This window comes from Anolis sagrei, chromosome 4, assembly GCF_037176765.1.
Source record: "Anolis sagrei isolate rAnoSag1 chromosome 4, rAnoSag1.mat, whole genome shotgun sequence".
Classification (NCBI taxonomy): domain Eukaryota; kingdom Metazoa; phylum Chordata; class Lepidosauria; order Squamata; family Dactyloidae; genus Anolis; species Anolis sagrei.
In genome coordinates, this window is record NC_090024.1 from 119,558,969 (window position 1) to 119,631,057 (window position 72,089).

Sequence of the window (72,089 nt, forward strand, 5' to 3'; positions counted from 1 at the left end):
CCGCCGCCCGTTGAACCAGTTGGAATTTCCGAGCCGTTTTCAAGGGCAGCCCCACGTAGAGCGCATTACAGTAATCCAATCTAGACGTGACTAAGGCATGGACCACCCCGGCCAAATCAGCCTTCGCGAGGTACAGTCGCAGCTGGCGCACCAGTCTTAACTGTGCGAAAGCCCTCCCAGACACCGCCGACGCCTGAGCCTCAAGCGTAAGTGATGAATCCAGAAGAACTCTCAAGCTGCGGACCTGTGATTTCAGGGGGAGTGTAACCCCATCCAGCACAGGTTGCCACCCTATACCCCGATCCGGTTTACGATTGACCAGGAGGACCTCTGTCTTGTCGGGATTGATCTTCAGCTTGTTCTTCCTCATCCAGATAGCCACAGCGGCCAGGCACTCGTTCAGCACTCGAGGGGCCTCCTTGGAATTAGGTGGAAAGGAGTAGTAGAGTTGTGTGTCATCTGCATAGACATGTAAGGAAACACCCCAAATTGATGTATAACATAAATAATAGTCTTAGTATTAAAGTTGTGACTTACATGCTCTTGCAGGATCTTTACATGTAGAGTTCTTTACTTGGTTGCAAGCACTCTATTGAGGTACAGCAGGTTCTTAAGTATTGTAGGATCAATACAGATAATTAAGTGCTAAGTGATCATTAAAGATAACAGCTGAATTCTAGTTTGTCATTCAAACCTTGAGGTGTTAATGTCTTTAATTTGTGGATCCAGAAGGTCTCCCTGTGAAGGAGTAATTTCTTGCTGTCCATATGAGTAGGGACTTGTAGTTTCTCTAGGACATAATACTTAAGGTCATTATTGGAGTGAGCATTATCTTTAAAGTGCAAATACAATGTGGATTCACAACTCATTCTTTTGATCCTAGATCTGTGTTCTTGTATCCTAGATCTTATAGGTCTAGTTGTCATACCTATATACTACATTTGCAGGGTCATAGAAAAATATAGATCACGTTTTCTGATGAACAGGTGGTGTGGTTTTTTAATTTTACATTAATATTTAGCGTGGGATGAGTAAACTCCTTAATGTTTGCTGTGAATTTACAGCATTCACAGTGTCCCTGGGTGGGTGACTGCGAACAGCAATGGGTAGCAGGGGAGTGCCCCCAGTGGCTGTCAAGAAGAGCTGGGTGTAGCCACGTCCACCTCATTTCCCTGCCACTCATCGCCGTTCACAGTCACCTACCCAGGGAAGGGAAACTGCGAGATTTTAAAACTAATCTTGCAGTTTCCCTTCCCTGAGTGACTGCGAATGACGATGGGTGGCAGGGGAATGAGGTGGGCGTGGCTATGCCCAGCTCTTCCTGAAGGCCACGCCCCCAGTGGCTGTCAAGAAGAGCTGGCCATAGCCACGCCTACCTCATTCCCCTGCCACCCATCGCCGTTCGCAGTCACCCACCCAGGGAAGGGAAACTGCGAGATTTTAAAACTAATCTCGCAGTTTCCCTTCCCTGAGGACTGCGAACGACAATGGGTGGCAGGGGAATGAGGTGGGCGTGGCTACGCCCAGCTCTTCCTGATGGCCACTGGGGGAAACCGCATCGCTGCTTGTCGCCAGGGAGGCCAGGAAAACTGCGAGATTTTAAACTAACAGGGGGGAGGGCACCTTCCATTAATGAAGTAAACGAAGCTATTCAAATTTTTGCTATTTCCGATCTTTTTTCAAGAAAATTTGAGAAATAATTTTAAAATCGAAACGCCAGCGCCCCCTTATATATGAAGCAAGTTTAGAACCATTTTTTTTTCTTGATCAACCAAGCGTAGTATCTACTACAGACCTCCAAGCCAGGATGAAAAGCTCAATGAAGCTTTCAGTTGATCAAACAGGCACAAAGAAGAGATATAGTAGTCTTGGGCAATTTCAACTATACCAATATTTGCTGGAAAACAGACTCAGCCAAGAGTACAAAGTCCAACAAATTCCTTGCTTGCCTTGCAGAGAATTCTATGGTCCAGAAGGTAGAAGAGGCAACAAGGGAATCGGCTACTCTCGATCTCATCCTTACAAACGTGACCTGATCGATGCAGTCGAAACGGTCTGATCTTTAAGGGCAAGTGACCATGTGCTTCTGCAGTTTGCAATATAAAGGAAGGCCAAACAAAGACAAGTCAAACTCACATTCTGGACTTTAAGAGAGCTGACTCCCAAAAAATGAAGGAAATACTGAGCGACATTCCATGGACTCCAAAAGCACACTTATTTCTCTTGCCTTGAGAAAGAAGCCCCAAAGTGTACAAAATCATGCTTTCCCGTAGCATATCTGCTATTTGAGTCTTTTATAGGAATATTCTGCTGATGTATAAACATTGAGTCTTTTATAGGAATATTCTGCTGATGTAGTCCCAAACATGTAAATTAATGATAGACATCTTCCATCCTGGAATATATTTATTTCAATCAGTTTCTTGGCCAGATTCAATCAGTTTCTTGGCCAGATTTTTCTTGATTGGTGTTTATTTATTTATTTATTTATTTATTTATTTATTGCATTTTTATCCTGCCCTTTTCAGCCCAAAGGTGACTCTGGGCAACAATTAGATGCCACAACATAGATACACCACTTAAAAACAATTAAATCGCATAATAACATCCATATAAAACCCATTAAAACTATAACAATCAATGTCTTCCAGTTCAATTCCTTATCCATTTACATCGTTTAAGCTGTTCTGTGTTCATTATTTAATCATACTGTATTTATCTGATTATGCTACGGTTATGAAAGCTTGCTTGAAGAGCCAGGTTTTTACTCTTTTCCAAAAGGTCAGGAGGGAGGAGGCCAATCTAATATCCCTAGGAAGGGAATTCTACAGCCGAGGGGCCGCTACTGTGTTAGCCTTGTGTTGACTTCCTTCTTAACATAAGGAATATTGTAAACATTTCTCTTAACTTGAAAGAACAATTGTTACAGTTCTTATCACAGTTTACTTTTTAGTCCTCATCAGCAATTTTGCATTACAGTCCAGCAAGCAGGTAGTTAGTCATTGCAGACATCAATATTATACTGGTGTCTCCAAAATTAATAACTCCATCCATACATCCTTCTATTCTTCCATTCATTCCCACACATCATATTAAATCCACATTGATCAAATCTGCAATGATACTTTCGTGACATTTTGATCATTAGAAATACTGAAATTTCAAGATATCACCACTTTTTTTCTTCATTTCTCTTTTATAGAATCATAGAATCATAGAATCAAAGAGTTGGAAGAGACCTCATGGGCCATCCAGTCCAACCCCCTGCCAAGAAGCAGGAATATTGCATTCAAATCACCCCTGACAAATGGCCATCCAGCCTCTGCTTAAAAGCTTCCAAAGAAGGAGCCTCCACCACAATCCGGGGCAGAGAGTTCCACTGCTGAACGGCTCTCACAGTCAGGAAGTTCTTCTTAATGTTCAGATGGAATCTCCTCTCTTGTAGTTTGAAGCCATTGTTCCGCGTCCTAGTCTCCAAGGAAGCAGAAAACAAGCTTGCTCCCTCCTCCCTGTGGCTTCCTCTCACATATTTATACATGGCTATCATATCTCCTCTCAGCCTTCTCTTCTTCAGGCTAAACATGCCCAGTTCCCTAAGCCACTCCTCATAGGGCTTGTTCTCCAGACCCTTGATCATTTTAGTCGCCCTCCTCTGGACACATTCCAGCTTGTCAATATCTCTCTTGAATTGTGGTGCCCAGAATTGGACACAATATTCCAGGTGTAGTCTAACCAAAGCAGAATAGAGGGGTAGCATTACTTCCTTAGATCTAGACACTATGCTCCTATTGATGCAGGCCAAAATCCCATTGGCTTTTTTTGCCGCCACGTCACATTGTTGGCTCATGTTTAACTTGTTGTTCACGAGGACTCCAAGATCTTTTTCACACGTACTGCTCTCGAGCCAGGCGTCACCCATTCTGTATCTTTGCATTTCATTTTTTCTGCCAAAGTGGAGTATCTTGCATTTGTCACTGTTGAACTTCATTTTGTTAGTTTTGGCCCATCTCTCTAATCTGTCAAGATCGTTTTGAATTCTGCTCCTGTCCTCTGGACTATTGGCTATCCCTCCCAATTTGGTGTCGTCTGCAAACTTGATGATCATGCCTTCTAGCCCTTCATCTAAGTCATTAATAAAGATGTTGAACAGGACCGGGCCCAGGACGGAACCCTGTGACACTCCACTTGTCACTTCTTTCCAAGATGAAGAGGAAGCGTTAGTGAGCACTCTCTGTGTTCGTCCACTTAACCAATTCCAGATCCACCTCACCGTAGTTTTGCCTAGCCCACATTGGACTAGTTTCCTTGCCAGAAGGTCATGGGGGACCTTGTCGAAGGCCTTACTGAAATCCAGGTACGCTGAAATCCAGGTACAGCATTCCCTGTATCTACCCAGCTTGTAGCTCTATCGAAGAAAGAGATCAGATTAGTCTGGCATGACTTGTTTTTGATAAATCCATGTTCACTATTAGCGATGACTGCATTTGTTTCTAAGTGTTTGCAGACCACTTCCTTAACAATCTTTTCCAGAATCTTGCCCGGTATCGACGTGAGGCTGACCGGACGGTAGTTGTTTGGGTCATCCTTTTTTCCCTCCTTGAAGATTGGGACCACATTGGCCCTCCTCCAATCTGCTGGAACTTCTCCCGTTCTCCAAGAACTCCCAAAGATGGTTGCCAATGGTTCCGAAATGACTTCCGCTAATTCCTTCAATACTCTGGGGTGTAGTTGATCTGGCCCTGGGGACTTGAACTCATTAAGAGCGGCCAGGTATTCCTGGACGACTTCTTTCCCAATTTGGGGTTGGATGTCCTCCAAACCCTCATCCACTCCATCTTGCTGAGGTTGAAGACTCTCTTTTTGTGAGAAGACCGAGGCAAAGAAGGCATTAAGTAGTTCTGCCTTTTCCCTACCCCCTGTCAGCATTGCCCCATCTTCTCCTCGAAGAGGTCCTATCGCCTCCTTGTTTTTCCTTTTTCTACTGACATAAGAATAGAAGCCCTTTTTATTGTTTTTAATGTCCCTGGCAAGTCTGAGCTCGTTTTTTGGTTTAGCCTTGCGGACCTTTTCCCTACAGGTGTTGGCTATTTGTTTGAATTCTTCTTTGGTGATTTCTTCCTTTTTCCACTTCTTGTGCATGTCTCTTTTGTGTCTTAGCACAGTTAGAAGTTCTTTGGACATCCATTCTGGCTTCTTTGCACTTGTCCTATTTTTTCTCTTTGTTGGCACGGTTTGCAATTGCGCCTTGAGTATTTCACTCTTGAGAAATTCCCATCCATCCGTAACTCCCTTGTCTTTTAGAATCTGTGTCCACGGAATGCTGCTCAGCGTTTCCTTCATTTTTTGGAAATCAGCTCTCCTAAAGTCCAAAATGTGGGTTTGACTTGTCTTAGTTTCGGCCTTCCTTTGTACCTCAAATTGCAGGAGCACATGGTCACTTGCCCCTAAGGATCCTACCACTTCGACCGCATCGATCAGGTCCTCCGCATTTGTTAGGATGAGATCAAGAGTAGCCAATCCCCTTGTTGCCTCTTCTACCTTCTGGACCATGAAATTGTCTGCAAGGCAAGCGAGGCATTTGTTGGACCTTGTACTCTTGGCCGAGTTTGTTTTCCAGCAAATATCGGGATAGTTGAAATCGCCCATGACTACTACATCTCTTCTCTGTGCCTGTTTGGTCAACTGTTGGCAGAAGACTTCATCAAGTTCTTCCTCCTGGCTTGGGGGTCTGTAGTAGACGCCTACAACGACATCTTTTTGAGTCCCAGTTCCCTTGATTCTTATCCAGATGATTTCAAGCTGGTTTCCCAGATTGCTGTCTTGAATCTCTTCTGCAGCATAAGAGTTTTTGACATATAAGGCTACTCCGCCACCTCTCCCCTTTGTTCGGTTTCTGTGAAAGAGGTTATACCCCTCGATATCTACATTCCAGCGATAGGAGTCATCCCACCAGGTTTCAGTGATCCCTATGATATCATATTTGTGGTGTTGTGCTAAAAGTTGGAGTTCGTCTTGTTTATTTCCCATGCTCTGTGCATTAGTGTAAATACATGTGAGCCCCTGAGATCTTCCCCTGAGCTGTTTAATTGGGATTATTGTGCTTTGGGTACTTGGTCCTTGTTGTGTTTGTGCAGCCCTCCGTTTAGCCTTATAATAATCTTGGCTTTCAAACTTGTTGGACTTAAGAGATTGAGAGTAATGAGATTAGGAGGAGAAGAGAGGAGCCTAGGGAAGGACGGTTTGTGTGTTTGTATTAAGAATAATCCCATCTCCTTCAGAGTAAAGGACAGATCGTGGCATAAGGGATTGAAATAGCACTGGGCTAATCTAGGGCACCAAGGCATGGGAAGAACACATCATGGCAAAAAAGGGTTAAAACGGTGCTGAATTTTGAAGTTACCCTTGATTACAAAAAATAATGCTGAGTGGGTGGGGACTGCATTTGCTTGTGTGATGCTTCAAAATGCAGGACAGAGTAGGAGAAAGCCAGATAACATAAAGTATTTTATTTTGTTGTTCTTGTTTATTCATTCAGTTGCTCCCTACTCTTTGTGACCTCATGGACCAGCCCAAGCCTGAGCTCTCTGTTGGCTGTCACCACCCCTAGCTGCTTCAACGTCAAGTATACCTTGTCCTTGGTTGGCCCCTCTTCCTTTTTTCTTCTATTTTCCCCAGCATCATTATCTTATCCAAGCTTTCCTGTTTTCTCATTATGTGGCCAAAGTACTTCATATTTGCCTCTAATATCTTTCCCTCCAGTGAGCAGTTGGGCATTATTTCCTGGTTTGATCTTCTTGCAGTCCAAGGCACTCTCATAATTTTCCTCCAACACCACAGTTCAAAAGCATCTATCTTCCTTAATTGTTCTTCTTTCATATTTGTCATTCTGTAAGAGAATCAGCACTAAGGAAGTTCTTTTTTTATATGTTAACAGGAGACAGTGTGGTTTACCATGCTCTTGAACGTTCTTATTTTGTGTTTGAGGAAGCAGTAACAATCCAGTTAATCTTGGGACTTCATCACATTAAGGCAATTAAATGGATGAAAAAGTTTGGCTGGGTGAAGCTCCACTTTCCTATGAAATGGAAGAATTGCTTACCCTCACCACACTTCCATGCAACTCAGTATGTATCTGCATTCTTTGAGTTAATTTCTCATCACATTATAGTTCTGAGGCCCCGCCCACCATCCCTCCCCCACATTATTTGTTGAAAGAATTCCTCTCTTTGGAATCTCAGCTTCCTTCTGTATTAACGTGATATCTGAGAAGTTTCTGAGCATGCTCAGTTTTCCCTTTGGGATGCTGCTGAGAAGAGAGGGGGAAGGAAGCTAGAAATAGGGATTAGGTAGTGCAGTGTTATTTCTGGTATGGGGGAATGAGGACAAATTCTGCAACTTAGCTGTATGTGTTCTGGGAACAAAGGTGTGTATACACTGTGAATACTTTCACACAGTAGTTTCATATACAAACAAATTACTAGGAGATAATTGCAGCCAGGCTTTGAAGCTGCTAGGCTATTCAATGCTAATCAAAGTTGCCAATTGCATTATTCCCACTTGTCCCTGATAAGTGTGGGCCCCATCTACACTGCCATATACTCCAGCTTCTGAATCCCAAAAAGCTGGATACTTGCATCACTGTAACCAAGCTTTGAAGCAGCAAGGCTATTCTATGCTAATCAATGTGACCATTTGCTTTATTCCCACTTGCCTATCATAATAATGAGATTATGCTTCTGGGACATGGCCAGACATCCTTGAAAAGCACTAGAGTTTAACTGAACTCAGTGGGGCTTATTTCCAAGGAAATTTATCTTGAAGTGACATTATCTAGGGACCCATCTACATGTCATATAATCCAGCTTCTGAATCCCAAAGATGAGGATACTTGCATAATTACAGCCTGGCTTTGAAGCTGCAAGGCTATTCTATGCTAACCAAGGTGGCCAGTTGCATTATTCTCACTTGCCTCTGACATTAATGAGATAATACTTCTGAAACATGGCCAGACAGCCCTGAAATGTGCTAGAGTTTAACTGAACTCAATGGGGTTTATTTCCAAGGCTTTAAAAAAAAGAAAGAAAGAAAAGAAATTGTTTTGGGAAAGACCTACTTGCTTGATAAGGTAAAGTTAATGGCGGCGATGGAACTCTTCCTAACTGGGGTGGGTGCCATAGCTCCTCCCACACATTCCCCTCCCACATTTTAAACTAGGAGCAACAAATGCTACTACATTACAGGAAAGGCCAAACTTACCGATGGTTTTTAAAAAATCAATTTCCCCAGCACCTTCTAATATGTTGTAAAAGACTGCTGGCCTCCAAGCTTAAAACTATGCAAAGATAGCTCTCTCCTACACTTGAGGCCAAATAAATGTGGTGAGATCAGGGGCTTCCCAAATTTTAAGTGTAACACTCATTGGAATTTAGTCTATGTGATGAAGTGGTTAATTAATAATGACTAAACTATTTCAATTTATTTTAAAATTAAATTACACTTAAAATAGTTTCTAGAATGACTTCTGCAGAGTGCTGCCACCCAGAGCTTTATTAAACTTCTAGTTTGTCCTGAAAAATGTTCTCTCATCATAAAAAGAATGGCTAAGGAGTGATGAATAAGCCACTACTTTTGTGAACTGCCCATGTTGGCCAAGTGAGGAGCTGCTAGACATCATGAAAAAGATTCACACAGGGACACTATATTCACCGCAATTAGTTACTCAAATATAGTAAAATGTGTGAAGCATCATTCTAGTATAAATTATGTATGTATTACTCCAAAGAACATTGGTAATTTATGATTTTTTATTAAGCCTGTTTCACTCCATTTTTCTTAAACTTGAGAGCTGTGTCCTATCTAGAGATTCCAGTTAAATTAAGCTAATTGAAATTAGAAACAGTGAGGGTGGGGAAATGGGACGAATGATTAATACATGTTTAAATTAAGGAATGGAAAAAGATGAGCAACTTTCTTTTTCAATATTTAAATAGAGTACTTTTTTCTTGATGGAAATTTCACCTCCATACCCTAATCCCATATCACTGGAGATTTGGAACTCCTTCCTCATGTTTGCTTCTACCACCACGCTTTACTTTTTGAAATTCATCAGATGCTCCAATCAAGTGGGGCCCAAACAAAGGCAGAATACCTTTAATGAAATGGAATTATATACACAAGCTCTGTTGAAAAAAAAAGTCATTTGTTGGATGGAAGAGATTACACAGTCCAACATCCTGCATTTTCTTCAAGCATTAAAATGTTTCTCCCTGCATTTTAATTTCAAAGCAACACTGTTAGGCAAGTAAAGCTAGCAGACCCAATGTCACCATAAATGTCACCCATTTTACACCTAAGTTGAACCCAGGTCCTGCATGCTCCAATCTACACCTGATTGTCTTCCCTGTAAAACACAAATGTGTGTTCATCATGAGTGAGAGATCCTACCCATCATCTGGGAGAGATCCTACCCGTTTTAAAGAAACAAAGATCTACTTAAATCACTTCATCACACTAGAAAAATTAAAATCCGGTTTCTGCCTCCTGCAGAATTCTGGGGTTTGTAGTTTAGCGAGGCTGTTCAGGGCTCCTCTCTAAACTACAAACCCCAGAAACGGTAGGAAGAATCCAGATTTTAAGTGGATTTTTTTCTCTCTAGTGTGATGAGGCCCAAATACTATTGATCATGGTGGTTTATAAAATAGCTTTACATCAAGCCAGGTAATTTTTATACATTAAAATATCAATCTGCAGTGTCATTTCAAGTATCACTGTATGGATCTTTTCTGAGAACATTTTACTTTCAAAATAAAAATTTAAAAATATTGATTTGTCAGTTTTCCACTTGCATTCTGTTCTCTGCAAACAGTATTTCTAATGAAATTGAAATCAATAAAATTGTTTACTTCTCTTTTGATACTCAAGCTTTCAGCATTGTCACAGACTACAAACTTGAGGGCAGTCACCAAAGCCTTAATGAGAAAATACTGAAAAACCTTAGAATAACATGGTCTGTCATGCTTCTCTTCCCACCTAGGCAATCATATCAAATTGATGAATGAAAGTAAGAATATCATTCAGAGGCCAGCTGAAAAGGTCTCACAAACACAGAATAAAAATTAAAATTGTTCATTAAGAGAAGTGATAAATTTCCCCTCAGATATCCATGACATAATCCTGTAAACTCATACACATTAACTTATTCTTACCTTTGCTTCCACCACTTAATATAAGCATGCCATTATTTTGTATACATTCTAGATTTAAGTTCATAGATTAGGGTCTGAAAAAAAACCCTCTTATTCATCAAGATGTTGACTCATTTATGATCTTGCAAGATTATTTACAAATCACATGCATATCTTTTAGCCATTGGGGGAAACTCAAAAGTAACTTTTTTCCACATTACATTATTGCACATGACTAAAAATGTAGGTAAACATGTTTGGAAAATGTAGATACATTTTTAGTAAATGGAGAAATGTGTTAAAGGATTATATAGTAAGCAAAGATACAAAGTGTCCTCGTAGAAGCTGTCACAAGCAAATGGTATTGCTTCACACCTATGAGATAAAACTAGAAGGAAAGGGATTCAGTACAGCCTTCCATACTTGCTGCACCAGTGCCCATGGTTCCACTTACTCAAGTCTGAAAAATATGCTTTGCTTAGGAATTTCTTAGGTCCTCCAGTGTGATAAGGTTTTTGTTTGTTTGGTTTTTTTTAAAAAAAACTAATTTCCAAAAGACCCAACTCAACGTATTGGAAAAAACACTGCTGAATACATTTTAAGCCAAGTCCTGTGTAGAAATGCATGGCTCCTCAACTTTCCAGAGGTATTTGTGTAGCTTCTTCCATACCCCAACATTACTTCCTGGTTTGGGGAAAAATGTACAAATATATCCAGTAAAGATCTGCTTGAGCAAGTAAAAGTTAAGTGCTTTGTATAATTTCACTCCCCTCTAGGTTTTTGGAAATTTGATTTTTAATGCTGTTTATTGATGTAGCTGTTTAAGCTCCTTTGGAAATGTATGCAATGCCTCAATTTATGCAAGACCTCATCAAAATTCACAGCCAAATATGCTGTCAGAGCGACATCCTTTCTCCAACAATACAAGCCCGTGTATCTTGAATTGCTATAAATAATTTGCAATGCTATACACACTGACCGCTTTTGAGGGAAATGAGGTTATGTCACTGATTCTGATGAAAAGAAAATTTCATTTTATGTGCTTGGCTGCTGATGTAAGCTTTGCTTTGCCTTAAAATTATATACATACATTTGTTTATTTTAAAAACAAATTGTGGGTTGTTTCTGAGAAGTATTTATGACACACACTTAATCAAGCATGAGTCTTTGGACATCATCGGACATGTTGCAGAAAGTGGGGTAGAGGCTCATCTTTTTAGCAAAATGTATAATCCCCTTCTATTTTAAAATAAATTGTTTCATTTTAAATCATGAAAAAGATTCACACGGGGACACTATATTCACCACAATTCATTACTCAAATATAGTAAAATGTGTGAAGCATCATTCTAGTATAAATTATGTATGTATTACTCCAAAGAACATTGGTAAATTATGGATTTCTATTTCACTCTGTTTCACTCAATTTTTATTAAACTCGAGGGCTGTGTCCTATCTAGAGATTCCAGTTAAATTAAGCTAATTAAAAATATTTTGAACCAGTTGGGATTTCTAAACTTGGTACAAAGATAGCTTAATATTTTGTTGTTTTTATTGTTGTTGTTGTTGTTGTTATTATTTGAAACACAACAAGATGAGTCCTCAGCAAACAAGATCACTCTGCTGGTGGTTGTATGGAATCACATGTCGGACAGTTCCCAAGTATCTAGGACTGTGTGATGTATCAGCAAATAATGCATGCAGATCCCAGTAAGGTGGTCTTCTGCAGCTGGCAGATGGTAATTTTGTCAGCGCCAATTGTGTTTAAGTGTAGGCCAAGGTCTTTAGGCACTGCATCCAGTGTGCCAATCACCACTGAGATAACCTTGACTAGATTGTGCCAGAGTCTTTGCAGTTTGATCTTTAAATCCTCATATCGTGTCAGCTTTTCCAGTTGTTTCTCTTCAGTCTTGCTGTCACCTGGGATTGCATCATCGATGATCCATTTTTTATATAAATATTTTTATTGATTTTATTTTACATACACTTTAATAAAAACAAGGAATGGGTGTTGGGGGGGGGGTTACAAAGGATTGCTGTGAGGGAGAGGGGAAGTTAGGAAGGAAAGTGGATCGGGTCACATATAGGGAGGGGAAGACGGTGGGTAGGAGGGGCGACAGGGGTAGGAATTGGGTACTTCCAGGTTTGTCCAGGGTGGTTCAAACATTCTTAATTTTACATATTGTATTCAAAATAAATACTAAGTTTTGTATTTCACCTTGTACTTGCTTCCCTTAAGAATTGTCGATACAATTGTTTGCTCGGGATGTACGGTCCCTTTTTTTTCTTTACATTTACCTTTCTCTTGGATTACATTTATAAATCTATTGGGTACATCTCCTTATTTCCCTCCTTTATAAAATCTAATACTGATTTCCAGTTGGTTCTTTGAGGTTTTCTATGGTTTTGAGAGATTCTCTGTGTCAAGATGTACATGTTTATTATGTCCATTATCTTGCTAGTCCAATGTTCCAATGTTGGAATCTCTTTAGTTTTCCACATTTTTGCTAGCACCATCCTAGCAGCTGCTATTAGATAGAAAAATAGTTTGTCCTCATTCTTTTCCAATTTGAGATTATGGAGTCCCAATAGTACTGTTTCTGGACTTAGTTCAAATTTTATCTCTAATATTTTTTCCATCGTCCTGTGGATTTGTGACCAATATTTTTTTTACCTTTTTACAGTTCCACCACATGTGTAGAAATACGCCTTTTTCCTTCTCGCATTTCCAACATCGGTCCTTTGTTTTGTCCTTTGTTTTGTCCTTATTACTTGTCCTTATTAATTTTAGCTTAATTTTAGCTTAAGGGTGTTAGGTACCATCTATAAAAGATCTTATACCAGCTCTCCTTTAGGTCCGTGGCGTATGTGTATTTGATTTTATTTTTCCAGATTTTTTCCCAGTCTGCTAGTGGTATCGATTGACCTATGTCTCTTGACCAACTTATCATATTGGTCTTGACTTGCTCTGGCTCTGCAGCCCAAATTAATAATTGGTTGTATATTTTTCTTATAAGTTTTGTATCAGTTGTTAGTATATTATCCCAGAAGGATTTCTTTGTTTCGGAACCTACTATTTTATCTATCTTGTAGTTTTCTCTGATCTGGTGGTAATGGAACCATGAGATAGTAGAATCTACCTGATTCAGTTCCTCTCTTGATTTTAGTGTTATTTCCTGTCCTTTAATATTTACTGAAACCCTTGTCCCTTTCTTTATTCCCTATCAGATCAACTCACTCAAAAGCTTCCTTCTCCTTGCCTATAATACTTCTTCTCTGTTGAAATCCTACTCCCTGCTCTGTTGGAATCTTTCCCTGTCTCTCTTAGAAACCCTCTCTCTGTTCTGTCAGAACCCTTCTCTCTCTCCTGTCAGAAGTGACAGCCTTTTTCACTCTCACCCAACTCCTCCCCTTGGTGCTTAGACCAATCAGGAGTTGGCTGACTCCTCCCCTTGCCTCCTTGCGTATACTAAGATGTCAGCTATTTCTAAGCTGCCCTACCAAGATGGAGACCCAGCCCACTGACTCTCAGGCTTCGGCCTAGCCAGCAAAGGTTAGAATCTATTACAGGCAGCCTTTTGCAGCATGCAGGTGGTAATTTTGTCAGTGCCTATTATGTTTAAGTGCAGGTCAAGGTCTTTAGGCACTGCGCCCAGTGTGCCGATTACCACTGGTACCACCTTTTCTGGCTTGTGCCAGAGTCTTTGCAGTTCGATCTTTAAATCCTCATATCATGTCAACTTTTCCAGTTGTTTCTCTTCAATCCTGCTGTGACCTGGGATTGCAACATCGACAATCCATACTTGGTTTTTTAACACAATCGTGAGGTCAGGAGTATTGTGCTCCAAAATTCTGTCAGTCAGAAATCTGAAGTCCCAGAGTAGTTTGACGTGTTCTGTAACTTTTTCAGGCTTGTGATTCCACCAATTGTTTGTCACAGGCAGATGGCATTTGTGGCACAAGTTTGAATGGATCATCTGAGCAATGGTATTATGCCACTGCTTGTAGTCTGTCTGCGCAATCTTCTTGCAGCAGCTGAGGATGTGATCTATCATTTCATCTGCTTCCTTACAGAGTCTACACTTGGGATCTGTCATCGACCTTTCAACCTTTGATCAACCTTTGATCGACCTTTGATCGACCATCGATTTGTTCTAATTGCCTGATCTTGGGTTGCAAATATCAGACCCTTGGTCTCCTTTTTCAAAGTTCCATTTGTGAGCCGCATCCATGTTTTTTCTTTATCAGTTTTGCTCTCAATTTTTCTATTATTATTATTAAATTATTATTATATTTTTCTATTATTATTATCATTACTATATTGTCACTTCTATGGGGATATTCAATCCTATTGTACAGAAGATGCCTGGCAGCAATGATTAATAGAGGATTGGGAATCATGGATCACTTTTAGAGTAGCTAAATTTTGTGCTATGGCTAAAAAATTAAGGAGTCAGATTGTGGGTGATTTTAGTGGATAATATTTTATATCTACAGATTTTAATTAAGTGTCATATATGAAACCTATATGGATGGTTGGAAACTTGGAAACTTTGGGGCTCTCATTAATCAAGACTCGCCCCACTCAACAGGCCGGTCATACTTTAGACCTGATTTTCTATATTGGAGTACAGACATCTTTATCAGCAGTAATCGATGTTCCCTGGTCCGACCACACTGCCCTGAAGGCCCAGATTGAGACTCCATCCCCTCCTTCCCAAGCTGACAAACCAATCCTTGCCCACTTTAGAAGACTCATGGAACCTGCCAGGTTCTTGAATGCCCTTAAGGGCCTTGGAACCGTGGGCGTCACTCTCAATGAGCAAGTCAATAACTGGAACACCAGTCTGTTGGCTGCATTGGATGAAATTGCTCCCAGACGCCACTTCCACCCTCGCTGGCATCACTCCCCTTGGTACACTAACGAGCTACGGATGATAAAGCAGGCACGAAAGCGACTGGAACATTGGTGGCGACAGAAACCTGACGAAGTGTCAATGTCTACTTTTAAGGCTTTTCGTAAGTCCTATGAGTCAGCCATCAAGGACGCTAAAAAATCATATAATTCTTCCTTAATAGCCTCTGCTTGTTAAAGAAACCTAGCTTGGATCCTATGACCCTTGCCAATTATCATCGTGTTTCTTGGGATGGAGGCAGTCCTGGTTGCCATTACAGATGAACTCTGTCGCCAGTCTGACAACGGTGAATCTGCACTATTGGTACTTCTCGACCTTACCGCAGCGTTTGACACCATCGACTATGATCTAATGATTCACCGTCTTGCCATGTTCGGAGTTCATGGTCAGGCCCTTAATTGGTTCAACTCATTTCTCCGGAACCAGAGTCAACGCGTAGGGTACATGGATCAAATCTCCGATAGATCCCCCCTCCTATGTGGGGTCCCCCAAGGTGCAATTCTCTCTCCTCTTCTCTTCAACATCTACGTTAGACCCCTTGCTAGTTTGGCTCGGAGTTTCGGCCTGGACTGCTACCAATATGCGGACGATACCCAACTCCTTCTGCGCCTGGAGCAACATCAATTCTAGACAATTTCACCCGATGTCTGGAGGCTCTGTCAAACTGGCTACATGCTAGCAGACTGAAGGTGAACCTGGCGAAGACTGAGATTCTCTGGCATGGCCACCCAGCAGGTCTGACTCATCAGTTACCCACCTTCACTGGTGCCATCCTATCTCCATCGACCACTGATAAGAGGTTAGGTGTCATCCTGGATTCGCAGCTGACAATGGAAGCTCAGGTCGCTGCTGCCAGCAAACAGGCCTTTTTGCATCTACGACGAGCAAGGCAACTGGCACCCTACCTATCTGACAAGTCTCTGGCAACTGTCATTCATGCCACGGTCACGTCTAGGCTGGACTATTGCAACGCCCTGTATGTTGGTCTTCCTATGTCTACGACCCGAAAGCTCCGTATTGTTCAGAATGCGGCAGCCAGGTTACTCACAAGAATGCCCATGAAATGCCATATAACACCAGTGCTGCAACATTTACATTGGCTTCCAACTGAGTACCGTGGCCTCTATAAGATGTTAGTTCTGACCTTTAAAATTCTTTACGGCCAGGATCCATCATACCTTAGGGACCGCCTCTTCTTCTCCCATCATCGGAGGTCGCAACGACCAGCCCAACGTGACTTACTCTATATACCAGGTCCTAGAGAAGTGCACTTGGGAAGTACCAGACGCAGGGCTTTTTCTATTTCTGCCCCTGCCTTATGGAATTCCTTGCCATCCAAGCCATGCGTGACTTAGGACCTTTTACTCAAGCACTTAAGACCTAGCTTTTTATTAGAGCATTCGATCTCTGTTAATTTTTAATTTCTGTATGTATGTATTTTATCTTTTACAATTTAGCTGTAAATCACCTAGAGCTTTCTCGGATGGAGGGCGATTAATAAGTAATTAAATATGATGATGATGATGATGATGATGATGATGATGATGATGGTTGCATATTCTGGACTTTCTGGTTTTAATGTGTGTGTGTGTTTTGTTTTTGTTTTTTAAAACCTTCTGATTTCAATGTTTTAATGTTTTGAACTCCTGGTCTATAACCATAATAATAATATTCATTCCTTCACTCATCCACAGCATGTATATGGTCAAAAATCACTCATACAACTCCATAGTCACATAACTGCGACAATTCCCTGTGGGACCCCAGATTGCAAACTGTGGGACCCCAGATTGCAGATCATAACTCTGTCCTGCAGCTCTGCAGTATTTTAAAAGATTTTTCCAGTAAAAGTAAATTTGAAATCTCAGTAAAAGTTAGATAAATGAATAAATGAAATCACTGAATTACTGCAAAGGGGATGAGGGAGAGTGGCATAGAACAATCCCACTCCAACATATTTTAGTGCTGCTATGCCAGCACAGAATCATATCAGAGTTATTGTAAAAAATAAGTGATAGGATCATGGTGCTATCTCAGGCTATTATTGGGTTTTCCCATCAATAGCAGGAAATTGGTTTGTTTGTTTATTTATTTACTTTATTTATATACTGCTTTTCTCAGCCCTCAGGCTGAGAAGGTGTCAGGCTGAGAACAATTTGCACAAGGTGAAAGTCCTGCTTAAATATCAGTTTGCCACTTTTGTGTGAGAAAGTCCCCAGTAAAAAGTTGCATCCTTAGAAGATGTGGAGAAATAATACTAAAATAATGGGCCCTAGATCACCTTTATAATGAACTAATAGGTAGTGGGCACAAATGGGAGGACAGTCAGTCATTGTCTGATGGATTTTGATCAATTACAGCCTATGTATTATGGATACAATTATTTGTATCTGTGATAAACTGACTAAATCTGGGTTGTGTAGAATTACACATCTAGACTTGAAGGTATCTAAAACACCTCGTCTTTGGGAACTGGCGTATTGATCTGTTGCCTTAACTGTCATGTCAAAACTAATTCAAGCGTTTTACTCAAATATGCCCAATCATGGGAGAATTTTCAGAAAACATTCCTTCCAGCATTATGAGTTTATTACAAAACAACCAAAAGTCAAAATCTATATTTTAAAATGGACATAAAATGAGGAAAAATACAAAGATAATGAGTTATTGATGCTCCTATTGGCAGTAGTAGGTCCACAGTATAAAAAAGGGAAAAGGATTGCAGACTGTTTGAGAGAGGAAAAATCCATAGCCATAACAGTTTGCAAGCAAATCAGTTTTCATAGGGGTAGTCTAGGTTTCAGCATATTTGTGTATTAGTATTTTCTGTCTGTGTAATCAGAGATATGTATTTGAAACAGGGAAACCAAAACAATTATATCAGAAGGATTCTTGTATGAGTCATAACCCACAGTACTGTTATTTGGCTATAATGCCTCATGTTTCACTGAAGCTATTTCTTCTGCTACCTCCTCATATTCTATTGAAGGCATTGATTCACCATGCATTTGCCATTTATTCAGTGCTTGTTTCCTGGCACTTCTTTAACAACTTGAAAATCCCAATAAGAAGAGCAATGAAATGGTGGTGTTTATTTTCTGTTGAAAAAGCGGAGAGTCTGCATTATGCTTGAGGAGTGCAAACCTGCACACATGTAATTTTATTGCAACACTTTTTAATGTATTTCACAATGTATCTCCTTATCACACCATTTATAGATTGAGCATTCATTATCCAAAATTTCAGAATTCAAAATAGTTCAAAATCTGAAAAGTGGGTGCCTGAGAAAGTGACAATTTTGCTTTGTAGTGGTTCATTGTACAGATGCTTTGTTTAATGCAGGCTATTGTTAAAATGTATTGTATATAAAATTACCTTTGGGTTATCTGTATGAGATGTATATGAAACATCAGTGAATTTCATATTTATTTATTTATTTTATTATTTATTTCAGGCACTTCTACCCCACCCTTCTCAACCCCCTAGGGGGGACTCAGGGCGGTTTACAACCGGCACAATTTGATGCCAACAATTCAACAGATAAAATACATAACAACAATAATCACAATAGTTAAAACATTCAATTAATACATTAACAATTAGAAAACCAATCTAGTGGGCAACGTTCACCGAGTTCTAAAATCCGTAAGTCCATTCAGCATTACCATAGTCCTTTCCAAATTCTGGTCATCATTACCTTGTCAGTCTGTCAGATTACCCAAAGGCCTGGTCCCATATCCATGTTTTCAGCTTCCTTCTGAAGGAGAGGAGGGATGTTGATGACCTAATTTCCCCGGGAAGTGAGTTCCGCAGGCGAGGAGCCACCACTGAGAAGGCCCTGTCCCTCGTCCCTCACTTGTGATAGAGGCGGGGCCGAGAGCAGGGCCTCCCCAGAAGATCTTAAACTCCGAGGTGGGACATAGGCGATACATTCAGACAGGTATGGTGGGCCGGAGTCATATTTAGGCTTAGGCCCCATCTTAAAGACATCTCATTATGTGTGTATAATATATGCAAATACAAGTATTCGAAAATGTGAACAAAAAATCAAAATCCAAAACACTTCCAGTCCCAAGCATTTCAGGAAAAGGAAAATCTATGTCCTAAAGTGCCTTAGACCAGGGGTCCTCAAACTAAGGCCCGGGGGCAGGATGCGGCCCTCCAAGGTCATTTACCCGGCCCTCGCTCAGGGTCAACCTAAGTATGAAACTACTTAAAAGCACACAATAATAATCCTATCTCATCAGCCAAAATCAGGCCCACACTTTCCATTGAAATACTAATAAGTTTATATTTGTTAAAATTGTTCTTAATTTTAATTATTGTATTGTTTTAAAATGTTTTTTGCACTATAATTAAGATATGTGCCGTGTGCATAGGAATTCATTTGTGTTTTTTAAAATTATAATCTGGCCCGCCAACAGTTTGAAGGATGTGACCCGCCCTCTGTTTAAAAAGTTTGTGGACCCCTGCCTTAGACTGTTTACTTGTAAGTCACTGATATATTTAATTATAGGGTGTTGTAAAAATATTTTGATCAGCAACAGCAGCAACATTTTCATAAGAGGTTCATCATGAGTAAATTGGTACCACTGTAGAATGAAGAAGATGTTTTGAACTTTCACCCATTCATGGCAGCCAAACAGGACATTACAATAAAGTCTTTAAACTGTTACTGTATAGGTAGTGAATTCTGGAATTTTGAATGAGAGATGAGGTACTCTCTTGAGCTGTTATCACTCATATTATATGATTGCCGCCACCACTTTCATCACTATATGGGACTTTAGAAAATGGAGAATACTGTGAAATTAGGAAGGTACAGAACAATGTCCTACTTCCATGTTTAACAGGATCTGCGCATTTATCAGGCTGACTAGATTGACTAGAACTTGGTCGGGTTTTTTTTTCCACATGACAACTGCTAGAATCTCCCGGCCAGCATGTCCAGCATTCATTCTCTGCTTCATAGATTTTGGAAACTGTTATGCAACACAATAAATTTCCCTAGCTCTGAGTTAATCCTTAGAATCATCATGTACCTACATAGCAGAATTAATGAAGTTTAACAGTACTTTAACTTCCATAGCTAAAGAGGGTGGTCTCCTCTTTACCGGATTTTAAAACCGTAATTATTTCTGAGATTTTCCACATTTCAGTATAGTTCTGTTTTTCAAAATAAGATTTCTAGATTAGGGATTATTTCAGATTGGAATATTTTTTAATGTTAAAACTAAAGTCGCCGGGGCCATGGAAAGAGTTTGGATTTGAGATTATTAATAACCTCTCCAATTTCCTTACCACTAGTGATAAATTTGTTCATTACTGCTGATGTCTGTGGATCTAAGTTTCTTATAATGATTCCCTCTAAATTTCCAATTTCTTTATTTGTGTAAAGTTTTTCATAATAGTTTGGCATTATCTCCTTCAGATCTTCCTCCTTAGTTTTTATCTGACCATTCCTAAAATTGTTACTTCAATTTATTTCTAAATCTGTTTGTAAAAAATGATTTCCAAATCAACTCCATAAATAATACTAAGAGATTAGCTAGCTACCTTAAATCAAGGAAAGGAAGGAATAAGATATTAAAATTAAAAGATGCAAAAGGACAAATGAAAACCAAAGAGGAGGATTTGAGAGAAATAATGGCAAGTTATTATGAAAATTTATATTCGGATAAAGAAATTGAGAAAACTGAGGGAATTATCACGAGAAAATTAGACCTCCAAGCACAATTAAAACTGAATAGACCTATCACTAGTAAGGAAATTGAAGATGCCATTAAAAATCTTAAACCAAACTCCTCTCCTGGACCTGATGGCTTTACGTCTAATTTTTACAAAATATTTAATTTAGAAATCACCCCTTAATTAAAAATTTTATTCAACGAGATATTAAAAAATAAAATCACCCCAGAAACATGGAAGAAATCTGAAATAATTACAATTTTGAAACCTAGCAAAGATGAAACCAACCCAAACTCATATAGACCAATTACTCTGTGTAATGTAGATTACAAATTTTTTACAAAACGTCTTGCAAATAGATTGGCTGATATAATTCCAAATTTAATAGGTGAAGACCAATATGGGTTTATCAAAAATAGAAGATTAGCTGATCCTATAAGAAATATCCTAAATATAATTAATCATGCTACTAGGGAAAAAGAGAAACTTTTGTTACTAAAACTAGACGTATATAAAGCATTCGATATGGTCAACCATCAATATTTGTACAAAGTTTGTGAAGACTTTAATTTGGGAAAACAATTCTGCGAAATAATAAAGGAACTCTACAAAGATAACCAAACACAAATATTGATTAATGAAACCAAAACAAGAACTATTAGAGCCGCCGCAAACGAGCGTCTTGGGAGAGCAAACTGTCCCAGCACAGCCGATGACGTCGAAGACTCTGCCTCTTTCTCCGCCTCTTTCTCCGCCTCTTTCTCCGCCTCTTTCTTCGCCTGTTTCTCCACGCCCGCGTGGTTTTCTCTTTGCTAGGGCAGCGATACGAGCATACTCTCGCTGTTGAATTCTGTCAACAGCGAGAGTACGCTCGCATCGCTGCCCTAGCAAAGGGAAAACCACGCGGGTGTGGAGAAACAGGCGGAGAAAGAGGCGGAGTCTTCGACGTCATCAGCCGTGCTGTTACAGTTTGCTCTCCCAAGATGCTAGTTTGCGGCGGCTCTTAAGATCAATAGTGGAACAAAGCAAGGATGCCCTTTTTCTCCCATTCTATTTGCGCTGGCAATAGAACTCTTGGCAAATCTAATTAGAAACAATGTTAATTTTGAAGGCATAAAAATCGGGACAGAAGTAATGAAAATCAACCTTTTTGGAGATGATGCCATGGTGTTATTAGGGTCACCAGAGGACTCTATAAAGGAAGTTATAAATACTATAAAGAAGTTTGAGAAATTATCAGGGTTGGCCATTAATATACAAAAAATGGAAATATTACACAAAAATTTGATTCCTAAAGAGTTAAAAGAAATCCAGAGTATTACAGGGATAAAACTAGAGGAGAAGAAGATAAAATATTTGGGTGTATATATTCCCAAAAATCTAAACAATATAATCCAATCTAATTATAATAACTTATGGGGGGGGGGGAATAAACAGATGTGTAGTTGGAAAAAACAAAATTGGGATATATCAAGCAAAATTAAAATGGTTAAAATGATGATTCTACCAAAAATTTTATTCCTGTTTCAAGCACTCCCATTTAGTATCCCCATCAAAATTATTAAAAAATGGGATTCTTTGATTAAAAATTGGATAGAAGGAACAAATAAAAATCGTATTCCCAAATCAGTATTTTATTCCTTAGAAGAGAATAAAAACCATTGATCTCATCTTTGGAATGTTGGAAAAAATGGCAAAACAAACTACAAATTAATAGGGTAGATATACTCCCAATAGGGTTTCTAGACAATAAAAAGAAGAGACATTGGGTAAAGTCATAACAAATTTGAAACAAAATGGAATGAATTTGATAAAAGACCTCTTGAACTCAGATGGGAAAATCAAGGATTCCAATAAAGGGTAAATGTGGTCAAGGTAATTGGCTTCTTTGGAATGGATTAAAACAAAGGATCCTTAAAGTGAAGAAAAAAGAAGGCCCTGAGACAGCCCTAGATAAAATTCTGAAATGGAAATTAGAAAAGGAGAAAGGGCTGATGGAGTTTATTTACAAGAAATTAATTGGAATACAATATAATTTGAAACAAGCCTTGGTAGAAATATGGAAAGAAGATTTAAATAATAAAGTTTTAGAAATAGAAAACTGGATTGACTCAATTAAAAGTCTTAAGCATATAAGGATTAGAGAAACGCAAAGGAAATTATTGACTAGATGATACAGAACGCCAATTTTTTATTATTTATTTTATTTATTTATTTTGGTTGCTTCTACCCCGCCCTTCTCACCCCAAAGAGGGACTCAGAGCGGCTTACAATAGCGAGGCACAATTCGATGCCCGCATCACATAACAACAATAGGACACTAACATCGGTTAACAGAACCAGCAATTCTAGCAGTAACATCCATTAACTAAACAACAATTATTATAGGCAAAACAACCATAAAACCAATAAAAGCAATAAAACTAATACAAACCATTTCTCCTCGTTGACAGTCAGCGTTTCACAATCACGTTTAAAATAGCCCAGATGACAAAAAACACTATAAAACTTTGTTGGCATGGATGTGGGAAAATTGGCTCTTATTCCCACATGTGGTGGGAATGTGACAGAATACAAGAGTTCTATAACAAGGTAATGAATGAAATGGAAGAAATAATAGGATATAAACTGGCTTTGAATGAAATAGATTTTTTTACAAAGAAATTAGACAAAAAAGATAATTGCAAAGACTGGGAGGAAATTATAAAATATATGATATTAGCTGCCCAAGCAACTGTGGCGTTGGGGTGGAAAGATTATAGAAAATGGGAGGTTAAAAATGGTATGAGTATTTAGCAGAATACATGCTTCAGGAGTACATCCATGAAAAAAGAAGCAAATACACAACAAGCCGACTTAAGAAAACTTGGATGCAGAAATGGGAAAGACTGATTGAAAAAGTGGAAGGAAATGAAAGATATAAGGTGTTAAACCATTCTCTTTATACAATTGTTCAATTAAATTAAGTTCTGAATTAAGGTATTTACTGTTCCCTGAAGGGGGGTGGGTGGGGGGGGAGGAGGGGCGTAAAATCGTAAGACACAAGGGTAAGGTAAAGGGGAGACAGATAAGAGCATTAGGTAATTATAATGTGATATGTGATACATGGTATGTGATATGTTTTCAGAATGTAATTTAGCAACTGAATTTCTAAGAACGAGTTGATGTGATGGTATTATATTTGTGTCGGAAAAATCTAATAAATAATTTTTTTAAAAAAAGATTCTATTTTAACTTTGAGGGCAACAGTTTGCATTTTTAAAAGGAGTATTTAGAATAGTCAGCCAGTGACTATAGCGTCCCATCAAACTATAAATCCTAGGATTCTTTAGAATTCAGCTATGGGGTTACGGTAGTCTCGTAGTACAATAATTGCATGTGTAAGAGGGCTCCTGATGGTATTCAGGTAGCTCCTGGTATACTTCTGTCAGGTTTTACAATGTATTGCAATGTAATATATAGCTGTGTCATGCACTGCTAATGGGCTTCTATTGGGAATGGTGAGTCATGTATTAACTGTATATAGGGAATCATTTGGGGAATGTGTTCTGGCCTAGTCCAGGTGATTGTGAATGATGTAATCCTGGGTCTGAATTAAGTTAATGAGTTGGGAACCAATCAGAGATTGCTATGTGTAATTGTATAGAATTGTATATAAGGAAGTCATGTACAGTGTATATTCCTCTCCTTGTGCTGTGATGTTGTTCATTGAAGTCTCTATGTAATTGATTAAAAGAACCTGTCTGCTAAGACAAGATATAACTGTGTGCTGTGGTAAGTTTGTAATGTCATCTAGACTGGGGAAAAGACAATGGTAAAACTGACAATGGCCGGGCATGTGCTCAAGTATCTATAAAAGGTTCCAGAGTGACTGCAGGCTGTGGGAGCAGTTGACTGAAAATACTGTGCAGGAAGAAGCTACTGGAAAGCGCTGAAGTTGTGCAACTGATCTGCTGCTGAATTATGAAATTAATCTCAACAACTTCATATGTTTTATCCTATAGCTTCCACAACCCATGAACAGTCATTATGTTATCTTGAGCTTCCTGCAATTGCAGTCCAACATCTTGATAACACCAAATTGGCTATGCTCAGTGTTGCATTTCCAACAATTTTCACTCAAAGCAGCATTTAACCTGAACTCCTCATGTAAAATAATGATAGTAATTCTCAGAGAGATAAGAAGATATACTCTTCTCCCAATTTTAATCAAATCTCATTTAAATCTAAAGAAAACTTTTAGATTCTTTCTGATGGTCAACACTGACAAAAAATATAAAGCAAATACAGTCAGTTGCAGTGTGACACATTTTTGTAGACAGGGAAGCTGACATTTCTAGGTATATGAAAAAAGAAATGCTGCTGCCAATGTGAAACTGAATGCCATGAATAGGTGAGTCACAAAGATAAATAATATGCATGATGTTTGTTTGTCAGTAGTTCGTGGTATATATTTCAGATATTCTGCTGCCAAGAGAAATCCTCTATTTCAAGTGACATTTCACATTTTAAACTTAATTCAGCTTTATAACATGCCATGCATTCATCTCTGACAAAGAAATATACAGCCTACCATTATAAATCCTTTAAGATGACCCTATCTTCCATAGTCTTCCCTCTAATCACAGCTATGACACTTGTGACTTGTGTCATTTGGGAAAATATGTAAGACCCATAAAAATGAAGACTCATCTCCCTTCCCTTTTTGACATTATTCAGGGAGCTATAAAAATAAAACGGAAAAGGATTCCATACAGAATGTCAAACTACAATGAATCAAATCCTTCCATCTCTGCTTAGCTCGACTGGTGAACTAATGACCTTGATACCCCAGTAGACAAATATACATGTGCCGTATCCATTTTACATTATTTATTTAGCACTGTCTTTTCTTCTGCAAGTGAAAGAAACATATTCCTTAAGCTTTCACCTCACTAACTTCTCTGAGAAAGCTGGACAATCAATTCAGATCAAAACTACCATTGTCCCCAGATTTCTCTGGGAGCAAAATTCAAGATGAACATGACAATTCCAAGAAAAGACGAAGTTTCAGTAATGTTACCTAAGCTTGTTGAGGTTATTTTGTCTACCCCGAAGTTCTCACCAAACCACCACTCCTCAAACACACACACACACACACACACATATTTGTAGGAAGAAAAAGTAGAAGACTTAGTAAAAGACGTATTACTTTCTTTGGTCATTCATAGTGCAATGGGAATATATTATGAGGCAAGTCAGCTGGCAAGATTATTAGAATTCGAATTGGAAGGGTCGAAAAGATCGGTGCAAATAGAAAAGGAAGCAAACAGTTGGCAAAGGGGAACGTATATGGGAGAGAGAATAAGAAAAGACTTAAAGAACTTTAAAGTCTGCCCATGCTTAACAACATTGTTAATTTGGAAAAAATGGCAAAATAAATTACAAATAAACAAAATTGACCCTTTCCCATTAGAAAGCTTGGAAAATAATGACAAGACATTCAAGAATCTAATTAGGGCAGAAGGAAAATGGAATCAAAAGGATAGGGGACCTCATGGAACCCAATGGAGAAACAATAAAGTGTGATAAGATAAAAGACAAATGTGGTCAAGGAAACTGGATAGAATGGTTAGGCCTGTCCAGTAAAGCTCAGGCCATGAAAAAAAGAGAAGTAGCATAAACCCCACTTGACAGAATAATTAAAAGGAAAGTAGAAATAGACAAAGGGATTATCGGGCTACTGTATGAGGAATTAATCTCCTTAACTTACAAAACAAAAACAACACTTGTAGAAAATTGGAAACAAGAGAAAAACTTCAGTGAGAAATTAATTGGGTCTTGGATTGACAATATTCATAAAATTAAACATATAAGGATCAAGGAAACCCAAAGGAAAATAATCTCCAAATGATATAGAACCCCCACCCAATTAGCACACATAATGGGAAATATCTCAAACAAATGTTGGCACAAGTGTGGGGGGATAGGTACATTCTCCCACATGTGGTCGGATTGTAGAAAAATCCAGAGCTATTATGGTAAAATAAGGACGGTAATGGAAGACATAATAGGGAAAGAATTAAAGCCAGGTTCATGTCCCTCACCATAAAGGCAAAGGAAGATAACAATAATTGGACAGAAACCCTAAAATATATGACAGCCGCAATACAGACCACGATAGCCTGGGGATGGAGAGACGATACAAAATGGGATTTGGAAACCTGGTGGGCCTATCTATCAGAATATATAATTAATGATTTTATCAATTAAAGGAAAAACAAGTATACAAATAGTCAAATAGAACAAGATTGGTTTAGGAAATGGTCTGTGTTAATAGACAAAATAGACGGAGACGATAGATACAACATTTTGAACCAGGCTTTCCACACAGTTAAATTGATGCAATGACATGATTTAGAATTGCTGTTCCAGGGGGGTGGGGTTGTTGGGTGTTACATAACTAAGGAATGTACAGAAGGTCATTTAAGGAATGCTTACTTTTGGAATAATGTATATTGTAATAAGTCCTGTACAGCAAAAATTTGTTGATTGTTGGGATGTATCAAAATAAATAAATATAATAAAAAAATTCATAGTGCTCATAGTGGGGGGAAAAAAAGGAAAACTAAAACAGGAGAATTATTGAAAATAGACATGACATACCACTGAATATAAAAAATTAGATCCATTGTACCATTATTACTTTGAATATTAAGAGAAAGATTGTATAAAAATAATACATATAAATAAATACAGCTGCAGGCCAAGGTATCGAAAACGTGGTTGGTGGGGATGAGAGACAGGCCTTCTCGTCAGTGCCCCCCCCCCCCGGTCTGTGGAACTCTCTCCCTAAGAACATTAGGTTGGCCACCTCCCCCCTGTCCTTTAGGAGACAACTGAAGACCTGACTCTGGGGGCAGACATTCGACTAGAGGACAGCGGCAATAGGAAAAGAAATTTTGGATTTTAGCAACATTGGTTTTTCCCGGCTTGGTTTTGCTTTTACTATCACATTAATTTATTGTTAAATGAATGTATTGATAATTTTGTATGTTTTAAATTGATTTTACTGTTTTAACGGTAATTCTCTGGTGCATATGTTGTTAGTATCTTGATGCTTATGTGAGGCTGCCCTGAGTCCCGTTGTGGGGAGACGGGGTGGCGTAGAAATGTATGAAATAATAATAATAATAATAATAATAATAATAATAATAATAAGGTATCCATCTGCCTTCTTCATTCTGGTACTCCCATATTTTCATTGGCCACAGCCAGCATGGTAAATGCCTGTGGATGGCAGGAACTGTATCATACAACATTTTCCAGGCACACATCTAAAAAGACTATCCTAACACTAGCTAACTGCAGCATAGTCAGTCTCTTAATCATAGAATCATAGAATCATAGAATCAAAGAGTTGGAAGAGACCTCATGGGCCATCCAGTCCAACCCCCTGCCAAGAAGCAGGAATATTGCATTCAAATCACCCCTGACAGATGGCCACCCAGCCTCTGTTTAAAAGCTTCCAAAGAAGGAGCATCCACCACACTCCGGGGCAGAGAGTTCCACTGCTGAGCGGCTCTCAGAGTCAGGAAGGTCTTCCTCGTGTTCAGATGGAATCTCCTCTCTTGTAGTTTGAAGCCATTGTTCCGCGTCCTAGTCTCCAAGGAAGCAGAAAACAAGCTTGCTCCCTACTCCCTGTGGCTTCCTCTCACATATTTATACATGGCTATCATATGTCCTCTCAGCCTTCTCTTCTTCAGGCTAAACATGCCCAGTTCCTTAAGCCGCTCCTCATAGGGCTTGTTCTCCAGACCCTTGATCATTTTAGTCGCTCTCCTCTGGACACATTCCAGCTTGTCAATATCTCTCTTGAATTGTGGTGCCCAGAATTGGAAACAATATTCTAGGTGTGGTCTAACCAAAGCGGAATAGAGGGGTAGCATTACTTCCCTAGATCTAGACACTATGCTCCTATTGATGCAGGCCAAAATTCCATTGGCTCTTTTTGCCGCCACATCACATTGTTGGCTCATGTTTAACTTGTTGTCCACGAGGACTCCAAGATCTTTTTCACACATACTGCTCTCGAGCCAGGCATCCCCCATTTTGTATCTTTGCATTTCGTTTTTCCTGCCAAAGTGGAGTATCTTGCATTTGTCACTGTTGAACTTGATTTTGTTAGTTTCGGCCCATCTCTCTAATCTGTCAAGATCGTTTTGAATCCTGCTCCTGTCCTCTGGACTATTGGCTATCCCTCCCAATTTGGTGTCGTCTGCAAACTTGATGATCATGCCTTCTAGCCCTTCATCTAAGTCATTAATAAAGATGTTGAACAGGACCGGGCCCAGGACGGAATCCTGTGGCACTCCACTTGTCACTTCTTTCCAAGATGAAGAGGAAGCATTGGTGAGCACCCTCTGGGTTCGTCCATTTAACCAATTACAGATCCACCTCACCGTAGTTTTGCTTAGCCCACATTGGACTAGTTTGTTTGCCAGAAGGTCGTGGGGGACCTTGTCGAAGGCCTTACTGAAATCCAGGTATGCCACATCCACGGCATTCCCTGCATCTATCCAGCTTGTAACTCTATCGAAAAAAGAGGTCAGATTAGTCTGGCATGACTTGTTTTTGATAAATCCATGTTGACTATTTGTTTCTAAGTGTTTGCAGACCACTTCCTTAACAATCTTTTCCAGAATCTTGCCTGGTATCGACGTGAGGCTGACCGGACGGTAATTGTTTGGGTCATCCTTTTTTCCCTTCTTGAAGATTGGGACCACATTGGCTCTCCTCCAATCTGCTGGAACTTCTCCCGTTCTCCAAGAACTCTCAAAGATGATTGCCAATGGTTCCCAAATGACTTCCTGGACAACTTGTTTCCCAATTTGGGGTTGGATGTCCTCTAATCCCTCACCTACTCCATCTTGCTGAGGTTGAAGATGACCTTCTTTTTGTGAGAAGACCAAGGCAAAGAAGGCATTAAGTAGTTCTGCCTTTTCCCTACCCCCTGTCAGCATTGCCCCATCTTCTCCTCAAAGAGGCCCTATCACCTCCTTGTTTTTCCTTTTTCTACTGACATAGGAAAAGAAGCCCTTTTTATTGTTTTTAATGTCCCTGGCAAGCCAGAGCTCGTTTTGTGCTTTAGCCTTGCGAACCTTTTCCCTACAGGTGTTGGCTATTTGTTTGAATTCTTCTTTGGTGATTTCTCCCTTTTTCCACTTCTTGTGCATGTCTCTTTTGCGTCTTAGCAGAGTTAGAAGTTCTTTGGACATCCATTCTGGCTTCTTTCCACTTGTACTATTTTTTCTCTTTGTTGGCACAGTTTGCAATTGTGTCTTCAGTATTTCACTCTTGAGAAATTCCCATCCATCCATAACTCTCTTATCCTTTAGTATCTGTGTCCACAGAATGCCGTTTCCTTCATTTTTTGGAAATCTGCTCTCCTAGAGTCCAAAATGCGGGTTTGACTTGTCTTAGTTTGAGCCTTCCTTTGTACCTCAAATTGCAGGAGCACATGGATACTTGCCCCTAAGGATCCGACCACTTCAACTGCATCAATTAGATCCTCCGCATTTGTTAGGATGAGATCTAGAGTAGCCAATCCCCTTGTTGCCTGTTCTACCTTCTGGACCATGAAATTGTCTGCAAGGCAAGCGAGGAATTTGTTGGACCTTGTACTCTTGGCCGGGTTTGTTTTCCAGCAAATATTGGGATAGTTGAAATCACCCATGACTACTACATCTCTTCTCTGTGCCTGTTTGGTCAACTGTTGGCAGAAGACTTCATCCAGTTCTTCCTCCTGGCTTGGAAGTCTGTAGTAGACACTACAACGAGATCTTTTTGAGTCCCAGTTCCCTTGATTCTTATCCAGATGCTTTCAAGCTGGTTTCCCGGATTGCTGTCTTGCACCTCTTCTGCAACATAGTTTTTGACATATAAGGCTACTCCGCCTCCTCTCCCCTTTGTTCGGTATCTGTGAAAGAGGTTATAGCCCTCGATGTCTACATTCCAGCGATAGGAGTCATCCCACCAGGTTTCTGTGATGCCTATGATATCATATTTGTGGTGTTGTGCTAAAAGTTGGAGTTCGTCTTGTTTATTTCCCATGCTCTGTGCATTAGTGTAAAGACATGTGAGCCCCTGAGATCTTCTCCTGAGCTGTTTAATTGGGATTATAGTTCTTTTGGTACTTGGTCCTTCTTGTGTTTGTGCAGCCCTCCGTTTAGCCTTCTGGTTGTTCCCTGACATTGTGGGTAAAGTAGTGTTCGCAAGGCTGTTGTCCCCTCCGGCGGTGGACCTAGTTTAAAGTACGCCTAATGAGATTTGCGAGTCTTTGAGCAAAAAGGTGTTTTCTACTTGTGTGAGATGCACCCCATCCCTTGCCAGTAGGCCATCCTCCTGGAAAAGCAGGCCATGGTCGAGGAAGCCAAAGCGTTCCTCCTGACACCATTTTCTAAGCCAGTCATTGACCTGTACTATTTTCCTGGCCCTTGTAGGACCGTGTCTTACAACTGGGAGGAGGGATGAAAAGACCACCTGTACATTAGATTGTTTTAGCTTTGTTCCGAGAGCTCGAAAATCATTTATGATCTTTTGAACAGTATGCCTAGCAGTATAATTGGTTCCTACATGAATCAACATGAGGGGAGGACAGTGATGGGGCTTGAGGAGCCTGGTGAGCCTCTGAGTGATATGGTGTATTTTTGCCCCCGGTAGGCAGCATATTTCTCGAGCCATCCCATCTGGTCTGGAAATGACGGCTTCCGTTCCTCTAAGGAGGGAGTCACCTACTACCAAGACCTGTTTACTTTCAGGATTGACAGGGTCCCTTTTGTGCAATGTAGTGTGTAGGTCCCCAGAACAGTGATCCTATTGATGTGAATTTTGTAGGTGTAAAGTGTTGTTCTCCTCTTCAACATCCCCGGTTCATTCGTCAAGGACAATCCATTGAGACAAGAGCCAATTGTTTTCCTGTATGGTCTATGGCTGGGGATGGTACCTGGTCTATGGCTGGGGATGGTACAACTGCATGATTGTGTAAGTGTGAATGTTGTGAAGTGTTGTCCCAGTCAGGGCTATCCCCCGCACACTGATCAGTATCTAAGCCATTCTGGTCTTCCCATTATGCTGTGTTTCATGGTCAAGTGTTAGTTGTGTGAGAATTTGGAATCTATTGTGTAAGTGCAGCTGGGCAGAGGTATTCTGAGGAGTCTTCTGGGTCCTATGTTTCTTTCTAAGGGTGACATGCCTCCAAGCTTGAGGGTTGTCCATATCTGAGGTGATCTCCTCTTGAGCCTTCCCATAATGTTGGTGTGCTATGGCCTGAGTGTCTAGGACAGTGTGGTGTGTGGTGTCTAAGAACAGCTCAAGTTCCTGAATGTCATTAAGGGTCTTAACACGGTCCTCAAGTTGTCCTCAAGTTAACATCATTTGCTTTTTAAACAAGATGTATTTGTGAACATCAGTGATGTACAAATACCTGCGTGTGTATGTGTCAATGTTCACATGTACATCTAAACAAGTTGCAGATGATAATGATGGTGATAATTTTGCAAATAAGAGTTAGATCATGAGACTGTTTTGCAAACAGTAATGACCTTCAAATCAAATCTTATCATATGGGGTAATTTCAGTGACATATGGCGGTGCCTCTCTATTTGCACCACAAAGCCCACTGGCTCCCATCCCATGATGTAAAACTACATCCGGTGGGGCTCTACCATGTTACAAAGGGATCAATGTGGGAAGTTGGGCAGCTGATGCTTCCTACTGTGGGAAGGGGGGAGCCAGGTGTTGTGGGGTGTGAGGTGACGGGTTCCCCGTGCTCCACACTCAGTTTGCCATGGTGCGTGCCAATTCCAGAGGCTCATGTGCTAAGGTCACAAGTAAAATAGTGGTGAAATAAATGTGTTTCCCGTTTATTCTATTTCTACCAGGAGGAAAACAGTTATACAGGACTTTTTAACCTCTAGCCCCAGGTGAATTATCTGAGGCCTCTTTAAACTGCCCTGTATCCCAGGATTAGATGCCAGATTATCCACTTATTCCAGATTACCTGGCAGTGGAGATTCATATAATCCAAATCAAGGCAGCTAATCTGGGAGGGGGGGGCTGAGTTCCCCTTAATTTGCCGATATTTCCTCATATGATACACAGTTTACAATCTATCTGTATGGCCATGTAATAGAATAAAAATGGTCAAAATGCTATATTTTGTATTTTATTCTGCATCACATTTTGTGTTTGAACAGAACATACTACATACAACCTTGATTATATTCTGTAATGTCACTATTCCATTAAATGACAAAAACTCAGAAAATGTTACATTCAAGATATAAGATGTCATTCCAAATATAGGGTCTTGCAAATATGTTTTCTTTGTATACTACAATTATATATAAGGAGATGTTATTCTCCTCCCTTTAAATTACTGTTTTTACAGCACAGACCTATGCTTGATTACTCAGAAATACGTTCCACTATTCTTAATAGAACTTACTCACAAAAATGGTTTTATAATCATAGCTGTAACGAAGTAAAAGCATTAACCTTATTATTTTATTAGCAATATGAGATGAAGCTTTTCTGAAAGAAATAACAGAAATCTACAAGAAGCAAGAACTGATATTTATGGAAGACTTATTCTAATATCCTTCAGAAAACTAGTTTTGCTAAGCATAGGCTTTTAAACAAATGGCTGGTGTTACTTGCAGCTAATTTCCTCTTCTGAAAGATGGAGAAAGAAACAAATGGATCAGAAATCCTGGACTTGACCCTAACCAATGGGAAAAGTTGCTCACTGGAATCAAAGCAGTTAGTTCTTTGATGGGGGACAGTGTGTGTGTATCTGAAAATGTCATGTTTGCGGGTCATGTCAAACATGAGAATAGTCAAATACAAATGATGGATTTCAGGAAAACTGATTTTATCAGGATCAAGTAAGTATTGAACAAAATCCCAGACATTTAAAAGGGGAAAAAACATCAAAAATTCTTGGACTTTTATGAAGAAGAAGCTGCTAAAACTAATAGGCTTGTGTTTCATCCACAATTGGGGTACTCAATAATCACTGCTACTTCTTTTTTTTTTCTCCTAGGGACAACTATGCCTTCTGAATCTGGACGGTGTAAATAGCTGGGAATCTTATTCTACATATGATAGATCTCAAGTCATGCCATCCCCCCCCCCCCCGGGCCTTGGCCAAAAAACCAAACAGATGAAATTGTTGGATTCAACTACCCCTAATGATTGCCTCATAAGCAGTAGCTGGAATTGTATTGGTGTATGGAACCAATAGTACAGATGTGTCCTTGTTTGGACAATGTCAAAAAGGATATCCAATACTTTCCTGAACAATCCTCCCTAATCCTGAAGGCAGTTTTCAATTGCCGGTGTATACAGCCATAACCATTTCTTGGCTTTAGAGGATAGGAGAAGCCTCCAGCTAGCCTGATTTTATTTTAGGTCCTCAACTGGGAAAAGACTTTTTTCTATGAAAACTCAAGCATGTCCCTAGAGATCTGGAAGCATAATCCTACCTCTCTTTTTTGGCAACAAATTGCAGGTCTGATGCCTGTCCACAGCCCAGCTAATAAAAGGCTATTGCTGCACACCCCAACTATTAAAATCTGTTTTTTTTTCTTTTAGTGGAATGGACATAGTGCAGTGACAAATATTACAGTCCAATGACTCAACACTACAGCCAGACAGTGTGTTATTCAGGTATTGCATTATAAATCTAGATGTTGGTCAGTTCACAAACATATAATCATGTCAGCTCACAACAGCCATTCCCAATAATGACACAGGACTCCACTCCGTAATCAATCAGAAACATTTACTGCTGGACATTCAGACACAAAGAAAGCCAGGACTGACTAGCAGCCGCCGGCCAACCCTTATATACCCTCCCCCACATTTGAAATCCCCTTTCCCGCCAGCCAAGAGTCCCGTGCAACATTCCTGCCAAATGCCAACTGCTCCCCCCGAGGTCACCAGCTGCACAGTTCTTATCAGCGTTCCATGTCAGGATCCTGGTTTTTAGCGCCAAAACCCAAGGCCTGGAAACCGGCTCCTGACATGATGTCCTCCTCCTCTTCTTCTTCCTGGAATGGAAATACGTGTCACTACTACATTCCTTCTTCATCTAGTGAACCTTGGTACTTTTTCAACAAGCTACAATGGAATGTTGCGTGTATCTTCCCCAAAACTTTTGGCAGTTGCAATTTATATGTGACATAGTTGATTTTATTGGAGATTCTAAATGGGCCAATATACCTAGGAGATAATTTCCTGGATGGGGCATCCAGCTTGAGATTTTTGGTGCTTAGCCATACCAAATCCCCCTCCTCAAATCTGTCTCCTTCCCTTCTCTTACGATCTGCGAATAACATATCTCCGTTGGGCCTCCCGGAGTGACTTCACTACCTCCTCCCAACTGGCTTTCACCTTGTCTGGCCATCCCTCCTTTCCCCATGATTTCTCCTCCTCCCAATTCAGCAGTTTCGGTAAAGGGGCTACCTCTCTAACATAAACTATTTCGAATGGGGACTTCCCCGTTGTTGCGTGACAGGCTCCGTTATATGTGACTTCTGCATATGGGATCAGATCTGCCCAGTCGTTCTGGCAATGATTTGTGTATGTCCTTAGGAATAACCCCAACGTCTGCTGAGTGCGCTCGACCCCCCCCCCCCCATTGGTCATGGGATGGAATGCCAAGCTCAGGGTCCTTTCTACTCCCAGCAGCTGCAGCTGCATGAACTTCTCCCAGAATTTTGCTGTAAACTGCACCCCTCGATCGCTTATGACCTGATTGGGACATCCATGTAGCCGATATATGTGTTTGATGAAAAGTTCAGCTAATTTTTCTGCGGATGGCAATTTGGGCAGCGCCACAAAATGCGCGTGTTTCGAGAATAAGTCCAGCACTGTCCATATGTAGCGTTGGCCCTGGCTATTAGGAAGTTCGCCTACAAAATCCATGGCGATCACGCTCCATGGCTTTGATGGCTCTGCTACCCTCTGTAACAACCCCGCCGGCTTTTGTGTGGGTACTTTATTTCTCGCACATGTGTCACATTGGGATACATACAATTTTGTGTCACCCCTCATCCCGGGCCACCAACATTGTCGTGCCAGTAATTTCAGGGTTTTGGTAACCCCCAAGTGTCCTGCCCCCTTACTGTCATGGCATCTTATCATCATTTTCATACCTCAAAGGGTATGCCGCTTCCCTCTAATAGGTGCCTCCAAGTCTCCAAAGCTTTTAATATCGACAGAGCCTCCTTTTCCCACACTGGCCAGTTTCGCTCAGCTTCACTGAACTTTTTTGATATGAACCCGCATAGCTTCAATCTACCCTCCGGGTCCTTTTGCATCAACGCTGCCCCATAGGCCCAGTCTGATGCGTCACAATGAATTACAAACTGCTTGGTCAGGTCGGGATGCACCAGGATAGGCTCTTCTGTGAACCTGCATTTCAGTTCCTCGAAAGCCCTCTGGCATTCTACTGACCAATCTAACCTTGCTCCCGGAGACCGCACTCTTATTGTCTCCCCCCTCCCCTTTGTCTTCAGAAATTCAGTGAGGGGTAGCGCCAACTGGGCGAAGTCCTTTATAAACCCCCGATAAAAGTTTGCAAACCCCAAGAATGATTGGAACTGCTTGCGTGTCTTAGGAGGTTCCCACCCCTTGACATCCTCTACCTTTGAAGGGTCCATCGCCACCCCTCCCTGGGAGATCCTGTACCCGAGGAAGTCTATTTGTTCCTTATTAAATTTGCATTTGGGTAGCTCCGCAAACAGCTTTGCCTCCCTCAATTTCTGAAGTACCTCCCTCACCAATTGGATGTGGGATTGTCTATCGTGGCTGAATATTATCACATCATCCACAAAGCAGTACACCCCACGGTACAATAATGGATGCAGCACCTCGTTAATCATTTGCATAAACGCCCCTCCCGAGCCCTTTAGCCTGAAGGGACACACAGAATATTCAAAATGGCTGAGCCCACAGGAGAACGCAGTTTTCCATCTGTCCTCAGGCCATATCCGCAACTTATGGTACGCCTCAATTAGGTCGATTTTCGTGAATACCCGTGCCTCCGACAGTCTCGATAATAAGTCCTTGGTTAGAGGCAACGGGTAATTGTTGGTCGTGCTCACTGCGTTCAGCCCCCTATAGTCCACACACAACCTCAATGAGCCGTCCTTCTTGTGCCTAAATAGCACTGGGGCCCCCAACGGGGATTCAGATGGTTCTATGAACCCTCGGGTCAAGTTCTTATCTATGTACTTTCTCAATTCCTCCATCTCTCTCGCCGACATAGGGTATAACCTACTCCTAGGCAGCTTAGCATCTTTGTTGACTTCAATTTTCACCTCCATCCTTCTCGGGGGAGGGAGCTGATCCGCTTCCTTCTCTTCAAACACGTCCGCAAAGTCCCGATATTCAGGAGGGATTTCCTGCACCCAATCTGTTGTGCACCCCTCTCCCTTACAGCATTCCCCCTTTTGCGCCTCTTGGAAACTCATGCTGCCCTTCCTCCAATTGACCTGTGGGTTTGCTTCCTTCAACCACGACATCCCCAATATCACATTATAAGTTGCCATAGGGGACACTACAAATGTTATGCCGCCTTCCCAATTCCCTATCTTGCACTGCACTTTCCCGCAGTGCAAGATACTTCGAATTGTGCCGGAGCTCCGGCTGCTACTGACCTGTCCAATTGGGAAAATGTTATAGGGGCTGGCAAGACGGCTTTCTCACATTTCAGTTCGTCTGCCAATTCGGGGGTCATAATGTTCCTGGAGCATCCACAATCCATGAGGGCTTTGCAACTAGCCCACTTCCCCTCCCCTTCTAGCCTTATCGGGAACACTAGCATTCCTGGCTGGGCCCCCTGAGGGAGGCTCTCTTCCGCTCTCTTCCCTGCAGCCAGTTTAGGCTTTGGCTGAGGGGGTTCCCCCCCCCCCCTTTGCGCTGCCAACAACTTGCAGCCCTATGCCCCAAACGGCCGCATACAAAACATCCGCTTTTCTGCTCCTTGAATCCTCCAGCTGGTCCCTTCCCGATCGGGCCTCTCTCCATCCTCCGACTCTCCTCCTTGGCTCTCGCTTGCTGTGGCGCCGCCCCCCGATGCCTCCTGACCTGAGCCAGCGTCGTCTCGATGTGACCAGCCAGCTCAAGCCATCCACCGATCGTCTCTGGGTCATCGCGATGGAGCGCCCAGGATAAGATCTCCTTCTGCAGCCCTTCTTTAAATATCTGGACCTTTGTGGTACCGGACCATTCCGGCACCTTTTCTGCCAGCAACTGGAACTCCTCCACATCGCTGGCCTTGGGTTATGGTCTGCAACTTTTCTCTCGCTCTGACTCTCTCAAGTGGATTCCGGAAGCGCGCTTCCATTGCTGCTAGGAATCGTCTCGTGGATCCCAAGCATGGGTCATGCTGGCATGGAGCTGGACATACCACTCTGCCGCTCCTCTCCCCAGCACCGCGCCCACTGCCCGTACCATGCTGGCTTCTGACCTAAAGGTAAGTGCGTTGTCCTCCAAATAGCCTCTCACCATGGTCAGGAAGAAATTGAGGTTCCCGGCCTCGCCTCCAAACTCCACTCTCTCTCCTCTGCTGATAGAAGGGGGGTTGCACCTCCCAACCATCCACTTGTGGTGGCCCCCCTTGAGGTCCTGGTTGCTCGGGACGCCATCCCCGTTGCCCTGTGCCGCTCCCAGCCCTGGCCGGGGGCACCAGGAGCGTCTGCTGTGATGTTTGTGCGAGACGCTGTGGTCGTCCCTCTTCCTCGTCACTCTCCACCCCTGCTCCTCCACTCGCCTGCCTCTTGGGCCGTTCTCCGAGTTCTCGGTCACTTCTCCCCTCTGTACTCCACATCAACTCCCCCCGGGGTCGTGGGTCCTCCATCAAGGGGGCTAGATGGTCCATCAGCTTCGACATCAAGGCGAGGGTGGTTTCCATGGCCGCCACCTTCTCCTCCAGGTATTCCATCCTCTGCGGGGAGGGAAATTCTAGTCCGCTGCTCTCTCTCACCGCTGCCTCTGGCCCCTTCACCCGCCTCTGGGTCACACCATTGGGCCGGGCATAACCGGTCGACGATGCCAGTGCAGCCATTCTCTCCAATTCCTCCTCCGCATTCTCAAAAGGGGAACCCGGTTCCTCCCCTGCTGGAATCTCTTCTTGTTCCATGGAAGCACCTCACCACAGCCGCGGGATGGTGCTAGGCAATCCTGGCTTTATGTCAGCTCACAACAGCTGTTCCCAATAATGACACAGGACTCCACTCCGTAATCAATCAGAAACTTTTACTGCTGGACATTCAGACACAAAGAAAACCAGGATTGACTAACAGCCGCCGGCCAACCCTTATATACCCTCCCCCACATTTGAAATCCCCTTTCCCGCCAGCCAAGAGTCCCGCGCAACATTCCCGCCAAATGCCAACTGCTCCCCCCGAGGTCACCAGCTGCACAGTTCTTATCAGCGTTCCATGTCAGGATCCTGGTTTTTAGCGCCAAAACCCAAGGCCTGGAAACCGGCTCCTGACACAATCATATCTCATTGCTTGATCAAATTGAAACAGCACCAGCCACAGAAACCCAGTCAGTAAAGGCTGGACCATCCAATATCAGGAATCATAGTCATAGAATCATAGAGTTGGAAGAGACCTCGTGGGCCATCCAATCTAACCCCCTGCCAAGAAGTAGGGAAATTGCATTCAAAGCACCCCTGACAGATGGCCATCCAGCCTCTGCTTAAAAGCCTCCACAGAAGGAGCCTCCACCACACTGCGGGGCAGAAAGTTCCACTGCTGAACAGCTCTTACAGTCAGGAAATTGAGCCCTCAGTGGTGCAGTGGATTAAACCCCTGTGCTGGCAGGACTGAAGACCGACAGGTCGCAGGTTCAAATCCGGGGAGAGGAGGATGAGATCCCTCTACCAGCTCTCTAAGCCACTCCTCATAGTGCTTCTTATCCAGGCCCTTGATAATTTTAGTCACCCTCCTCTGGACACATTCTAGCTTGTCAACATCTCCCTTCAATTGTGGTGCTCAGAATTGGACAGTATTCCAGATGTGATCTGAACAAGGCAGAATCTGGGTAACATGACCTGAATCTAGACACTATACTTCTATTGATGCAGGCCAAAATCCCTTTGGCTTTTTCTTTCTTTCTTTCTTTCTTTCTTTCTTTCTTTCTTTCTTTCTTTTTGCCCCCACATGACATTGTTGGTGCAAGTTATTAATAAAGATGTTGAACATGACCGGGCCCAGGATGGAACCCTGCGGCACTCCACTCGTCATTTCTTCCAGGATGAAGAGGAAGTATTGGTGAGCACCCTTTGGGTTCAACCAATTACAGATCCACATAACTTTAGTTTTGCCTAGCTCACATTGGATTAGTTTGTTTGTCAGAAGGTCGTGGGGGACCTTGTCAAAGGCCTTACTGTAACACATGTTACTCCTAGGGGTTAATAACATAGAGTTGTTAACCCTGTTCCTAAGTAACAGGGAGGATCAGAATCTTTTCTGTTACAGCTGCCAGAAGTTAATTGGGTATTATCAGTTCCTACATATAACAAAGCACAAAGTTTGCAAGCTCTGAGCTTTGCATTTTGGCTTAGTTTGATTGGCTCATGTTGAACTGAAGAAACCTTTGGCTGTTGCTGGGAGTAATTCTGCAGCATCCTGAAGCTGTAGAGTGAAGCAGTTTGGAGAGCCAGGAAACTGCTTATTTATGGCAAGACAAGGACATTCTACTTATAAATAAGTAGAAAGACTGTATTGTTTTGCTATGTGTTTGCATATTGTCGTATAAAGAAGACTCGCCGAGGATATTATTTGTTGTATATTGGGGAGAACAATTCTTTTGTTCTGCTTTGTGTTTTTGATCTACAGTGAATAGAACTATATTGTGTATTTTTTTGAGTTTTTATCACACTGAGAGTAAAAGGGGCTCTGACAATACAGATACACTACATCCACAGCATTTTTTGCATCTACCCAGCTTGTAACTCTCTCAAAAAAAGAGATCAGATTAGTCTGGCATGACTTGTTTTTGATAAATCCATGTTGACTATTTGTTTCTAAGTGTTTGCAGACCACTTCCTTAACAATCTTTTCCAGAATCTTGCTTGGTATCGATGTGAGGCTGACCAGAAAGTAATAGTTTGGGTTCTCCTCTTTTTTTCCTCTTGAAGATTGGGACCACATTTGCCCTCCAATCTGCTAGAACTTTTCCTGTTCTCCAAGAACTCTGAAAGATTATTACCAGTGGTTCCGAAATGACTTCTACTAGCTCCTTCAATACTCTTGGGCGTACTTGATCTGGCTCTGGTGACTTGAATTCATTTAGAGCGGCCAGGTATTCCTAGGTGACTTGTTTCCCAATTTGGGGTTGGATTTCCTGTAATCCCTCATTCACTCCTTCTTGCTGAGGTTGAGGGTAGCTTTCTTTTTGTGAGATGACTGAGGGAAAGAAGGCATTACGTAGTTCTTCCTTTCCCCTATTCCCTGTCAGCATTATCCCATCTTCTCCTCGCAGAGGCCCTATAGCCTCCTTCCTTTTTCTACTAATGTAAGAAGATAAGCCCTTTTTATTGTTTTTAATGTCACTGGCAAGCCTAAGCTCATTTTGTGCTTTAGCCTTGTGAACCTCTTCCCTACATGAGTTGATTATTTGTTTGAATTCTTCTCCCCTTTTTCTCTTCTTGGGCATGTCTCTTTTGAGTCTTAGCCTGGTTAGAAGTTCTTTGGACATCCATTTTGGCTTTTTTGCACTTGTCTGATTTTTCCTCTTTGTTGCCACTGTTTGCAATTGTGCCTTGAGTATTTCACTCTCAAAAAACTTCCATCCATCCTGAACTCCCTTGTCTTTTAGTATCAGCATCCACGGAATGCTGCTCAGTATTTCCTTCATTTTCTCGGTCAGCTCTCCTAAAATCCAGTATACGGGTTTGACTTGTCTTAGTTTCACCCTACCTTTGTATCACAAACTTCAGGATAATTTGATTTGGATTTCTCCTGAATTATAACAAGACAGGGTACAGCCACTTTAAGCACCTTTCCCCGATGTCAATGCGGAAAAATTAAATCCATGTAAGATGGCAGGCAAATCACAGGATCACACACGAGTTGGGAGAAAAAAATGTAGTCCTTACCCCGTTTTTTTTTTTAAAAAAACTTTCTTTTTCTGCTAGCTGTGGGTCAAAATGACTCTAGTGGAAAGTATAGAGATCTGCATTTCTTTCTTTTTTCTCTCTTTTTGCATTGGATTGTTTTGGTAAATTCCTTCTTTTTGCCATGGTAAAATGTGTGACATAGAAAGAGTCTGGAAACTAGTGATGTATATTCATTTTGTTTGCCTTTTGTAACTTTTAAGAGTATAATATATAGTAATTCCATAACACTAAATATTAATCTCATGATACTGCTAAGGTTAATCCAAATGAAGCTGCAGATATTCTTAAAATATTAATATTTTCTCTATTACTTATTTAGCAGTGCAATCAAAGTAGTATGCAATTTGCCTCTTAACATGGTCTTCCAATTTAAAGCTGTTAATGACAATACAAAGTACTGATTAGAACAGACAGCTTGGTTTTCTTTCCGTGTTTGCTACTGCTTAGTGCTTTAATGAGATATAATTGTATTATTATTAATACAGACACCAGCCATTCTAGAGCCCTAATAAAATTTTAATGTGTTTGCAAATCATTTCCTATGAAGATTCTTTGGGACTGCCATCACATTAAGCTGGAAGTAAGCTGAGGAAAATAATTGCTGTATTTTACTGCTAATTAATAATTGCTTGCTAAATAGATTTATGCACAAAATTTTCCTTCAAAGGTAAGACACTAAAACATTTTTCTGAAGATAGGAACTATTATCTTTTTCAAGAAAAATGATCGTTTTCTTTCTCTGTGGCTTTTCAGCCAAATACAGTGCAAAACGATCAAATACAGGGGTGTGGGTAGGTCTTTCCTAGGTAGGATATAGTAGTGGCAAGAGTTGCTAATCCAACCGCCTACCCAGAAAGACTAGGAGGTGAGCCATAGTTGACTCCACCATTATTTACACTAAGGTTTTGGGTGACAGATGAGGAGTGATGGTTAGTAACATGTTGGAGAGCAATGGGTGCTAAATGGAATGGCCAGGAATGTATCTTCAAAGATAGTTGACATTACTTACATGTGAAATGGATCTTAGGTTTATATTAATCATAACTTAAACATGACCTAGTGGTGTGATGCTGCAACAAAGAAGGCAAATACTGTGTTTAACCTGCATTAATAAAGTCATAGTTTTCAAGTCAAGAGAAATAAGTCACATTATATTTTGCATTTGTCAGGCCTTCCCTTCTCTTCTTTTGCAACTATATCATTGTTTACCATAATCTTGATAGGGAACTCTGCTTTGGAAGCAATAGGAGTCAATTCAACATAGGTTTTTTAAAAGGCCCCAAGTGTTCCAAAAAGCTCCTCAAGCTAAAGTAAGATTTAAATCTGGCCTTATTATTATTTGTTTATTTATTTGTTTATATAGTGCAATGTATTAGCCTGTCAATGCTAGGGTAATTATTATTATTATTATTATTATTATTATTATTATTATTATATTTATTTAATACACAACAAGATTAGTACACAGCAATTAGTACACTCTGCTGCCTTTTATATTGGATCACATGTTGGACACTTCCCAAGTGTGTGATGCATACAGATCCGAGTAGGGTGGCATTTTGCAGCTGACAGATGGTAATTTCATTAGCGCTGATTGTTTTTAAGCACAGGCCACGGTCTTTAGGCACTGTGCCCAGTGTGCCAATCACCACTGAGACCACCTCGACTGGCTGGTACCAGAGTCTTTGCAGTTCAATCTTTAAATCTTTAAATCCTTGTATCCTGTAAGTTTTTCCAGTTGCTTCCAGATGCTTCTCAATTCTGCAACATCGATGATTCATACTTAGTCCCCCGTCCCCGTCCCCCCCATGATTGTGAGGTCAGGATTGTTGTGTATTTTGGAGAAAATTCTGTCAGTCTGAATTTGGAAGTCCCAATTAGAAATTACCCTTTGAAGGCAACCATACATAAGGATGACGTGGCCTTCTGTAAAAATGAATTTGACACTCCTGATATAGATGCACCTTATATTACTACAATTGTGAATCTGGGATTTACAGTGGGAGGAACAGAATACTCAAATTATATGATATATATGTGTGTGTGTGTTTGCATGTATGTATGTATGTAGGCACAGAGATGCATAAGGTGAGCTCACAGTTGTCTGTGCCATGAACAAGATCATGGTCTATGTGTATTATGGAATAAGAATGCCATGAAAATTCACAGAAATAACCATCAGAAAATATTTAAAGCGAAGATTGATAACTGCATGAGGTCTAGGGGTATCTTTGTCACACATACCCAAATAGGTATTATAGATGCATATATGTTTATGTGTATGGCATTTCAATCTAGCATAGATTTAAACCCCTTTCATTTAGCACTGCACATTATCAAATCAACAAAAAAAAGTAAAGGGCAAGTGAATAATTTAATATGCAAAGTGCAGAGAGACATATTCAACTTGCATATTTAGGGGGAAATGGAATTGACTCATATTTGAACTGTAGAAAATTACAGCCTTGCCTAAGATGCCCAAACACCCTAAGGTTGAAACTAAAATGGCAAGAGGAAGCAATTCCTTTTTTTAAAAGCTGCTCTCAACACTGACAAATTGTTAGGATTTTATTATATACTTGAACATCAGTGTCGCAGATGGACGATGAAAGCAACAGCTCCCCTGGTGGCCAGAAAAAGTTAAATAGCCTTTGTGTATGTCTATATACGTTGTATGTCTAATTGGCATTGAATGTTTGCCATATATGTGTACATTGTAATCCGCCCTGAGTCCCCTGTGGGGTGAGAAGGGCGGAATATAAATGCTGTAAATAAATAAACAAACATTATTTTGTGGCAGAGCACAGTGTAATAAAATTATGTTAGTGCTAAATGGGTCCAATAATCACCCGAACATAAAAATCAATCTTCATCTATAGCTTATAGATAATTTATGTTTATATTACTAATTGTCTATCAATGCTAGTTAATATAGTCTGTTGGACTACCTTAGAGCCTAGTTTGTTTTGATTTGATCTTAATGCCCTATGTTGGGATGGAGGATAAATTGAAGCAAGCTTTTTGAACAAGACTTTGGGAACCTAGACTTTGTGAAATCGAATACTAGAATGACTTAGACAATGTTTTTGAATGATGAGGCTAACAGTGGTTTTATGTGTTTTTAATTCTGTTTTATTGTATGTATGTATTTTATAATTCTGTTTTAAATTTTATTGTAGTAGTAGTATCTTTATTGATTATGCCATATCACAATAAGAAACAGAACAACAAGGCCTGACAAGACCCAATCACACTCCACGTAGTAAATTAAAATAAGACACTTATAACAATACAGTAAATAAATATGATAAGACCTGATAAAACTGATAAACTGATCAAGTTGAGTATATACATCATATTTCATTATCATCCCTACAATTTACCCCAATCAGCCCTACATATGTGGTTCTCAGACATATTGTTTTGCTTAAGTACAGAGCAGTTTTGTTATTTTTGGGTCTTGGCTACACATAAAATATGTTGTTCTGAAAATTTTACTGTAACTTTTACATTGTTTTAATGGCATCGAATAGCTGCCTATGTTATAAAGCCACCTTGAGTCACCTTCAGGTTCAAAAAAGGCGGGATAATAATAATAATAATAATAATAATAATAATAATAAATAAGCTTTATTTATACCCCGCCACCATCTCCCCAAAGGGGACACGAGGTGGCTAACAAGGGGTCAAGCTCAAAAAATACAATACAACAAAGTAAATACACCAGACAAATAACATCAAAGTAAAATGCAAACAATAACAAATATACAATAAGCAGACACAAAATAAAATGGTGGAGAAATAAAACCACAATGGGTGGGCCAAATGCACAGGATAAAATGGATAAAACCCTGGGTGAGATAAGAAAATGGAGTAATGTGTGTCTGAGGGGAGAACTCAGAAGTGGCAAATAATGAGGTTGACCTTCACTAATGTATGAGAGAAATATTTTAAATAAATAGATAAATAATTAATAAGTACCTCTTAGGACAATGGTTCTCCACCTGTAGGCCTTCAACTCCCAGAAATCCTAACAGCTGGTAAATCATAGAATCATAGAATCAAAGAGTTGGAAGAGATCTCATGGGCCATCCAGTCCAACCCCCTGCCAAGAAGCAGGAATATTGCATTCAAATCACCCCTAACAAATGGCCATCCAGCCTCTGCTTAAAAGCTTCCAAAGAAGGATCCTCCACCACACTCCGGGGCAGAGAGTTCCACTGCTGAGCGGCTCTCACAGTCAGGAAGTTCTTCCTAATGTTCAGATGGAATCTCCTCTCTTGTAGTTTGAAGCCATTGTTCCGCATCCTAGTCTCCAAGGAAGCAGAAAACAAGCCTGCTCCCTCCTCCCTGTGGCTTCCTCTCACATATTTATACATGGCTATCATATCTCCTCTCAGCCTTCTCTTCTTCAGGCTAAACATGCCCAGTTCCCTAAGCCGCTCCTCATAGGGCTTGTTCTCCAGACCCTTGATCATTTTAGTCGCCCTCCTCTGGACACATTCCAGCTTGTCAATATCTCTCTTGAATTGTGGTGCCCAGAATTGGACACAATATTCCAGATGTGGTCTAACCAAAGCAGAATAGAGGGGTAGCATTACTTCCTTAGATCTAGACACTATGCTTCTATTGATGCAGGCCAAAATTCCATTGGCTTTTTTTGCCACCACATCACATTGTTGGCTCATGTTTAACTTGTTGTCCACGAGGACTCCAATATCTTTTTCACACGTACTGCTCTCGAGCCAGGCGTCCCCCATTCTGTATCTTTGCATTTCATTTTTTCTGCCAAAGTGGAGTATCTTGCATTTGTCACTGTTGAACTTCATTTTGTTAGTTTTGGCCCATCTCTCTAATCTGTCAAGATCGTTTTGAATTCTGCTCCTGTCCTCTGGACTATTGGCTATCCCTCCCAATTTGGTGTCGTCTGCAAACTTGATGATCATGCCTTCTAGCCCTTCATCTAAGTTATTAATAAAGATGTTGAACAGGACCGGGCCCAGGACGGAACCCTGCGGCACTCCACTTGTCACTTCTTTCCAAGATGAAGAGGAAACATTAGTGAGCACTCTCTGTGTTCGTCCACTTAACCAGTTACAGATCCTCCTCACCGTAGTTTTGCCTAGCCTACATTGGACTAGTTTCCTTGCCAGAAGGTCATGGGGGACCTTGTCGAAGGCCTTACTGAAATCCAGGTACGCTACATCCACGGCATTCCCCGCATCTACCCAGCTTGTAGCTCTATCGAAGAAAGAGATCAGATTAGTCTGGCATGACTTGTTTTTGATAAATCCATGTTGACTATTAGCGATGACTGCATTTGTTTCTAAGTGTTTGCAGACCGCTTCCTTAACAATCTTTTCCAGAATCTTGCCCGGTATTGACGTGAGGCCTTTTTTCCCTTCTTGAAGATTGGGACCACATTGGCCCTCCTCCAATCTGCTGGAACTTCTCCCGTTCTCCAAGAACTCTCAAAGATGGTTGCCAATGGTTCCGAAATGACTTCCGCTAGTTCCTTCAATACTCTGGGGTGTAGTTGATCTGGCCCTGGGGACTTGAACTCATTAAGAGCGGCCAGGTATTCTTGGACGACTTGTATCCCAATTTGGGGTTGGATGTCCTCCAATCCCTCATCCACTCCATCTTGCTGAGGTTGAAGACTCTCTTTTTGTGAGAAGACCGAGGCAAAGAAGGCATTAAGTAGTTCTGCCTTTTCCCTATCCCCTGTCAGCATTGCCCCATCTTCTCCTCGAAGAGGTCCTATCGCCTCCTTGTTTTTCCTTTTTCTACTGACATAAGAATAGAAGCCCTTTTTATTGTTTTTAATGTCCCTGGCAAGTCTGAGCTCATTTTTTGCTTTAGCCTTGCGGACCTTTTCCCTACAGGTGTTGGCTATTTGTTTGAATTCTTCTTTGGTGATTTCTCCCTTTTTCCACTTCTTGGCATGTCTCTTTTGTGTCTTAGCACAGTTAGAAGTTCTTTGGACATCCATTCTGGCTTCTTTGCACTTGTCCTATTTTTTCTCTTTGTTGGCACGGTTTGCAATTGCGCCTTGAGTATTTCACTCTTGAGAAATTCCCATCCATCCGTAACTCCCTTGTCTTTTAGAATCTGTGTCCACAGAATGCTGCTCAGCGTTTCCTTCATTTTTTGGAAATCAGCTCTCCTAAAGTCCAAAATGTGGGTTTGACTTGTCTTAGTTTCGGCCTTCCTTTGTACCTCAAATTGCAGGAGCATATGGTCACTTGCCCCTAAGGATCCTACCACTTCGACCACATCAATCAGGTCCTCCGCATTTGTTAGGATGAGATCAAGAGTAGCCAATCCCCTTGTTGCCTCTTCTACCTTCTGGACCATGAAATTGTCTGCAAGGCAAGCGAGAAATTTGTTGGACCTTGTACTCTTGGCCAAGTTTGTTTTCCAGCAAATATCGGGATAGTTGGGTTAGGGTTAGGGTTAGGGTTAGAGTTAGAGTTAAGCTTAGGGTTAGAGTTAGAGTTAGGGTTAGGGTAAGGGTTAGGGTTAAGGTTAGGGTTAGGGTTAGTGGGAGGGTTAAGGTTAGGGTTAGGGTTAGGGTTAGGGTTAGGGTTAGGGTTAGGGTTAGGTGTAGACACAATGTGATTCCAGGTGTGATCTGTCCAAGGAAGAAGAGAATTGCTGTTACGGTTAGGGTGAGGGTTAGGGTCAGACACAATGTGATTCCAGGTGTGGTCTAACCAAGGCAGAAGAGAGTTGCTGTTAGGGTTAGCGTTAGGGTTAGGGGTACAGTTAGTGTTAGACACAATGTGATTCCAGGTGTTTCTGACCAAGGCAGAAAACAGTTAGATTTAGAATTAGGGTTAGCTTTAGGTTAAGACACAATGTGATTTCAGGTGTGGTCTGACCAAGGCAGAAGAGAGCTGGGGTTAGGGTAAGGGTTAGGGTAAGGGTAAGGGTTAGGGTTGGGGTTAGGGTTAGGGTTAGGGTTAGGGTTAGGTGTTGACACAATGTGATTCCAGGTGTGGTCTCTCCAAGTAAGAAGAGAATTGCTGTTACGGTTAGGGTTAGCGTTAGGGTTAGACATAATGAGATTTCAGGTGTGGTCTGACCAAGGCAGAAGAGAGCAGGGGTTAGGGTTAGGGTTAGGGTAAGGGTTAGGCTTAGGGTTAGGGTTAGGGTTAAGGTTAAGGTTAGGGTTAGGGTTAGGGTTAGGAGTAGACACAATGTGATTCCAGGTGTGGTCTCTCCAAGGAAGAAGAGAATTGCTGTTACGGTTAGGGTGACGGTTAGGGTCAGACACAATGTGATTCCAGGTGTGGTCTAACCAAGGCAGAAGAGAGTTGCTGTTAGGGTTAGCATTAGGATTAGGGGTACGGTTAGTGTTAGACACAATGTGATTCCAGGTGTTTCTGACCAAGGCAGAAGACAGTTAGATTTAGAATTAGGGTTAGCATTATGGTAAGACACAATGTGATTTCAGGTGTGGTCTGACCAAGGCAGAAGAGAGCTGGGGTTAGGGTTAGGGTTAGGGTTAGGATTAGTGATAGGGTTAGGGTTAGGGTTAAGGTTAGGGTTAGGGTTAGACACCAATTGATTCCAGGTGTAGTCTGACGACGGCAGAAGAGATTGCTGTTAGAGATAGGGTTAGGGTTAGACACAATGTGATAACAGGTGTGGTCTGCCAAGGGCAGAAAACAGTTTGAGTTAGGGTTGGGGTTAGGGTTAGGGTTGGAGTTAGGGTTAGGGTTTGGGTTAGGGTTCGACACAATGTGATTCCATGTGTGGTCTGACCAAGGCAGAAGAGAGTTAGGGTTAGGGTTATGGTTATGGTTAGGGTTAGTGATAGGGTTAGGGTTAGGGTTAAGGTTAGGGTTAGGGTTAGGGTTAGGGTTAGGTTTAGAGTTAATCTTAGGGTTAGAGTTAGAGTTATGGTTAGGGTAAGGGTTAGGGTAAAGGTTAGGGTTAGGGTTAGGGTTAGGGTTAGGGTTAGTGTGAGGGTTAAGGTTAGGGTTAGGGTTAGGGTTAGTGTTAGGGCTAGGGTTAGGGTTAGGGTTAGGTGTAGACACAATGTGATTCCAGGTGTGATCTGTCCAAGGAAGAAGAGAATTGCTGTTACAGTTAGGGTGAGGGTTAGGGTCAAACAGCAAACAATGCACAAATATCTATAGTAACATAGAAACAAGAATGTATGTATGTGTGTTTTATAAGACTCTCAAGAAAATAATATAAATCAGGATAATATGTTTTCTAATGGAGTAAATTGTCTAGACTTTATAGCATTTATAGCATTTAACAGTAATGTTATCAGCACATTATAAGTAAATGTAGGTTATCTTATCAACATAAAGTAATGAATAGTAGACTAGAGACAATAAAGTCCATCCTTTCCTGGAGTAGATTTCAGTGCAGGAATTCAACAGTCTCTGTCTTTGTCCTCAAAAGAATTCTTCTGTTAGCAACACAGTCTTTTAAGGAGTACTTCTTATGCAGCAGAGTCTTCCTTAGGTAACACAATTTCTACAAGGTCTCCCGGTATGTTCTCCTTGTTTCGAAAAATTATCTTCTTCAGGATGTTATCACATATATATAATGCACTAAATAAAGGAGTAAAAATAGCATACACAATAGATACATTAAACTCCCCAATTCACATTTCTAGTGAAACATTCTATAATAACAGTAAAGAAACACGCTACTCTACTTACACTCTCTTTACACTCTCTTCAATAGTACAGGCTCTGTTCTGGAGGAGTTCTATAACAAGCAATGAGTCATCCCTAGGCTACCTCTTAAGTAGAACTACATTTCACAAGAAACAAGTGTATTCAATTTTATCATTTAGTCCTTGTGGAACCAGTGTTTGTAGTTTAAAGATCCAAAAAGATTCTCTTTGTAGAAGGAGTTTTTTTACATCTGCATTAGGTCTGGGTAATATTTTTTCTAAAGCGCAAAATTTAAAGCTATCGTGTGTATGAGCTTTTTCATTGAAATGTACATATAGTGAAGAGTCAGTGGACCCATTCCTTATGCGTTCACGCATAATGCAGATGTAAAAAAACTTAGGGTTAGGGTTAAGTTTAAGGTTAGGGTTAGGGTTAGGGTTAGGGTTAGGAGTAGACACAATGTGATTCCAGGTGTGGTCTCTCCAAGGAAGAAGAGAATTGCTGTTACGGTTAGGGTGACGGTTAGGGTCAGACACAATGTGATTCCAGGTGTGGTCTAACCAAGGCAGAAGAGAGTTGCTGTTAGGGTTAGCGTTAGGATTAGGGGTACGGTTAGTGTTAGACACAATGTGATTCCAGGTGTTTCTGACCAAGGCAGAAGACAGTTAGATTTAGAATTAGGGTTAGCATTATGGTAAGACACAATGTGATTTCAGGTGTGGTCTGACCAAGGCAGAAGAGAGCTGGGGTTAGGGTTAGGGTTAGGGTTAGGATTAGTGATAGGGTTAGGGTTAGGGTTAAGGTTAGGGTTAGGGTTAGACACCAATTGATTCCAGGTGTAGTCTGACGACGGCAGAAGAGATTGCTGTTAGGGTTAGGGTTAGGGTTAGACACAATGTGATAACAGGTGTGGTCTTCCAAGGGCAGAAGAATGTTTGAGTTAGGGTTGGGGTTAGGGTTAGGGTTGGAGTTAGGGTTAGGGTTTGGGTTAGGGTTAGACACAATGTGATTCCATGTGTGGTCTGACCAAGGCAGAAGAGAGTTAGGGTTGGGGTTAGGGTTATGGTTAGGTTTAGTGATAGGGTTAGGGTTAGGGTTAGGGTTAAGGTTAGGTTTAGGGTTAGGTTTAGGGTTAGGGTTAGGGTTAGGGTTAGGGTTAGGGTTAAGCTTAGGGTTAGAGTTGGACCTAGGGTTAGGGTTAGAGTTGGGTTAGGGTTAGAGTTGGGTTAGCTTAGGGTTAGAGTTGGGTTAGACCTAAATTGCAGGCGAGTTGGAGAGCTGTGCCAGAGAGTGAGGAGGAGGAAGGACGACCCCGGGGCCTGACGCTGACGTCCCAGCAGGCGCTTCTGGTGCCCCCGGCCGGAGCCGGGCGTGGCACAGGGCGGCACGGACTGCCCTCGGGGCAGCATGGGCTCCAGGGAGGGCTGCTGGGAGCAGAGAGCCGGGAGAGGCAGCCCCTTCTCCACCAACCGAGGAGGGAGTAACTGAGAGTCGAGTTTGGAGGCGAAGCCGGGAGCCTTGATTATTTCCTAACCATGGTGAGAGGATATCTAGAGGACAACGCACTCACCTTTGGATCGGAAGTGAGCAGAGTGCGGGCAGTGGGCGCAGCGCTGAGGAGGGGAGCAGCGGAATGGTATGTCCAGCTCCACGCCAGGCATGACCCATGCTTGGGATCCACGAGGCGGTTCCTGGCAGCGATGGAAGCACGCTTCAGGGATCCGCTTGAGAGGGTGCGAGCGAGGGAGAAGCTGCAGACGATAACCCAAGGCCAGTGTTCCGTGTCCGAATACGTGGAAGAGTTCCAGTTGCAGGCTGAGAAGGTGCCGGAATGGTCCAATACCACTAAGGTCCAGATATTCAAGGAAGGCCTGCGGAAGGAGATCTTGGCTTGGGCACTTCATCGCGATGATCCGGAGGAGATAGGCAGATGGATCGAGCTGGCTGGCCGCATCGAGACGACCCTAGCCCAGGTCAGGAGACATCGTGGGGCGGTGCCACAGCAGACGAGAGCCAAGGAGGAGAGTCGGAGGACGGAGAGAGGCACGATCGGGAAAAGCCCAGCCGGAGGGCCCAAGGAGCAGAGAGGCGGCTGTTTTGTATGCGGCCGTGTTGGGCATCGGGCCGCAAATTGCCAGCAAAGAAAAGGGGGGGATCCCCCGCAGTCAAAGTTTAGACTGGCCGCTGGAAAGAGAGCGGAAGAGAGCCCCCCTCACAGGACCCCAGCGGGGGATCTGGTGAGTCATAACCCAGGGATGTTAGTGTTCCCGATAAGGCTAGAAGGGGAAGGGAAGTGGGCCAGCTGCAAAGCCCTCATGGATTGTGGCTGTTCCAGGAACATTATGACCCCGGAATTGGCAGAGGAACTGAAATGTGAGAAGGCCGCCCTGCCAGCCCCTATAGCATTTTCACAACTGGACGGTTCAGTAGCCGCTGGAGCCCCGGCGCGATTCGAAGTGGGGGGAGTGAAATGCAAATTAGGGAACTGGGAAGGCGGCATAACCTTTGTAGTATCCCCTATAGCAACTTACAATGTGATATTGGGGATGCCGTGGTTGAAGGAGGCAAACCCACAAATCAATTGGAGGAAGGGCAGCCTAAGCTTCCAAGGCAAGGAGAAGGGGGAATGTTGTAAGGGGGAGGGAAGCACGGCAGGCGGAATGCAGGAGATCCCTCCCGAGTATAGAGACTTTGAGGACGTATTTGACGAGATAGAAGCGGATCAGCTTCCTCCCCCAAGACGGGTCGAGGTGAAAATCGAACTCAATGAGAATGCTAAGCTACCTAGGAGTAGACTATACCCCATGTCGGTCAAGGAGATGGAAGAACTGAGGAAGTACATTGACAAAAACTTGGCCCGGGGGTTCATAGTACCATCCGAATCCCCATTGGGGGCCCCAGTGCTGTTTAGGCACAAAAAGGACGGCTCATTGAGGTTGTGCATGGACTATAGGGGGCTGAACGCCGTAAGCACGACCAACAACTACCCAATGCCTCTAACCAAGGACTTGCTGTCAAGACTATCAGAGGCAAGGGTGTTTACGAAAATTGACTTGATTGAGGCCTATCATAAGTTGCGAATACGGCCTGAGGACAGGTGGAAAACGGCTTTTACCTGTGCGCTAGGGCACTTCGAATATTCTGTCTGTCCTTTCGGGCTAAAAGGCTCTGGAGCAGCATTTATGCAAATGATTAATGAGGTCTTGCACCCGTTACTGTACCGCGGAGTGTACTGCTTTGTAGATGACGTAATTATATTCAGCCGTGATAGGCAATCCCATGTTCGGTTGGTGAGGGAGGTACTCCAGAAATTGAGGGAAGCAAAATTGTTTGCAAAACTGCCAAAATGTGAATTTAATAAGGAACAGATAGATTTCCTGGGATACCGAATCTCCAGGGGAGGAGTGGCAATGGATCCTTCAAAGGTAGAGGATGTCAGGGGGTGGGGACCCCCTCAAACACGCAAGCAGTTGCAGTCGTTCCTAGGATTTGCAAACTTTTATCGGGGGTTCATAGAGGACTTTGCTCAGGTAACTCTGCCCCTAACCGAATTGCTGAAAACAAAGGGAAAGGGAGAGACGGTAAAGGTACGGTCCCCGGGAGCTAAATTGAATTGGTCAGCAGAATGCCAGAGGGCGTTCGAGGAACTGAAACACAAGTTCACAGAAGAACCTGTCCTAGTCCACCCGGATCTGACTAAGCCGTTTGTGGTCCATTGTGACGCATCAGATTGGGCCTATGGGGCCGCCTTGATGCAAAGGGATCCGGAAGGGAGGTTGAAACCTTGCGGATTCATATCAAAAAAGTTCAGCGAAACTGAACGGAACTGGCCAGTGTGGGAAAAGGAGGCTCTGTCAATCCTAAGGGCCCTAGAGACATGGAGGCATTTACTAGAGGGAAGCGGCGTACCCTTTGAGGTATGGACCGACCATAAGAATTTGCAATACATCACTTCCCCCAGGAATCTGTCAGCGAAGCAGATAAGGTGGGGGCAGTTCTTCAGCAGATTCGATTTTAAGCTGAAGTTTCATAAGGGAAGACAAAATGTGGTCGCGGACACGTTGTCACGAATGCCGGAAGATGAAGGGAGGGGGCAAGGCCCGAAGGGTAGTATTTTCTCAGAGCGGCAGTGGGGCATGGCAGTGCAAACCAGAGCACAAACGGAGCGCAGTCAGAGGCTGGTGGGGGTTGAGAGCAAGGACGGGGGATGGGAGGAGGAGATAAGGCAGGCATGCAAGGGGGATGTGTGGCTGGAGAGGAACAGGGAAAAGGTGGAATGGAAGGATGGATTGGGGTTCGTAAATAGAAAGTTATACATCCCAGTCAACCTACGGGAAGAAATGATGGTCAGATGCCATGGCAGCAAGGGAGCAGGACACTGGGGAGTTACGAAAACCCTAAAATTACTGGCACGCCAATGTTGGTGGCCCGGGATGAGGTCGTACGTGTCCCGATGTAATACATGTGCACAAAACAAGGTACCCACACAAAAGCCAAAAGGGTTGTTGCAGAGGGTGGCAGAGCCATTAAGACCTTGGAGTGTGATTGCCATGGACTTTGTGGGCGAACTCCCAATTAGCCGAGGTCAGCGCTACATATGGACAGTGATGGACTTGTTCTCAAAACAGACGCATTTCATAGCGTTACCCAAACTGCCATCCGCGGAAAAGTTGGCTGAGCTGTTTATTAAACATAAATATCGGTTACATGGCTGTCCCGATCAGGTGATCAGTGATCGAGGGGTGCAGTTTACGGCCCGGTTCTGGGAAAGGTTCATGCAATTGATGGGGGTGGAGAGGACCCTGAGTTCAGCGTTCCATCCCATGACCAATGGAGGGGTTGAGCGCACACAACAAACGTTAGGATTATTCCTAAGAACATACACAAATCATTGCCAGAACGACTGGGCAGACTTAATTCCATTTGCAGAAGTCGCATATAACGGAGCCTGTCACGCGTCCACAGGGAAATCCCCTTTTGAAATAGTCTACGGCATGGAAGTGACCCCTTTGCCAAAATTGCCGAGTTGGGAGGAGGAACCCTGGGGAAAGGAAGGATGGCCAGACAAAGTGAAGGCGAGTTGGGAGGAAGTAGCGAAATCACTCAGAGAAGCCCAACGGAAATATAAGTTATTTGCGGACAGAAAAAGGAGGGAGGGAGACAAGCTGGAGGAAGGGGAGTTGGTGTGGTTGAGCACCAAAAATCTCAAGTTGAATACCCCCTCCAGGAAGCTATCTCCAAAATACATCGGTCCGTTTAGAATTTCCAACAAAATAAACGATGTCACGTATAAGTTGAAATTGCCAAAGGTTTTGGGGAAAGTACACCCAACATTTCACTGTAGCCTGTTAAAGAAATACAAAGGTCCGCTAGATGAAGAAGGAGTATGGTAGTGACATGTATTTCCTTCCAGGAAGAAGAGGAGGAGGAGGGGGATGTCATGTCAGGAACCGGTTTCCTGGCCTTGGACATTGGCGCAAAAACCCAGAATCCTGACATGGAGAACTGATAAGGATATGCAGCTGGTGGCCTTGGGAGGAAGCAGTTGGTATTTGGCGGGGAACATTGCGCGGGATTCTCGGTCGGCGGGAAAGGGGATTCAATTGTGAGGGAGGGTATATAAGGGTTAACCTGCAGCTGTATGCCAATCCTGGCTTTCTTCATGTATGATTGTCCAGCAGTAAATGTTCCTGATTGATAACGGATTGGCGTCCTGTGTCGTTATAGGGGGCGGCTGCTGTGAGCTTACAGGTTAGGGTTAGGGTAAGGGTTAGGGTTAGGGTTAGGGTTAGGGTTAAGGTTAGGGTTAGTGTTAGGGTTAGGGTTCCACACATTGTGATTCCAGGTGTGATCTGACCAAGGCAAAAGAGAGTTAGTGTTAGGGTTAGGGCTAGCGTTAGGGTTAGACATAATGAGATTTCAGGTGTGGTCTGAATAAGGCAGAAGAGAGCAGGGGTTAGGGTTAGGGTTAGGGTTAGGGTAAGGGTTAGAGTTGGGGTTAGGGTTAGGGTTAGGGTTAGGGTTAGGGTTAGGGTTAGGGTTAGGGTTAGGGTTAGGGTTAGGTGTAGAAACAATGTGATTCCAGGTGTGATCTGTCCAATGAAGAAGAGAATTGCTGTTACGGTTCGGGTGAGGGTTAGGGTCAGACACAATGTGATTCCAGGTGTGGCCTAACCAAGGCAGAAGAGAGTTGCTGTTAGGGTTAGCATTAGGGTTAGGGGTACGGTTAGGGTTAGGCTTAGGGTTAGGGTTAGGGTTAAGGTTAGGGTTAGGGTTAGTGTTAGGGTTAGGGTTAGGGTTAGGGTTAAGGGTTAGATTTGGGCTTAGGGTTAGGGTTAGGGTTAAGGTTAAGGATAGGGTTAGGGTTAGGGTTAGGGTTAGGGTTAGGTGTAGACACACTGTGATTCCAGGTGTGGTCTCTCCAAGGAAGAAGAGAATTGCTGTTACGGTTAGGGTGAGGGTTAGGGTCAGACACAATGTGATTCCAGGTGTGGTCTAACCAAGGCAGAAGAGAGTTGCTGTTAGGGTTAGCGTTAGGGTTAGGGGTACGGTTAGTGTTAGACACAATGTGATTCCAGGTGTTTCTGACCAAGGCAGAAAACAGTTAGATTTAGAATTAGGGTTAGCTTTAGGTTAAGACACAATGTGATTTCAGGTGTGGTCTGACCAAGGCAGAAGAGAGCTGGGGTTAGGGTAAGGGTTAGGGTTAGGGTTAGGGTTGGGGTTAGGGTTAGGGTTAGGGTTAGGGGTAGGTGTTGACACAATGTGATTCCAGGTGTGGTCTCTCCAAGTAAGAAGAGAATTGCTGTTACGGTTAGGGTGAGGGTTAGGGTCAGACACAATGTGATTCCAGGTGTGGTCTAACCAAGGCAGAAGAGAGTTGCTGTTAGGGTTAGCGTTAGGGTTAGGGGTACGGTTAGGGTTAGGGTTAGGGTTTGGGTTAAGGTTAGGGTTAGGGTTAGTGTTAGGGTTAGGGTTAGGGTTAGGGTTAGGGTTAGATTTGGGCTTAGGGTTAGGGTTAGGGTTAAGGTTAAGGTTAGGGTTAGGGTTAGGGTTAGGTGTAGACACACTGTGATTCCAGGTGTGGTCTCTCCAAGGAAGAAGAGAATTGCTGTTACGGTTAGGGTGAGGGTTAGGGTCAGACACAATGTGATTCCAGATGTGGTCTAACCAAGGCAGAAGAGAGTTGCTGTTAGGGTTAGCGTTAGGGTTAGGGGTACGGTTAGTGTTAGACACAATGTGATTCCAGGTGTTTCTGACCAAGGCAGAAAACAGTTAGATTTAGAATTAGAATTAGAATTAGAATTAGAATTGTGTCTTAACTTTAGGTTAAGACACAATGTGATTTCAGGTGTGGTCTGACCAAGGCAGAAGAGAGCTGGGGTTAGGGTTAGGATAAGTAATAGAGTGATAGTGATAGAGTTAGGGTTAGGGTTAGGGTTAGGTGTTGACACAATGTGATTCCAGGTGTGGTCTCTCCAAGTAAGAAGAGAATTGCTGTTACGGTTAGGGTTAGCGTTAGGGTTAGACATAATGAGATTTCAGGTGTGGTCTGACCAAGGCAGAAGAGAGCAGGGGTTAGGGTTAGGGTTAGGGTAAGGGTTAGGGTTAGGGTTGTGGTTAGGGTTAGGGTTAGGGTTAAGGTTAAGGTTAGGGTTAGGGTTAGGGTTAGGAGTAGACACAATGTGATTCCAGGTGTGGTCTCTCCAAGTAAGAAGAGAATTGCTGTTACGGTTAGGGTTAGCGTTAGGGTTAGACATAATGAGATTTCAGGTGTGGTCTGACCAAGGCAGAAGAGAGCAGGGGTTAGGGTTAGGGTTAGGGTTAGGGTTAGGGTAAGGGTTAGGGTTAGGGTTGTGGTTAGGGTTAGGGTTAGGGTTAAGGTTAAGGTTAGGGTTAGGGTTAGGGTTAGGAGTAGACACAATGTGATTCCAGGTGTGGTCTCTCCAAGGAAGAAGAGAATTGCTGTTACGGTTAGGGTGACGGTTAGGGTCAGACACAATGTGATTCCAGGTGTGGTCTAACCAAGGCAGAAGAGAGTTGCTGTTAGGGTTAGCGTTAGGATTAGGGGTACGGTTAGTGTTAGACACAATGTGATTCCAGGTGTTTCTGACCAAGGCAGAAGACAGATTTAGAATTAGGGTTAGCATTATGGTAAGACACAATGTGATTTCAGGTGTGGTCTGACCAAGGCAGAAGAGAGCTGGGGTTAGGGTTAGGGTTAGGGTTAGGATTAGTGATAGGGTTAGGGTTAAGGTTAGGGTTAGGGTTAGACACCAATTGATTCCAGGTGTAGTCTGACGACGGCACCTAACCCTAAGCCTAACCCTAACCCTAACACAAACTCTCTTCTGCCTTGGTCAGACCACACCTGGAATCACAATGTGTGGACCCCTAACCCTAACACTAACCCTAACCCTAACCTTAACCGTAACCCTAACCGTAACCCCAACCCTAGCCGTACCCCTAACCCTAACGCTAACCCTAACAGCAACTCTCTTCTGCCGTGGTTAGACCACACCTGGAATCACATTGTGTCTGACCCTAACCCTCACCCTAATCGTAACAGCAATTCTCTTCTTCATTGGACAGATCACACCTGGAATCACATTGCTTCTACACCTAACCCTAACCCTACCCCTACCCCTAACCCTAACCCTAATCCTAACCTTAACCCTAACCCTAACCCTAACCCTAACCCCAACCCTAACCCTAACCCTAACCCTAACCCTAACCCAACACTAACTCTTTTCTGCCTTGGTCAGATCACACCTGGAATCACAATGTGTGGAACCCTAACCCTAACCCTAACCCTATCTCCAACTCTAACCCTAAGCATAACCCTAACCCTAACCCTAAACCTAAACCTAACCTTAACCCTAACCCTGTCACTAAACCTAACCATAACCCTAACCCCAACCCGAACTCTCTTCTGCCTTGGTCAGACCACACATGGAATCACATTGTGTCGAACCCTAACCCAAACCCTAACCCTAACTCCAACCCTAACCCTAACCCCAACCCTAACTCAAACATTCTTCTGCCCTTGGAAGACCACACCTGTTATCACATTGTGTCTAACCCTAACCCTAACAGCAAATCTTTTCTGCCGTCGTCAGACTACACCTGGAATCAATTGGTGTCTAACCCTAACCCCAAACCTAACCCTAACCCTATCACTAATCCTAACCCTAACCCTAACCCTAACCCCAGCTCTCTTCTGCCTTGGTCAGACCACACCTGAAATCACATTGTGTCTCACCATAATGCTAACCCTAATTCCAAATCTAACTGTCTTCTGCCTTGGTCAGAAACACCTGGATTCACATTGTGTCTAACACCAACCGTACCCCTAACCCTAACGCTAACCCTAACAATGTGATTCCAGGTGTGGTCTAACCAAGGCAGAAGAGAGCTGGGGTTAGGGTTAGGGTTAGGGTTAGGATTAGTGATAGGGTTAGGGTTAGGGTTAGGGTTAGGTTTGGGGTTAGGGTTAGACACCAATTGATTCCAGGTGTAGTCTGACGACGGCAGAAAAGATTTGCTCTTCTGCCTTGGTTAGACCACACCTGGAATCACATTGTGTCTGACCCTAACCCTCACCCTAACCGTAACAGCAATTCTCTTCTTCCTTGGAGAGACCACACCTGGAATCACATTGTGTCTACACCTAACCCTAACCCTAACCTTAACCCCAACCCTAACCCTAACCCCAACCCTAACCCTTACCCTAACCCTAACGCCTGCTCTCTTCTGCCTTGGTCAGACGACACCTGAAATCTCATTATGTCTAACCCTAACGCTAACCCTAACCCTAACACTAACTCTCTTCTGCCTTGGTCAGACCACACCTGGAATCACAATGTGTGGACCCCTAACCCTAACCCTAACCCTAACCCTAACCCTAACCTCAACCCTAACCCTTACCCTAACCCTTACCCTAACCCCAGCTCTCATCTGCCTTGGTTAGACCATACCTGGAATCACATTGTGTCTGACCCTAACCCTCACCCTAACCGTAACAGCAATTCTCCTCTTCCTTGGAGAGACCACATCTGGAATCACATTGTGTCTACACCTAACCCTAACCCTAACCCTAACCCTAACCCCAACCCTAACCCTCACCCTAACCCTTACCCTAACCCCAGCTCTCTTCTACCTTGGTCATACCACACCTGAAATCACATTGTGTCTGTACGTAATGCTAACCCTAATTCTAAATCTGTCTTCTGCCGTGGACAGATCACACCTGGAATCACATTGCTTCTACACCTAACCCTAACCCTAACCCTAACCTTAACCCTAACCCCAACCCTAACTCTTACCCTATCTCTTACCCTAACCCCTACCCTATCCCTTACCCTAACTCCAGCTCTCTACTGCCTTGGTCAGACCACACCTGAAATCACCTTGTGTCTTAACCTAATGCTAACCCTAATTCTAAATCTAACTGTCTTCTGCCTTGGTCAGAAACACCTGGAATCACATTGTGTCTAACACTAACCGTACCCCTAACCCTAACGCTAACCCTAACAGCAACTCTCTTCTGCCTTGGTTAGACCAACTCTGTGATTCCAGGTGTGGTCTCTCCAAGGAAGAAGAGAATTGCTGTTACGGTTAGGGTGACGGTTAGGGTCAGACACAATGTGATTCCAGGTGTGGTCTAACCAAGGCAGAAGAGAGTTGCTGTTAGGGTTAGCGTTAGGATTAGGGGTACGGTTAGTGTTAGACACAATGTGATTCCAGGTGTTTCTGACCAAGGCAGAAGACAGATTTAGAACTAGGGTTAGCATTATGGTAAGACACAATGTGATTTCAGGTGTGGTCTGACCAAGGCAGAAGAGAGCTGGGGTTAGGGTTAGGGTTAGGGTTAGGATTAGTGATAGGGTTAGGGTTAAGGTTAGGGTTAGGGTTAGACACCAATTGATTCCAGGTGTAGTCTGACGACGGCACCTAACCCTAAGCCTAACCCTAACCCTAACACAAACTCTCTTCTGCCTTGGTCAGACCACACCTGGAATCACAATGTGTGGACCCCTAACCCTAACACTAACCCTAACCCTAACCTTAACCGTAACCCTAACCGTAACCCCAACCCTAGCCGTACCCCTAACCCTAACGCTAACCCTAACAGCAACTCTCTTCTGCCGTGGTTAGACCACACCTGGAATCACATTGTGTCTGACCCTAACCCTCACCCTAATCGTAACAGCAATTCTCTTCTTCATTGGACAGATCACACCTGGAATCACATTGCTTCTACACCTAACCCTAACCCTAACCCTAACCCTAATCCTAACCTTAACCCTAACCCTAACCCTAACCCTAACCCTAACCCTAACCCCAACCCTAACCCTAACCCTAACCCTAACCCTAACCCAACACTAACTCTTTTCTGCCTTGGTCAGATCACACCTGGAATCACAATGTGTGGAACCCTAACCCTAACCCTAACCCTATCTCCAACTCTAACCCTAAGCATAACCCTAACCCTAACCCTAAACCTAAACCTAACCTTAACCCTAACCCTGTCACTAAACCTAACCATAACCCTAACCCCAACCCGAACTCTCTTCTGCCTTGGTCAGACCACACATGGAATCACATTGTGTCGAACCCTAACCCAAACCCTAACCCTAACTCCAACCCTAACCCTAACCCCAACCCTAACTCAAACATTCTTCTGCCCTTGGAAGACCACACCTGTTATCACATTGTGTCTAACCCTAACCCTAACAGCAAATCTTTTCTGCCGTCGTCAGACTACACCTGGAATCAATTGGTGTCTAACCCTAACCCCAAACCTAACCCTAACCCTATCACTAATCCTAACCCTAACCCTAACCCTAACCCCAGCTCTCTTCTGCCTTGGTCAGACCACACCTGAAATCACATTGTGTCTCACCATAATGCTAACCCTAATTCCAAATCTAACTGTCTTCTGCCTTGGTCAGAAACACCTGGATTCACATTGTGTCTAACACCAACCGTACCCCTAACCCTAACGCTAACCCTAACAATGTGATTCCAGGTGTGGTCTAACCAAGGCAGAAGAGAGCTGGGGTTAGGGTTAGGGTTAGGGTTAGGATTAGTGATAGGGTTAGGGTTAGGGTTAGGGTTAGGTTTGGGGTTAGGGTTAGACACCAATTGATTCCAGGTGTAGTCTGACGACGGCAGAAAAGATTTGCTCTTCTGCCTTGGTTAGACCACACCTGGAATCACATTGTGTCTGACCCTAACCCTCACCCTAACCGTAACAGCAATTCTCTTCTTCCTTGGAGAGACCACACCTGGAATCACATTGTGTCTACACCTAACCCTAACCCTAACCTTAACCCCAACCCTAACCCTAACCCCAACCCTAACCCTTACCCTAACCCTAACGCCTGCTCTCTTCTGCCTTGGTCAGACGACACCTGAAATCTCATTATGTCTAACCCTAACGCTAACCCTAACCCTAACACTAACTCTCTTCTGCCTTGGTCAGACCACACCTGGAATCACAATGTGTGGACCCCTAACCCTAACCCTAACCCTAACCCTAACCTCAACCCTAACCCTTACCCTAACCCTTACCCTAACCCCAGCTCTCATCTGCCTTGGTTAGACCATACCTGGAATCACATTGTGTCTGACCCTAACCCTCACCCTAACCGTAACAGCAATTCTCCTCTTCCTTGGAGAGACCACATCTGGAATCACATTGTGTCTACACCTAACCCTAACCCTAACCCTAACCCTAACCCCAACCCTAACCCTCACCCTAACCATTACCCTAACCCCAGCTCTCTTCTACCTTGGTCATACCACACCTGAAATCACATTGTGTCTGTACGTAATGCTAACCCTAATTCTAAATCTGTCTTCTGCCGTGGACAGATCACACCTGGAATCACATTGCTTCTACACCTAACCCTAACCCTAACCCTAACCTTAACCCTAACCCCAACCCTAACTCTTACCCTATCTCTTACCCTAACCCCTACCCTATCCCTTACCCTAACTCCAGCTCTCTACTGCCTTGGTCAGACCACACCTGAAATCACCTTGTGTCTTAACCTAATGCTAACCCTAATTCTAAATCTAACTGTCTTCTGCCTTGGTCAGAAACACCTGGAATCACATTGTGTCTAACACTAACCGTACCCCTAACCCTAACGCTAACCCTAACAGCAACTCTCTTCTGCCTTGGTTAGACCAACTCTGTGATTCCAGGTGTGGTCTCTCCAAGGAAGAAGAGAATTGCTGTTACGGTTAGGGTGACGGTTAGGGTCAGACACAATGTGATTCCAGGTGTGGTCTAACCAAGGCAGAAGAGAGTTGCTGTTAGGGTTAGCGTTAGGATTAGGGGTACGGTTAGTGTTAGACACAATGTGATTCCAGGTGTTTCTGACCAAGGCAGAAGACAGATTTAGAATTAGGGTTAGCATTATGGTAAGACACAATGTGATTTCAGGTGTGGTCTGACCAAGGCAGAAGAGAGCTGGGGTTAGGGTTAGGGTTAGGGTTAAGGTTAGGGTTAGGGTTAGACACCAATTGATTCCAGGTGTAGTCTGACGACGGCACCTAACCCTAAGCCTAACCCTAACCCTAACACAAACTCTCTTCTGCCTTGGTCAGACCACACCTGGAATCACAATGTGTGGACCCCTAACCCTAACACTAACCCTAACCCTAACCTTAACCGTAACCCTAACCGTAACCCCAACCCTAGCCGTACCCCTAACCCTAACGCTAACCCTAACAGCAACTCTCTTCTGCCGTGGTTAGACCACACCTGGAATCACATTGTGTCTGACCCTAACCCTCACCCTAATCGTAACAGCAATTCTCTTCTTCATTGGACAGATCACACCTGGAATCACATTGCTTCTACACCTAACCCTAACCCTACCCCTACCCCTAACCCTAACCCTAATCCTAACCTTAACCCTAACCCTAACCCTAACCCTAACCCCAACCCTAACCCTAACCCTAACCCTAACCCTAACCCAACACTAACTCTTTTCTGCCTTGGTCAGATCACACCTGGAATCACAATGTGTGGAACCCTAACCCTAACCCTAACCCTATCTCCAACTCTAACCCTAAGCATAACCCTAACCCTAACCCTAAACCTAAACCTAACCTTAACCCTAACCCTGTCACTAAACCTAACCATAACCCTAACCCCAACCCGAACTCTCTTCTGCCTTGGTCAGACCACACATGGAATCACATTGTGTCGAACCCTAACCCAAACCCTAACCCTAACTCCAACCCTAACCCTAACCCCAACCCTAACTCAAACATTCTTCTGCCCTTGGAAGACCACACCTGTTATCACATTGTGTCTAACCCTAACCCTAACAGCAAATCTTTTCTGCCGTCGTCAGACTACACCTGGAATCAATTGGTGTCTAACCCTAACCCCAAACCTAACCCTAACCCTATCACTAATCCTAACCCTAACCCTAACCCTAACCCCAGCTCTCTTCTGCCTTGGTCAGACCTGAAATCACATTGTGTCTCACCATAATGCTAACCCTAATTCCAAATCTAACTGTCTTCTGCCTTGGTCAGAAACACCTGGATTCACATTGTGTCTAACACCAACCGTACCCCTAACCCTAACGCTAACCCTAACAATGTGATTCCAGGTGTGGTCTAACCAAGGCAGAAGAGAGCTGGGGTTAGGGTTAGGGTTAGGGTTAGGATTAGTGATAGGGTTAGGGTTAGGGTTAGGGTTAGGTTTGGGGTTAGGGTTAGACACCAATTGATTCCAGGTGTAGTCTGACGACGGCAGAAAAGATTTGCTCTTCTGCCTTGGTTAGACCACACCTGGAATCACATTGTGTCTGACCCTAACCCTCACCCTAACCGTAACAGCAATTCTCTTCTTCCTTGGAGAGACCACACCTGGAATCACATTGTGTCTACACCTAACCCTAACCCTAACCTTAACCCCAACCCTAACCCTAACCCCAACCCTAACCCTTACCCTAACCCTAACGCCTGCTCTCTTCTGCCTTGGTCAGACGACACCTGAAATCTCATTATGTCTAACCCTAACGCTAACCCTAACCCTAACACTAACTCTCTTCTGCCTTGGTCAGACCACACCTGGAATCACAATGTGTGGACCCCTAACCCTAACCCTAACCCTAACCCTAACCCTAACCTCAACCCTAACCCTTACCCTAACCCTTACCCTAACCCCAGCTCTCATCTGCCTTGGTTAGACCATACCTGGAATCACATTGTGTCTGACCCTAACCCTCACCCTAACCGTAACAGCAATTCTCCTCTTCCTTGGAGAGACCACATCTGGAATCACATTGTGTCTACACCTAACCCTAACCCTAACCCTAACCCTAACCCTAACCCCAACCCTAACCCTCACCCTAACCCTTACCCTAACCCCAGCTCTCTTCTACCTTGGTCATACCACACCTGAAATCACATTGTGTCTGTACGTAATGCTAACCCTAATTCTAAATCTGTCTTCTGCCGTGGACAGATCACACCCTGGAATCACATTGCTTCTACACCTAACCCTAACCCTAACCCTAACCTTAACCCTAACCCCAACCCTAACTCTTACCCTATCTCTTACCCTAACCCCTACCCTATCCCTTACCCTAACTCCAGCTCTCTACTGCCTTGGTCAGACCACACCTGAAATCACCTTGTGTCTTAACCTAATGCTAACCCTAATTCTAAATCTAACTGTCTTCTGCCTTGGTCAGAAACACCTGGAATCACATTGTGTCTAACACTAACCGTACCCCTAACCCTAACGCTAACCCTAACAGCAACTCTCTTCTGCCTTGGTTAGACCAACTCTGTGATTCCAGGTGTGATTTGTCCAAGGAAGAAGAGAATTGCTGTTACGGTTAGGGTGAGGTTTAGGGTCAGACACAATGTGATTCCAGGTGTGGTCTAACCAAGGCAGAAGAGAGTTGCTGTTAGGGTTAGCGTTAGGGTTAGGGGTACGGTTAGTGTTATACACAATGTGATTCCAGGTGTTTCTGACCAAGGCAGAAGACAGATTTAGAATTAGGGTTAGCATTATGGTAAGACACAATGTGATTTCAGGTGTGGTCTGACCAAGGCAGAAGAGAGCTGGGGTTAGGGTTAGGGTTAGACACAATGTGATAACAGCTGTGGTCTTCCAAGGGCAGAAGAATGTTTGAGTTAGGGTTGGGGTTAGGGTTAAGGTTAGGGTTTGGGTTAGGGTTAGACACAATGTGATTCCATGTGTGGTCTGACCAAGGCAGAAGAGAGTTAGGGTTGGGGTTATGGTTAGGTTTAGGGTTAGGGTTAGGGTTAAGATTAGGTTTAGGGTTAGGGTTAGGGTTAGGGTAAGGGTTAGGGTTAGGGTAAGGGTTAGGGTTAGGGTTAGGATTAAGCTTAGGGTTAGAGTTGGAGTTAGGGTTAAGGTTAGGGTAAGGGTTGGGGTTAGGGTTATGGTTAGGGTTAAGGTTAGGGTTAGTGTTAGGGTTAGGGTTCCACACATTGTGATTCCAGGTGTGATCTGACCAAGGCAGAAGAGAGTTAGCGTTAGGGTTCGGGCTAGCGTTAGGGTTAGACATAATGAGATTTCAGGTGTGGTCTGACTAAGGCAGAAGAGAGCAGGGGTTAGAGTTAGGGTTAGGGTAAGGATTAGGGTTGGGGTTAGGGTTAGACACAATGTGATTCCAGGTGTGGTCTGACCAAGGCAAAAGAGAGTTAGGGTTGGGGTTAGGGTTATGGATAGGTTTACCGATAGGCTTAGGGTTAGGGTTAGAATTAGGGTTAGGGTTAGGGTTAGGGTTAGGGTTAGGGTTAGGTTTAGGGTTAGGGTTATGGTTAGGGTTAAGCTTAGGGTTAGAGTTGGAGTTAGGGTTAGGGTAAGGGTTAGGGTTAGGGTTAGTGTTAGGGTTAGGGTTAACGTTAGGGTTAGTGTTAGGGTTAGGGTTCCACACATTGTGATTCCAGGTGTGATCTGACCAAGGCAGAAGAGAGTTAGTGTTAGGGTTAGGGCTAGCGTTAGGGTTATACATAATGAGATTTCAGGTGTGGTCTGAATAAGGCAGAAGAGAGCAGGGGTTAGGGTTAGGGTAAGGGTAAGGGTTACGGTTGGGGTTAGGGTTAGGGTTAGGGTTAGGGTTAGGGTTAAGGTTAGGGTTAGGGTTAGGGTTAGGGTTAGGGTTAGGCGTAGAAACAATGTGATTCCAGGTGTCATATGTCCAATGAAGAAGAGAATTGCTGTTACGGTTAGGGTGAGGGTTAGGGTCAGACACAATGTGATTCCAGGTGTGGTCTAACCAAGGCAGAAGAGAGTTGCTGTTAGGGTTAGCGTTAGGGTTAGGGGTACAGTTAGGGTTAGGGTTAGGGTTAGGTTTAGAGTTAAGGTTAGGGTTAGGGTTAGTGTTAGGGTTAGGGTTAGGGTTAGGGTTAGGGTTAGGTTTAGGTTTAGGTTTAGGTTAAGGTTAGGGTTAGGGTTAGGTGTAGACACAATGTTATTCCAGGTGTGGTCTCTCCAAGGAAGAAGAGAATTGCTGTTACGGTTAGGGTGAGGGTTAGGGTCAGACACAATGTGATTCCAGGTGTGGTCTAATCAAGGCAGAAGAGAGTTGCTGTTAGGGTTAGCGTTAGGGTTAGGGGTACGGTTGGTGTTAGACACAATGTGATTCCAGGTGTTTCTGACCAAGGCAGAAGACAGATTTAGAATTAGGGTTAGCATTATGGTAAGACACAATGTGATTTCAGGTGTGGTCTGACCAAGGCAGAAGAGAGCTGGGGTTAGGGTTAGGGTTAGGATTAGTGATAGGGTTAGGGTTAGGGTTCGGGTTAGGGTTAGGGTTAGACACCAATTGATTCCAGGTGTAGTCTGACGACGGCAGAAGAGATTTGCTGTTAGGGTTAGGGTTAGACACAATGTGATAACAGCTGTTGTCTTCCAAGGGCAGAAGAATGTTTGAGTTAGGGTTGGGGTTAGGGTTAGGGTTGGAGTTAGGGTTAGGGTTAGGTTTTGGGTTAGGGTTAGACACAATGTGATTCCATGTGAGGTCTGACCAAGGCAGAAGAGAGTTAGGGTTGGGGTTAGGGTTATGGTTAGGGTTAGGGTTAGGGTTAGGGTTAGGGTTAGGGTTAGGGTTGGGGTTAGGTTTAGACACAATGTGATTCCATGTGTGGTCTGACCAAGGCAGAAGAGAGTTAGGGTTGGGGTTAGGGTTATGGTTAGGTTTAGCGATAGGCTTAGGGTTAGGGCTAGAATTAGGGTTAGGTTTAGGGTTAGGGTTAGGTTTAGGGTTAGGGTTACGGTTAGGGTTAAGCTTAGGGTTAGAGTTGGAGTTAGGGTTAGGGTTAGGGTAAGGGTGAGGGTTAGGGTTAGTGTTAGGGTTAGGGTTAAGGTTAGGGTTAGTGTTAGGGTTAGGGTTCCACACATTGTGATTCCAGGTGTGATCTGACCAAGGCAGAAGAGAGTTAGTGTTAGGGTTAGGGCTAGCATTAGGGTTATACATAAAGAGATTTCAGGTGTGGTCTGAATAAGGCAGAAGAGAGCAGGGGTTAGGGTTAGGGTAAGGGTAAGGGTTACGGTTGGGGTTAGGGTTAGGCTTAGGGTTAGGGTTAAGGTTAGGGTTAGGGTTAGGGTTAGGGTTAGGCGTAGAAACAATGTGATTCCAGGTGTGGTCTCTCCAAGGAAGAAGAGAATTGCTGTTACGGTTAGGGTGAGGGTTAGGGTCAGACACAATGTGATTCCAGGTGTGGTCTAACCAAGGCAGAAGAGAGTTGCTGTTAGGGTTAGCGTTAGGGTTAGGGGTACGGTTAGTGTTATGCACAATGTGATTCCAGGTGTTTCTGACCAAGGCAGAAGACAGATTTAGAATTAGGGTTAGCATTATGGTAAGACACAATGTGATTTCAGGTGTGGTCTGACCAAGGCAGAAGAGAGCTGGGGTTAGGGTTAGGCTTAGGGTTAGGGTTAGTGATAGGGTTAGGGTTAGGGTTCGGGTTAGGGTTAGGGTTAGACAACAATTGATTCCAGGTGTAGTCTGACGACGGCAGAAAAGATTTGCTGTTAGGGTTAGGGTTAGACACAATGTGATAACAGCTGTTGTCTTCCAAGGGCAGAAGAATGTTTGAGTTAGGGTTGGGGTTAGGGTTAGGTTTTGGGTTAGGGTTAGACACAATGTGATTCCATGTGTGGTCTGACCAAGGCAGAAGAGAGTTAGGGTTGGGGTTAGGGTTATGGTTAGGTTTAGTGATAGGGTTAGGGTTAAGGTTAGGTTTAGGTTTAGGGTTAGGGTTAGGGTTAGGGTTAGGGTTAGGGTTAGGGCTAAGCTTAGGGTTAGAGTTGGAGTTAGAGTTAGAGTTGTGACCCTAACCCACACCCTAACCGTAACAGCTATTCTCTTCTTCCTTGGACAGATCACACCTGGAATCACATTGTGTCTACACCTAACCCTAACCCTAACCCTAACCTTAACCTTAACCTTAACCTTAACCTTAACCTTAACCTTAACCTTAACCCTAACCCGAACCCTATCACTAATCCTAACCCTTACCCTAACCCTAACCCTAACGGTAACCCCTGCTCTCTTCTGCCTTCGTCAGACCACACCTGAAATCTCATTATGTCTAACCCTAACCCTAACCATAACCCTAATCCTAACTCTCTTCTGCCTTGGTCAGACCACACCTGGAATCACAATGTGTGGACCCCTAACCCTAACACTAACCCTAACCTTAACCGTAACCCTAACCCTAACCCCAACCCTAACCGTACCCCTAACCCTAACGCTAACCCTAACAGCAACTCTCTTCTGCCTTGGTTAGACCACAACTGGAATAACATTGTGTCTGACTCTAACCCTCACCCTAACCGTAACAGCAATTCTCTTCTTCCTTGGAGAGACCACACCTGGAATCACATTGTGTCTCCAGCTAACCCTAACCCTAACCTTAACCCTAACCCTAACCCTAACCCCAACCCTAACCCTCACCCTAACCCTAACCCTAACCCCTGCTCTCTTCTGCCTTGGTCAGACCACACCTGAAATCTCAGTATGTCTAACCCTAATGCTAACCCTAACCCTAACACTAACTCTTTTCTGCCTTGGTCAGACCACACCTGGAATCACAATGTGTGGACCCCTAACCCTAACACTAACCCTAACCCTAACCTTAACCCTAACCCTTACCCTAACCCTTACCCTAACCCCAGCTGTCTTCTTCCATGGTTAGACCACACCTGAAATCACATTGTGTCGTAACCTAATGCTAACCCTAATTCTAAATCTAACTGTCTTCTGCCTTGGTCAGAAACACGTGGAATCACATTGTGTCTAACACTAACCGTACCCCTAACCCTAACGCTAACCCTAACAGCAACTCTCTTCTGCCTTGGTTAGACCACACCTGGAATCACATTGTGTCTGACCCTAACCCTCACCCTAACCGTAACAGCAATTCTCTACATCCTTGGAGAGACCACATCTGGAATCACATTGTGTCTACACCTAACACTAACCCCAACCCTAACCCTTTCCCTAACCCTTACCCTAACCCCAGCTCTCTTCTGCCTTGTGTCTTTACGTAATGCTAACCCTAATTCTAAATCTAACTGTCTTCTGCCGTGGACAGATCACACCTGGAATCACATTCTTTCTACACCTAATCCTAAACCTAACCCTAACCTTAACCCTAACCCTAACCCTTACCATAACCACAACCCTAACCCTTACCCTATCCCTTACCCTAACCCCTACCCTATCCCTTACCCTAACACCAGCTCTCTTCTGCCTTGGTCAGACCACACCTGAAATCACCTTGTGTCTTAACCTAATGCTAACCCTAATTCTAAATCTAACTGTCTTCTGCCTTGGTCAGAAACACCTGGAATCACATTGTGTCTAACACTAACCGTACCCCTAACTCTAACGCTAACCCTAACAGCAACTCTCTTCTGCCTTGGTTAGACCACACCTGGAATCACATTGTGTCTGACCCTAACCCTCACCCTAACCGTAACAGCAATTCTCTTCTTCCTTGGAGAGACCACACCTGGAATCACATTGTGTCTACACCTAACCTTAACCCTAACCCTAACTCCAACCCTAACCATAACCTTAACCTTAACCCTAACCCTAACCCTAACCCTAACCCTAACCTTAACCGTAACCCTAACACTAAGCCTAACCCTAACCGTACCCCTAACCCTAACGCTAACCCTAACAGCAACTCTCTTTTGCCTTGGTTAGACCACACCTGGAATCACATTGTGTCTAACACCAACCGTACCCCTAACCCTAACGCTAACCCTAACAGCAACTCTCTTCTGCCGTGGTTAGACCACACCTGGAATCACATTGTGTCTGACCCTAACCCTCACCCTAATCGTAACAGCAATTCTCTTCTTCATTGGACAGATCACACCTGGAATCACATTGTTTCTACACCTAACCCTAACCCTACCCCTAACCCTAACCCTAACCCTAATCCTAACCTTAAC